The following is a 72,089-nucleotide window of genomic DNA, read 5'->3' on the forward strand; positions in this document are numbered from 1 at the left end:
CTTAGGGAGTTCCCCAAAATACCGCATACAACACATACGCCACTCGAGGCTATAATACGACCCTCCGGTTGATGTGTCTCAGCGGGACCCTCCAGCCCCGTAGCTCGTTGGACCCTCTGGTTCGGTCATAGCTCGTTGGACCCTCCGGTCCGGTCTATAACATCATAAAACATACATATATCACATAGCACACAATCTCATACGTAACACATAAGACCCTCTGGTCAACACATAATACCACTCTAGGTAACGTATAGCGAGAAGACTCACCTCAAGTGTCTCGGTAAGTCTCTGACTCGGTAGAAATGTGATCTAGCCTCCGCCTAATCACATAAAGTAAATACTCTCATAAATATAACTATACTCAAACCTTTCTTAACACCCTCAGAAGGGTAAAAGACCATTTTACCCCTCTCTTGGCTTAAAGGCCTCACTGTTGACCAAACCCTAAAAGTCAACAAAAGTCAACGGTCAAACTTTGACCCGACTCGTCGAGTGCACTTAGGCCACTCGGCGAGTCTACACGTGTCCACTGACTCTCTTAGTCCCTCTCTTGGCACGTCGAGTCCTTCCCCTCACTCGACAAGTCACACCTGGCATGAATCGCGGGGCCACCCCGACTCAACTCGTCGAGTCTCAAGAACAACTCGGCGAGTTCCGCCTTGAACTCCAGTCCCCTAACTCTCCCTGACTCACCGAGTTATTTCACTAACTCAGTAAGTCTACTCACTGAGTGATTTACGGGAAACCCTCATCCTACTCGCCGAGTCTGATCTTCGGACTCGACGAGTTCATGCCATGCACAAACTCTATAGACCTCCTAAGGTCATATCTGTTCCTTCAATTCATAGATCTGGCCTTCCCAAGCATGATAATCATGTAAAGTTCACCCCTTGACACTCATATAACATCTAAATGGTCTAACTTGGTGATTTAGCCCCAAAAATGACATCCTAAGCTCATGGCTCCCAAAATAACTCATAAAGCTCCAAGGGTTAAGGTCTCTGGACCTCTTTGGGTCCAGATCCAAAGCGTAGACTCAAGAAGGGACCAATTGCTCCACTTATCCATCCTCTAAAGGGGTTAGAAAACCCTAACTCTAAGAATCAACACCAAAACTGAAGAAGGTCCGAACAAATACCTCAATATGATCTCTATGAACTCAGAAGTCACCAAAATCGCACCTCCTTCAGCCTCCTCTTGCCTTGGTTACCTCCTTCTTGCTAATACACCAACAAAAGGATCAAGAATGGCCTCTCCTTCCTCAAAAACGCTCTAGATCTCTTAGGGTTTCTCTCTGGGGTTTGGTAGCCGCAAAAGACGGCCCTAAGTGCCTTTAAATAGGTCCCAAACCCAGGTAATTAGGGTTTCATTAAACAACGTGGACTCACCGAGTCCACTCATGAACTCGCCGAGTCCGGCTGTGAACCCGGACACGAATCCGCGACCATACTTGGCGAGTTTAAACACCAACTCGCCGAGTCTCCTCACAACTTCCAAATATAAAGGAATAAAATATTATACCTGGGAATCCGGATGTTACAGTTCCTTTGGGAGACCTATGAAACAGACTATGACAAGACCCTTCATGATCTTATCTATTTGCTTGGTGCTGCTGAATCAACAATGATTTGGAAGGCTAGTAAAGCAAATTTGATTAGAAGATAGACTTCCCAAAACTTTATGGACATTGAAAATGGTGACACCGAAAATCCAGAAAAAGCATTCTCTTCCCAATGGAAAGGGATCGGCCATAGTCAACTCGGTTGACCAAATGGTAAAGAGAAAGGCTAAGTCTGAGATTATCCCATGTACCATTCCCAAAGGATCCATATGGTTCTATTGCCAAAAAGGAAAGGGAATTGGTTGCGAAGCTGCCAAATTTAACTAAAAGATCATAAGTCTGGTAAAGTCAATAAGTTTGACTCTACTTCAGGTAAAGTCCACTATCAAACTCTATTAAGTTTCTATTCTGAGACTCTTATTACATGATGTGACTGGGTCACATGTTTATGTTTTAAGAATCAAAGGAAAAATGAAGTAAACTTAAAGAAAGAGTATGCTGAATCTGACCGCAAAGATGGATTTCTATCGCTTGATTGAAGATCAGATTCTTGAGCTACTTCTTAGGAGTTATGATAGATTGCTAGGAAACATGTAATAACATAGTTTTCATTTCAAGTTACATTGTAAGGAAAAAGTTTTTTCCGCATTTTAGAATAAATAAAAGTTTGTTTTACTTTATTTTTATCTCCTTACAATGACATTCATGAAAACTTGATGTTTGTATGTTTATAGCAATATTGGAAATATGAATTTGATTCTTTCATTTGTGGTAGTGAGTAAATATACCAAATAAGGAAATATTCTCATCACCCAAGTTTCAATTGGACCGAAACTTGGAATCATACAAGGTGTTGAGTGTGATGTGTGAGAATTTTCAACTTTGGAAAATTAAGACTAGTTTCGTGTTCACATGTATATGTGACTCAAAAGAAGGACTAAGGGATCAAATACACTTTCTTGTGCTTTTGTCAAAGTCCACCACAAAAGATGGATAAGACTATTCGTCATGATTTACTAAGGTTTAGTAAATATGATTATACTTACAAACATAAGTATAATTATGAAACATTGGAAAATTTAATTGTATGACAGAACGAATAAGAAGAATGAAATTAGGCAGAAGGATAAAAGTTTCTCAAATCTGAAAAGATAGGAGAGTACTTTAGTATCATGTTTTAAGATCATCTTAATGATTTTGAGACCTTATCACAATTCATCCTCTAAGTGCATTATGATTGTTAAGAAGAGGAGTTATGAATTGTTGAAGTGGTTAAATCAAGAAGACGATTCATAAATCATTCCAAAAAAACAATTCTTAGAGTTATACTCTAAGATTGTAACTTGAGTGACATGTCTTAAAAGAGGTTTAAAACACTTGTCAAATGTAAGAGTAAAAGTTTTCTACTCTTGTACATTTGAAATTGGTAAGTTGTGATATTTTGGATAAAACAAAGACCAACTTAGGCCAATTGTGTGAAGTGTTTGTCTTGATTAGAATCCACACTATCTCTTGAATATTTGGCAAGAAAGTCTTATACGTCAAGCAGACAGTGGGAGTCTAAAAGATCCTAAAAGGGTTTCAAGAAGTAATCAAGAATAAAAACCTGTATTTCATCACTAGCACACAACTAGAGGTTTATAACCTTTCGTGTTGACATTTATGTGCCCATTCTAGTAAGTTGGCTATACATTTGAGTTCTACATGTTCTCAATTGTTTGCATAGCTACTTGGAAGCAATGGCAAACCCATGAGCTGCCAGGTGGCAAGAAGTTAAGATTTCACAAGTTCAATCCATATGAGTTAGGATTTGTCACTAACCTAGTCTTGTGATTATGGTTTGACAAATTTACGTGCATAAGAACACATATACTGTTACAACTGGAATTTTGCTACGAAATTCTATTCCCATGTAAACATCATCCATTGTAAAAGCCTATACTCTAAGTAAATACTAAACTCTCTTCTAGTTCAAATTCATGTCATATGTACAAGTAAGGGTTGGAAACCCTAGAAATCCCGGCTCAAGTTCATTATGGACTAGGATTCTCTTATTGGGCCTATGGGACCAATAAATCATCAATTCATCAATTTATAACATTTTGGGCCATTTGGGCCTAGAATGATTCATTCTACCTCCAATGGGCTATGATGGGTCATAAATGATTTAATTAACCTTAATGATGCCATAAACCCATTTCTTTTACCATTTTGGGCCGTGAACCTTCTTAAGGGCCCAATAGGCCGAAAAATGATTTTTGGGCTTCATAAATTCGATCAAGAACAAAAATGGGCAAAACCACCTCATCCTCATTTACCTTAGCCCAATCTCGGCCCAAGATCATTCCAAAACAAAAAAAAAAGAAACAAATGGAAGGAGGTTGATTTAAACTTTGCCAACACATGATTATCTAGCATATATCTAGATAATCACATACATCTAGACACTTATTACCCTTCATGCAATACTCATTATCTCTTCTCTTTCTCTTATTATTGCTCTTGGCCGAGAAGAGCACACACACACACACACACACTTCACTTGTAAAAATTTCTCTCAAGCTATCAAGAACAACTCCTCCATCATCCCCCAAAAATTTAGAGATTTAGGGTGTTTACAAGAGGATTTTTCACCACAATGTCCATATTTGGTAAGTTATTATCAAACACCAACATCTCCTTTCAATGTAACATTAATAACTCCTTCTTACATAACTTTATTCCATGATCACACCTTAGAAACTTCATAAGCTCGAAAACTACTTCAAGGTGTTGCTAGGACTAAAAATCTCCTCATCTCTTCTTCAAAACCGAAACATCAAAGCAAAGGTGAGTTCATACCCCCTTGTTTTTTGTTTTTACTTTTTTTGGGGGAGAATACACGTAGAATTGTGTAGATCTATGTGTATATGCATGATTATGTGTGTTTTCTTGAAACATTTGGTGATTATGTGTTGATTACTTCACTAATCTAAAAATATGTTAAGAAACTTGAAGTTTATCACTAGGATCTTCATATGAATCTTGAGAAAAGTATGTTTTATCACAAGTATTACATGTAAACATGTAGATCTGGGATTTGTATACTTGATATAGCAAAAATAAGTGTTATGTTCAAAGATCTATAAAGTAAACTCACAAAACAGCCCTTGACAGAAACGTTTTGGTCCAATCTCGGACTGTTTTGACCCACTTAATGGAAGTATTTTTCAAAACTGTTTTACATGGAGAAATTTCAGATCTATACCTTTAAAATGACTACTCTCTCGTTTTCATATGATTTTTCTACAATTTTTGGCGAATTTTACAAAACTGCCTATCATATTTGAAATAATTTCGGACCAACATGTGAAGATGAGTAATTTCACACCAGTTTGAGGCAATCAAAAATTTTGAGAAAAATTGTGAACAAAGTAGACAAAATTTCTAAACTTCCAGAATTTACGGATCCAAATTTCGACTTACGATGAATTTTCTACAAATTTTCTAAAAACTAGGTCGGAAAAGCCAAAAACAGAAAAAATGTGTATTTTCACAAAAACCAAGCCAAAAATGATATTTTTGACAAAAATGGGTTTAAAATGTTATTTTATCACAATGTAGTCATCAACACAAGTTTTTAACAAAATTGGAGATTAAAGTGTTATTATTACAAAAATTGGGCCTTAATTGTAAATTTTTGGCTTATTGGGCCAAGAACGTCATTTTTACAAAAAGTGGGCTTTTTATATCAATTTGTAAATAATCAAGCTAAAATAAACAAAACAATAACAAACGGGTTAAAAACGATATTCATATCCTTATTGGGCCTGAAAATAATATACATGTTTACTGGGCCTTAGTGTCCTTTTACATGTATATTGGGCTTAGTATACACATTCACATTCCTTTTGAGCCTGGAAATAATAAGACACGTATAGTGGGCCTTAGTGGTCCACCTACATGTTTATTGGGCCTGGGAATGGGTTTTATATGCGTTCTTCTTTTTATGCTATTTTAGTGAATAATTGAACTAAAACCAATGATAAACCAACGAATGGATTTAATTTGATCTGGGTTATTGGGCCTTAGTGACCCATTTTTATGTGTGAGAGGTCCTGTATACAATTTATATGTTTATTGGGCCTCATTGACCCATTAACATGTGCGACGGACATTGGATACTATTTGTGTTCTATTTGGGCCTGTAAATACTTTACATGTGAAATGGGTCTTAGTTGTCCTTTCATATATATTTCGGGCCCATGTTATATAATCTCATTCCAATTGGGTCTTGAATGATTTACATGTTTAGCGATGCCTTAGTGGTTCACTTACATGGATCATTGGGCCTGGAAGGAGTTTATACTTTTTTCATCGCGTAAATTCGGTTAAGGATCTAGTGAGTTTTTGTCAGTTGCCACCTATTAAGTGTACGATCGTAGCCTGTAGTTATAACCAGAGTCTCTTGGAGAGAGACCGGGGATTTGTGTATAGATCTATACGGGGATGACACCCCACACCTGATCTGTTCGCTACAGTTAGACTAACTCAATCTAGGGTGACGAAAACCTTATAAGCAAAGTCAAAACCGGCGTCCAACAACGCCAAGACAGGCGAAATTGTCATTATTTAGTATGGTTATGACGGCTCGCTTAGAGGAATTAACGTTATGAAGTTTACGGAAGACCTTTTTTTTACAGGGAACATCGGGTTGTCTGGGAACATTCTCTTTACATGCTCTTACATTCTCTCTACATTCTCTTTACCCTTTTAGTCAAATAAACAATGACATACATGCATTAATACAAGATCTAACACAAACACACTAACAGTTTTTACGAAAATATCATATTTACTGGTGGTTTTCAAAGTTATACAAATCATTTTCACAAACATGCTTATGAACTCACCAACATTTTTTTGTTGACCGTTTTCAAAATAACTTGTATTCTCAGGAAACCATTGAAGCAGGATAAACGAAACAAACTAATGGATATTGTGTGATATTTTGTTTCATCATACTCTTACTATTTTGGCATGTAATATTCAAACACAATACTCGATGTAAACAATGAATGTTGTTATATTACATGTGTGATGATGATGATGTTATGTTTCAATTATATTCACTGTAATGATATTTCAAGATGAAGTCGCGCACAAGCCCCCGGTCGTTTCCGCCGTCTGGTTCGGGGGTGTGACAAATTGGTATCAAAGCATTGTTTATGGTGAACTAGTATATCTAATCATACAGGATATGCAAGTATAAATACAATGGGACTAAACAACTTTGAACATAATAATTAAAATACATACCTTTGTGTGCATTTTAGAATAAAAACACAACAATAACAGTAAAAGTCTTTGGAGGATTTGAACATCGCTATTAAACTCGGGCAGTTATGTAGTCGTATTGGGGGTGAATGTAGCCTGATCAACTACATTCATTCAAAATACGACCAACATGTGTTCAGGAGTAATTGTGTTGGGCAATGAATCAAAAACTTACCATCTAATTATCCAAAGAGCTTATAGAACCAAACCTAAACAAAATTAAATTACTATAGGAGTAATTAGTATGCTATTTGTTTCTAGTATTTATACCCCTTCGTGCAATACACTATAGACGAGTATCATTAGCCAAGAAACCCCTATCTCCCTAGTCAGGGAATAGCAGGGTGGCTCGACTCAGAGGAGGAACCACGGGAGGAACACGAAGTAGAACTTGCAGGTGAACCCACCAAGTCAATAGTGGACCTCGAAGAGGAAGAGCCAGAGGGAAATGATGATGATGACTCGGATATAGAATCCGATGACATCAATCCTCCATGTAAAGCCAGAGTACCGACATATCGTGTGGCCCCGGTGGCCCCATGCCCCCTTAGGCACACGATATTTGGAGATAGAGTCACCAGCAGGGGATACGAACACACTACGGTACGAACTGAGGTCTCTTCGGTCTTAGTCGTAGAGAACCAGCTGACTGGTCCCTCCGAGTCATGGCGCAGCGCACCCGGGGTATTGATAACCAAGCTCAGGACACCCCAAATCAAACGAAAAAATACGGTTTTCTATTGCGAGAGATGAGAGAAAAACACAGGAAGTGAACAGAGACTCCTGATCGAGACAGTTAGTTTGGGAGGTACGACTACGAGATACCGAGAAACAAGTAGCTCGTCTCTGAGGTGCATCCACTTCATCAGCACCACCACCAGACACTTCCCGCCACAATTAGGATCAGCCTTTTCTAGTTCCCCCTACTGTCCGACATGACTCTCTTTCGTGTACTAAGATGGTACTTACCACTGGAACAATTATGTGCTATATTTATTTCATATTACTACATAGACTCAATTATATGCACAAGCGAACCCTCGAAACCGCTAGATACTTAAGGATCTCGAAACCAAAACAACCCATATACTCTAAGGATAGACGTAACAATCGTGCAAAATCTATGATTACCTACTACCGCAAATACATCATAGGGATGTAGATGGAAGCAGTGAGAATTATACAACAAGATGCAAAATTTATAGAGTACAACCAGGAATGACGATCATTACTTACGATCTGGATTATCAACGTGCAGCAGGAAAATGCCATCCCGCAAGAATAACAAGCGCACCCGCGAGACACCGCTCCTGCAGATGGACTCTGCTACATTCCAAGCCGCTGTAACGGCGGCAGTAACCGCTGCGATGGTGCAAATCATTGCAAACAACCCCAATGGGGGCGGGAATAACATTGACAACTCTAGCCAAAGGAACGAACATGGAAACCAACAAGTGACAACATATCAAGGAACTCCAAACCCTAAGCTTAAGAGCAGGAAGCTGAGGTCTAGAAGTAAGAGAAAGGGACAACCCAGTCAAGGGTTCTCAAGGAAGCAACATGTTGTTGTTGTTCATGCGACCATGACCACTATTACCCCCAACAACCAGAAGACCATATGTTGGAAGTCTTCCAAAATGCAACCAGTGCAAATTCCATCATAATGGAGCCTGCCGGGAGATGCATTGTAACAAATGCAACCGAAAGAATCACACCACCAAATTCTATAGAACTTATCCTTGCCAGAATCGTCAGCCAAATGAAAACGACAACAATCGCAACAATCCTAACAACAACACCAATGATGAGACCAGTCACACCTGCTATGGGTGCGGAGGAACCGGTCACTTCAGGCGCAGTTGCCCTAAGGATAACAATCAAGGTGCAGAAGGATCAGAAAGGGTTCTGACCTTGGGTCAAGGCGAAGCAGTCCAAGACCCGACGGTTGTTACTGGTACGTTCCCATTTAACAACTCTTTCGCTTACCTCTTATTCAATAGTGAAGCTGAGCGAAGCTTCGTTAGTAACAAATTCAAACGCTTACTGAAACAACAACCCCAAAAGCTAAACGAAGCCTTCACAGTGGAGATGGCTAATGGGAAAAACCGTATTAACCAAAGATATTCATGTACGGTGCACCTTAACACTAAACAACCATTCATTTCAAATAAATTTAATGCCAATAAATATTAGGAGTTTTGATGTGATAATCGACATGGTTGGGTTAAGCCCCCACCGTGTTGATACTATGTGTCACGAGAGGGCCGTTTGCCTTCTCCTTCCTAATCACGAAACTCTAATAATCCATGGAGATAAACCTGGCGCCAATCCCCGTCCTATCTCGTGCATCAAGGCACAGAAGTGCCTGCACCAGAAGAAATACGTTTTCCTCACTCTTGTTGTGGACAAGACCAAGGAAGAAGTAAGCGTACAAGGTATTTCATTAGCATGCGATTTTCCGGATGTATTTCCTGAATAACATCCGGGAAGACCCCAAGAGACAGGTCAAATTTCAAATCGATCGCATACCGGGAATCACATCAATTCCCAATCACCCTATAGGTTGACTCCCGCCGAAAATTCACGAGTTATCCAGTCAATTGAGAAGAATTGTTGCGCAAAGGATTCATCGGACCAAGCTTCTCACCCTGGAGAGCTCCGGTCTTGTTCTTCAAGAAGACGCATCCTTCAGAATGTGCATCGATTTTAGGGAATTGAATAAGTTCACTATCAAAAACCGATACCCACTTCCTCGGATTGAAGAACTATTTGACCAACTTCAAGGAGCTAGTTGCTTCTCCAAAATAGATCTAAGATCCAGTTACCATCAGTTCCGAGTGCGAGAAGAGGACATTCCAAAAACTACTTTCCGAATTCGTCACGACCATTTCAAATCCGTTGTGATACCCTTCGGTCTAGCGAATGCTCCCACGATATTCACGACCATTTCAAATCCGTTGTGATACCCTTCGGTCTAGCGATGCCTTAGTGGTTCACTTACATGGATCATTGGGCCTGGAAGGAGTTTATACCTTTTTCATCGCGTAAATTCGGTTAAGGATCTAGTGAGTTTTTGTCAGTTGCCACCTATTAAGTGTACGATCGTAGTCTGTAGTTATAACCAGAGTCTCTTGGAGGGAGACCAGGGATTTGTGTATAGATCTATAGGGGGATGACACCCCACACCTGAGCTGTTCGCTACAGTTAGACTAACTCAGTCTAGGGTGACGAAAACCTTATAATCAAAGTCAAAACCGGCGTCCAACGACGCCAAGATAGGCGAAATTATCATTATTTAGTATGGTTATGATGGCTCGCTTAGAGGAATTAATGTTATGAAGTTTACGGAAGACCTTTTTTTTTACAGGCAACTTCGGGTTGTCTGGGAACATTCTCTTTACATGCTCTTACATTCCCTCTACATTTTCTTTACCATTTTAGTCAAATAAACAATGACATACACGCATTAATACAAGATTTAACACAAACACACTAACAGTTTTTCAGAAAATATCGGATTTTCTGGTGGTTTTCAAAGTTATACAAATCATTTTCACAAACATGCTTATGAACTCACCAACATTTTTATGTTGACCGTTTTCAAAATAACTTGTATTCTCAGGAAACCGTTGAAGCAGGATGAGCGAAACAAACTAATGGATATTGTGTGATATTTTGTTTCATCATACTCTTACTATTTTGGCATGTAATATTCAAACACAATACTCGATGTAAACATGAATGTTGTTATATTACATGTGTGATGATGATGATGTTATGTTTCAATTATATTCACTGTAATGATATTTCAAAATGAAGTCACGCACAAGCCCCCAGACGTTTCCGCCGTCTGGTTCGGGGGTGTGACAGATTGGTATCAGAGCATTGTTTATAGTGAACTAGCATATCTAATCATACAGGATATGCAACTATGAATACAATGGGACTAAACAACTCTGAACATAATAATTAAAATACATACCTTTGTGTGCATTTTAGAATAAAAACACAACAATAACAGTAAAAGTCTTTGGAGGATTTGAACATCGCTATTAAACTCGGGCAGTTATGTAGTCGTATTGGGGGTGAATGTAGCATGATCAACTACATTCATTCAAAATACGACCAACATGTGTTCGGGATTAATTATGATGGGCAATGAATCAAAAACTTACCATTTAATTATCCAAAGAGCTTATAGAACCAAACCTAAACAAAATTAAATTACTATAGGAGTAATTGGTATGATATTTGTTTCTAGTATTTATACCCCTTCGTGCAATACACTATAGACGAGTATCATTAGCCAAGAAACCCCTATCTCCCTAGTCAGGGAATAGCAGGGTGGCTCGACTCAGAGGAGGAACCACAGGAGGAACACGAAGTAGAACTTGCAGGTGAACCCGCCGAGTCAATAGTGGACCTCGAAGAGGAAGAGCCAGAGGGAAATGATGATGATGACTCGGATACAGAATCCAATGACATCAATCCTCCATGTAAAGCCAGAGTACCGACATATCGTGTGGGCCCCGGTGGCCCCATGCCCCCTTAGGCACACGATATTTGGAGATAGAGTCACCAGCAGGGGATACGACCACACTACGGTAGGAACTGAGGTCTCTTCAGTCTTAATCGTAGAGAACCAGCTGACCGGGCCCTCCGAGTCATGGCCCAGCGCACCCGGGGTATTGATAACCAAGCTCAGGACACCCCAAATCGAACGAAACAAATACGGTTTGCTATTGAGAGAGATGAGAGACAAACACAGGAAGTGAACAGAGACTCCCGATCGAGACAGTTAGTTTGGGAGGTATGACTACGAGATACCGAGAAACAAGTAGCTCGTCTCCGAGGTGCATCCACTTCATCAGCAACACCACCAGACACTTCCCGCCAAAATTAGGATCAGCCTTTTCTAGTTCCCCCTACTGTCTGACATGACTCTCTTTCGTGTACTAAGATGGTAGTTACCACTGGAACAATTATGTGCTATATTTATTTCATATTACTACATAGACTCAATTATATGCACAAGCGAACCCTCGAAACCGCTAGATACTTAAGGATCTCGAAACCAAAACAACCCATATACTCTAAGGATAGACGTAACAATCGTGCCAAATCTGTGATTACCTACTACCACAAATACATCATAGGGATGTAGATGGAAGCAGTGAGAATTATACAACAAGATGCAAAATTTATAGAGTACAACCAGGAATGATGATCATTACTTACGATCTGGATTATCAACGTGCAGCAGGAAAATCCCATCCCGCAAGAATAACAAGCGCACCCGCGAGACACCGCTTCTGCAGATGGACTCTGCTACATTCCAAGTTGCTGTAACGGCGGCAGTAACCGCTGCGATGGCGCAAATCAATGCAAACAACCCCAATGGAGGCGGGAATAGCATTGACAACTCCAGCCAAAGGAACGAACATGGAAACCAACACGTGACAACCTATCAAGGAACTCCAAACCCTAAGCTTAAGAGCAGGAAGCTGAGGTCTGGAAGTAAGATAAAGGGACAACCCACTCAAGGGTTCTCAAGGAAGCAACATGTTGTTGCTGTTCATGCGACCATGACCCCTATTACCCCCAACAACCAGAAGACCATATGTTGCAGCCTTCCAAAATGCAACCAGTGCAAATTCCATCATAATGGAGCCTTCCGAGAGATGAATTGTAACAAATGCAACCGAAAGAATCACACTGCCAAATTTTGAAGAACTTATCCATGCCAGAATCATCAGCCAAATGAAAACGACAACAATCGCAACAATCCTAACAACAACACCAATGATGAGACCAGTCACACCTGCTGTGGGTGTGATAATCGACATGGTTGGGTTAAGCCCCCACCATGTTGATACTATGTGTCACGAGAGGGTCGTTTGCCTTCGCCTTCCCAATCACGAAACTCTAATAATCCATGGTGATAAACCTGGCGCCAATCCTCGTCCTATCTCGTGCATCAAGGCACAGAAGTGCCTGCACCAGAAGAAATACGTTTTCCTCACTCTTGTTGTGGACAAGACCAAGGAAGAAGTAAGCATACAAGGTATTCCATTAGCATGCGATTTTCCGGATGTATTTCCTGAATAACATCCGGGAAGACCCCAAGAGACAGGTCAAATTTCAAATCGATCGCATACCGGGAATCACATCAATTACCAATCACCCTATAGGTTGACTCCCGCCGAAAATTCACGAGTTATCCAGTCAATTGAGAAGAATTGTTGCGCAAAGGATTCATCGGACCAAGCTTCTCACCCTGGAGAGCTCCGGTCTTGTTCTTCAAGAAGACGCATCCTTCAGAATGTGCATCGATTTTAGGGAATTGAATAAGTTCACTATCAAAAACCGATACCCACTTCCTCGGATTGACGAACTATTTGACCAACTTCAAGGAGCTAATTGCTTCTCCAAAATAGATCTAAGATCCAGTTACCATCAGTTCCGAGTCCGAGAAGAGGACATTCCAAAAACTGCTTTCCGAATTCGTCACGACCATTTCAAATCCGTTGTGATACCCTTCGGTCTAGCGAATGCTCCCACGGTATTCATGAACCTTACGGACCGAGTTTTCCCAACCATTCCTAGTAGGCCTTTTCATTATTTTCATCAATAACATACTCGTCTGCCCACGAAGCAAGAACAAAACACTGTCAACATCTACGACCAGCCTTGAAAGCATCAAAGTCGGAGAATATCGCGAAGAAAACACTACGTGGATGGATAAAACTCTCGAAGTTGAAAGACGAAGCTTATAGGTATGCGAGTTGAATTGGGCGTTATTTGGGTGATCGTTGATAGGTTAACCCAATCTGCCCATTTCCTGCTAACACGAAAATCAAACAAGAAGGAAGTTTAGCATGGATCTATATCCAAGAGATTGTGAAACTCCATGAAATATCAGTATCTATTATCTCGGATCGGGATAACAAAATTACTTCATGATTTTGACAGTCACTTCAGAAGGCTATAGGAGCATTGCTAGAAATGAGCGTTGTTTACCACCCTCAAACCCATAGTCAAAGCGAACGAACCATTCAACCGCTCAAATTCATGCTACAAGTCTGGGTGTTTGAATCCAGCAAGTCATGGGATACCCGGTTGCCCTTGATTGAATTCTCATACAATAACAACTATCGCACGAGCATCAAGATTGCTCCTTTCGAAACTCTTTATAGTCATAAATGCAGATCACTCGCCAGTACTCTCATGAGACCAGAAACCATTTGCGAAACAACAAAGAAGATAATCCAAATCAAAGCATGACTTCAAGCATCGCGAGACCGACAGAAGAGCTATTCTGACAAGCGGCGTAAGCCATTAGGATGTCAAGTTGGGGATCACGTGTTATTAAAGGAATCTCCTTGGAAATGAATGATTCGATTTAGGAAACGAGAAAACTAAACCCACGATACATCGGGCTGTTCGAGATTCTTGCTCGGATTGGGCCAAAGAATTATAGGTTGTAGCTGCCTGTAGAGCTCAGCAATGTACACCCTGTGTTCCGTGTCTCGAATTTGAAAAGATGCATATCAGATGAGACTCTTATCATTCCTTTACAATAAATCGAAATAAACAAGAATCTCCTGATAGTCGAAGAACCAGTCGAGGTATTGGATACGGAAGTAAAGCGTACAAAATAAAGCCACATTTTGATTGTGAAGGTTCAATGGAACGCTAAGCGTGGACCGAAATTCTCATGGGAAATTCCCTCTAACGGGGGGATGATGTCACAACTGGCATTTTAATTGGAAATTCTATTCCCATGTAAACATCATCCATTGTAAAAGCCTATACTCTAAGTAAATACTAAACTCTCTTCTAGTTAAAATTCATGTCATATGTACAAGTAAGGGTTGGAAACCCCAGAAATCCCGGCTCAAGTTCATTATGGACTAGGATTCTCTTATTGGGCCTAAGGGACCAATAAATCATCAATTCATCAATTTATAACATTTTGGGCCATTTGGGCCTAGAATGATTCATTCTACCTCCAATGGGCTATGATGGGTCATAAATTATTTAATTAACCTTAATGATGCCATAAACCCATTTCTTTTACCATTTTGGGCCATGAACCTTCTTAAGGGCCTAATAGGCCGAAAAATGATATTTGGGCTTCATAAATTCGATCAAGACCAAAAATGGGCAAAATCACCTCATCCTCATTTACCTTAGCCCAATCTCGGCCCAAGATCATTCCAAAACAAAAAAAAAAAGAAATAAACAAATGGAAGGAGATTGATTTAAACTTTGCCAACACATGATTATCTAGCATATATCTAGATAATCACGTACATCTAGACACTTATTACCCTTCATGCAATACTCATTATCTCTTCTCTTTCTCTTCTTATTGCTCTTGGCCGAGAAGAGCACACACACACACACTTCACTTGCAAAAATTTCTCTCAAGCTATCAAGAACAACTCCTCCATCATCCCCCAAAAATTTAGAGATTTAGGGTGTTTACAAGAGGATTTTTCACCACAATCTCCATATTTGGTAAGTTATTATCAAACACCAAAATCTCCTTTCAATGTAACATTAATAACTCCTTCTTACATAACTTTATTCCATTATCACACCTTAGAAACTTCATAAGCTCGAAAACTACTTCAAGGTGTTGCTAGGACTAAAAATCTCCTCATCTCTTCTTCAAAACCGAAACATCAAAGCAAAGGTGAGTTCATACCCCCTTGTTTTTTGTTTTTACTTGTTTTTGGGGGAGAATACAAGTTGAATTGTGTAGATCTATGTGTATATGCATGATTATGTGTGTTTTCTTGAAACATTTGGTGATTATGTGTTGATTACTTCACTAATCTAAAAATATGTTAAGAAACTTGAAGTTTATCACTAGGATCTTCATATGACTCTTGAGAAAAGTATGTTTTATCACATGTATTACATGTAAACATATAGATCTGGGATTTTTATACTTGATATAGCAAAAATAAGTGTTGTGTCCAAAGATCTATAAACTAAACTCACAAAACAGCCCTTGACAGAAAAGTTTTGGTCTAATCTCGGACTGTTTTGACCCTCTTAATGGAAGTATTTTTCAAAACTGTTTTAAATGGATAAATTTCAGATCTATACCTTTAAAATGACTACTCTCACGTTTTCATACGATTTTTCTAAAAATTTTGGCGAAATTTACAAAACTGCCTATCATATTTGAAATAATTTCGGACCAACCTGTGAAGATGAGTAATTTCAAACTAGTTTGAGGCCATCAAAAATTATTAGAAAAATTGTGAACAAAGTAGAGAAAATTTCCAAACTTCCAGAATTTACGGATCCAAATTTCGACTTACGACGAATTTTCTACAAATTTTCTAAAAACTAGGTCGGAAAAGCCAAAAACCAGAAAAATGTGTATTTTCAAAAAAACCAAGCCAACAATGATATTTTTGACAAAAATGGGTTTAAAATGTTATTTTATCATAATGTAGTCATCAACACAAGTTTTTAACAAAATTGGAGATTAAAGTATTATTATTACAAAAATTGGGCCTTAATTGTAAATTTTTGGCTTATTGGGCCAAGAACATCATTTTTACAAAAAGTGGGCTTTTTATATCAATTTGTAAATAATCGAGCTAAAATAAAAAATAAAAAATAAAAAAAAAAAAAAACGGGTTAAAAACGATATTCATATCCTTATTGGGCCTGAAAATAATATACATGTTTACTGGGCCTTAGTGTCCTTTTACATGTATATTGGGCTCGGGATAGGTATTCATATCCTTATTGGGCCTGGAAATAATATACATGTTTAGTGGGCCTTAGTGTCCTTTTACATATATATTGGGCTTAGTATAGACATTCACATTCCTTTTGAGCCTGGAAATAATAAGACACGTATAGTGGGCCTTAGTGGTCCACCTACATGTTTATTGGGCCTGGGAATGGGTTTTATATGCGTTCTTCTTTTTATGCTATTTTAGTGAATACTTGAACTAAAACCAATGATAAACCAACAAATGGATTTAATTTGATTATTTTCTGGGTTATTGGGCGTTAGTGACCCATTTTTATGTGTGAGAGGTCTTGTATACAATTTATATGCTTATTGGGCCTCATTGAACCATTTGATGGGTTTTAGGCATAAGAACAATCCTATGTGCTCATACAAACCCTAATGCTTGGATCTAGGTTTCTCTATTGTACATGCTTTGAATCCAAGACTAATAAACTTAGATCTAACATATTATGAACTGAATTAGGGTTTATAGAATTACCTTTGATTGTTATATAGCAATAACAATCAATTCCTTGCTTGAATTGGCCTTAGAAAGCTTAGTGCCTCAAGTGCTGCACCTCTAATGGAGTCACAAACACCATATACAACTTGGATGAAGAGGAGAAGAGAGGGGAGGCACCAAAAACGGCTGGAAACCCTAATGGAAGACTTGTCCACGTTTTTGGGGCATAGGGGCCCTTTATATACATGTAGGCTATTAGGGTTTACAACTAGGAAACCCTAATTTGACTGCTTAGGCCCTAAGCAGCCCATGGACTCCTTAATCATATCCCTTGGACGATTTCTGATGGGCCTCCCATAGAATTCGTCCAACCTATATATTATTAGGTGATCCATAGCCCAATTATAATTATCTTATAATTACAACTTCAGTCCCCTAAGTTTAATTAATCTCTTTTAGCCACAAAATTAATTAACAATTAATTTGTAACAACCCAAAATCTCAAGTATTGTTAAGTTGCAATTTGGGGTGTTTTAAAGGAGAGACTCGGCGAGTTGGAGCCAGACTCGCCGAGTAGGGTCGCAGAGTTGGTCGCGGGTTCGCGACTGGACTCGACGAGTCCAGGTATGGACTCGGCGAGTCGACGCTGTTCAGCAGAAACCCTAGCCGTTTCGTATTGGGTCGTATTTAAGGGTTGTTATGTCGTCATTTCACGTCTTTTGGCCGATTGTGGAGATCCCTAGACGTCTGTGGCATCTAGAACAAGCTTGAAGACCATTATTGACCTTGAAGAAGTTGTTAGGCAAGAAGAAGAAGAGTTTTGGCCAAAGGAATATCAAGAGGATCGAGTTCTGAGGTTTGGAGACACCGAGAGGGTGTTACTCAGGTAATATTTCGAATTATCCTCTGCTATATTGATGTGTTATGGAATTAGGGTTTATGAAACCCATTTGGTGATTTGATGGATTAGTATGTTGTTATACAAGAGTTTATACCCTAGTAATAGGATGATTAGAGGCCCAGAAGTCCCATTGGTGTGTTTTTCGGGAATAAACGTATCTCAGGAAGCAGTTGGATCGACTGCATGGCGTGGACTCGCCGAGTCGGATGATCAGACTCGGCGAGTAGCTTGAAGATTCACTAGGACTCGCCGAGTCGTTCTTCAGACTCGGCGAGTAGCTTGAAGATCTACTGGAACTCGTCGAGTCGTTCTTCAGACTCGGCGAGTGGTGTCAGGATGCTTATACTCGTCGAGTTACCCTTTGCACTCGACGAGTCCGGTCAGGATGGACCGTTGACCTGTATATATCTCAGAGGGGGGGGTCAGTTGCCTTGTTTGATAAGATCATTAACTTAGGCTGTGGTATTATAGGGAACCTGCGGACTAGCGGATTGTGCGCGAGTAGCTCGAAGAGGTTATAGCCTGCGTACTACGAGGTGAGTCTTCTCACTATACCTCACCCGGAAGGGTTTGATTGTGTGACCGGAAGGTCAAGTATGTTATGTGTTATGTTTATATGCTATGAATGGGAAGTTAGCTGTTACGTGTGATATACATGCTTATATATGGGCCGGAAGGCAAGGTATTATGTGACAGAAAGGTCAGGTATGATATGTGATATATGTGCTTTATGTGTTAGAGTATTTGTATTATGTGTTATATATGTGTACGGGCCGGAAGGCGATTGTCTTGTGGACCGAAAGATCCGGGCCGGAAGGCAATGTTATGTGGATCGAAAGATCCGGGCCGGAAGGCGATATTATGTGGATCGAAAGATCCGGGCCGGAAGGCAATGTTATGTGGACCGAACGGTCCGGGCCGGATGGCGTATGTGCGTAAGGTATATTGGGGAACTCACTAAGCTTCGTGCTTACGTTGTTTATGTTACGTTGTTTCAGGTTCTTACAGTAACGCGAGATGGCAACGGTTCGATTGTACACACCGAAGAAAGAGTTGTGTTTTGGAGGATCCTGGTCTTCTATTATAATGAAAATGAAACCATGTTTTGTAATTCGAATGGAAATACGATTTTAACAAGTGTTTTAATATTAAATTGATTATTTAAATAAAAATTTCGTTTTTGGAAATTTTGGTGTTACAAATTGGTATCAGAGCCTTGGTTTGAGGGATTCGGACGCGCCTACGGGTAAATCTGGACTCAAACTGAGGAAGTAAGAAAAAGTTTTCCAGATAAATGGTTTTCTAAAAGTGAATAAGAGTTCAAAGAGAAAGCAAGAAAGAGCAGTGTGTACAATCAGCCAGAGCCAAACGGTGATTTCCCAAAATACTCTTACTTTTGTATTATGAAATATCTATTATGCACTTTATGAGATATTATTGCATGCTAGAGACAGGCTAGGTATTTCACATCTTAGGACTAGAGTGGCCTGATTTGTGATGCCTTAGTCTAGGGTTTGCTGTTATATGTGTGTTATACTTTTATGTGTATGTGATGAGTGAGAGTATCTAGTTAGAACGCACAAGGGGTAAGGCTACGGAGTACAGAGGTACTTCCGAGGAGGAATCGAGAAGGTGGAGCTACCACAGATGGGGAGTCCTATGTATGCTTCGATGCTCGAATGCTGCTTGCTTTGTGCTTTGTGGAGTTATCGATGATGGGAGTCAGCTACCAAGTGAGTATGACGATACTCAGGAGGTAGAGGGCTGGCATCATTGGGAACTCTTCAGCAGCTGATAGCAAAGAAGTGGGAGGACAGCGGAAGGGACTAGGGAGTAAACCTAGCCAGATGAGTGCGCTGGTAGAGTAGAGGATTTCGCTGGAAAGCGAGCACGCGCGATGCGATTGGTGAAAGAGCAGGTTTATCGGCTACTTAGGAACTCTGGAATGGTCCGTGTGGAAAGTATGGGTAGATGTGGCAGGTAGTATGGGCCCGTACTACTGAAAGCAGAGGACCCATACTTGATACAGGGGGCATTCTGAAGGTCCTAAGGAACAGATTGAGGGGTGATGTTATGGTTCGGATACCATACATCGGAGCGGATACAGAGTGATGTTATGGTCAGGGCACCATACATCGGAACAGATTAAGATAGAGGTTGTGGTTCGAGTGCTATACATTGGAGCAGGTTGAGGAATGGTGCTATGGTTCAGGTACCATACACCGAAGCATGTTGAGGAAGGATGTCATGGGATGAGTACCATGGTTCATAGTGGCTGATGCTTGTGGCTATCTTGTTATCCGGTTATCGATCGGACGAGCACGAGCGAGCGGGATGCGAGGATTCGCGAGATCCGGCGTGATGAAGTTGCTGCATTGTTGCGGGTTGAGTCGCCAGAATTGTTTGGGTCGATCAGGACCACTATGATTGAAGTAGTTTGATGAGCGATATGCGGCTTTCGCAGAGACGGCTGCCGCGGCGGTTACAGCGGCTGTAGCAACGGCAAAGAAAGGGACTAGTCGGGGTTTTCGGTATCGGGACTTCTATTATGCGAAGCCTCCCACATTCGATGGAGTTCAGGACTCGATTGTTGTTATGAGATGGTTATCAGACATGGAGGGGTGTTTCTCCACGAGTTTATGCCCTGCTGATCAGAGGGTGGGGTGTGCTTTGAACCTGTTGAGGCTCGGGGCGAAGGATTAGTGGAGATTGACCACGAGGTCATTTTCTGATGCGCAGAGGGTTGCGGTTTCATGGGATCAATTCTGAGGGATGTTCAGTACTCGCTATGTTCCGCGGGATGAAAAGGAGAAAGTGGCTCGGAAGTTCTTTAAGCTGAGGCAGGATTTGGAGTCGGTGACCGAGAGCACCGGGGTGTTTATTGAGAGGGCGATGTTTTGCCCTGAGTTCGCTTCGGAGCAGGCTCAGATGTTCCGAAATCCGAGTATGCTCAAGAGGGGGAGTATCAGACAGTTCGTGTCTGCGCAGAGACGCGAGACCGTGTTGGTATCGCAGGAGGCCGCCATGTGGCGTGAGTTAGAGGTTGAGTTGCAGTAGCGTGAGATGAGGCAGGCCCCGATGCAGTCGCAGTCGGCGCCGAAACGGTCCATGACCGTAGACGTTGAATAGCAGATTGGGTTATAGTGGTAGCAGTGAAGAGTTCAGACGAGTTTTGCAGTGCGGAGAGTTATCGTCTGTATTGAGAGTAAGTCCCTGTTCTTGAGACAAATCCGGCGTTGGATACGGGTTGATGAGTTAAGATGAGAGGAACGATGATGCTGCGGTGCAGTCTACGAGCCAGATATGTTCTCGAGCAGTGCAGGTGCTTAGTATTAGATCAGTATGGGATTTGGAACGATTAGAGGCAGCTGTGATGAGAAGTTCTTGGAGAGTTAGCTAGAGGATCAGAGTATAGGGGATTGATTGACTTCAGAAGGGGAGGGACTATCGGGTGTTGCACAGCACTTTTCTGGAGCAGGTACGACTTCGCTGGTGAAAGATAGTCGTGGGTTGATTGTATACCAATTGGTGTTGGTTCGAACCCTAGTGGGGGAGAACCGGGTGCAGTATGTAAGAAAGCAAGAATTGTCAGGAGTAGTAATAAGTGGAGTATAGAGATGCAGTAGGAGAGCATGAGATCATAGGTGTCGATGATCGAGTTAAAAGGGGTTACATCGGAGCTTGCGGGTCCGGTGGTACATGCCGCAAGTGCAGAAAGGAGGGGCACTGTGCGCGGGACTGTTGGCAGTCAGTGCCAATTCGGGATTTGAGGAGGACAGAATGAAGCGGAGCCCCAGAGGGCTCAGGGTCGTGTTTATCTGCGTGCGACAGAGGGAGACGGAGCAGTGCCGGAGGCAGCGGCAGGTGTGATGCTTTCGGGATGTCTTAATTGTCTTGCATGGATGTGGCGTATTGTTTGTGCTGGTATCTTGTATGGATTTCGATGCGGTATTCGTTGTTTCGCGGGTCGGGCATGGTTATGGATTGGTGCTTCAGGTTTTCGCTTTGGCATTCGTTATTCCCTGATGGTTGACTATGGTTGTAATTGGTATTTTAGTGTCTGTAGTCTTGTGCGGTTTTCGATGTGATGTTCATCCTTTGGGCAGATTGTGAGTTTGGTTATGGGTTGATGTTGAGGATTCCCTTGGTTATCGTTCGTGAGGGTTGTTAGGGGAGATGCGGCACTGGGTTGATTGTCGGGTAGTATTTGCAGTTGTGGAGTAGATAATTGAAGGATCAGATTCTTTTGAGCGGATTGATCAGGGAGGAGATGTGTTTTGCTGAGGGTTGTCTACGCTAGTGGGAAGCAGTCAGTGGGTAAATGTTCTCTTTGTGCAGGATGGTTCTGAAAGGTCGTTAAGGACGATCGGTGGCAGTTAGTCAGTGCTTTAGTGGGGGAGAATTGTAAAATTCTCCGGGAGATCGACGAGTATGTAAGGGTGCTTAGCTGTTGGGATTCAGCAGTGTTTGTCAGCGCAAAGTATAGGCCGACGAGAGCGAGTGTTGGATATGCAGGGCGAGATACAGACCTAGGGCATTTGATTGTGGAGGCCTGAGAGGGGGTTCGGAATCGAGCTTGAGTAAGTAAACGGAATTTTGCGATCAGAGTATTGGTACGTTTGAGGTACGTGTTGGTTGTACTGCATTAATCCCACGGGATTATGTTGTGCATGTTTCTAGAGCTGGAACCGGAAGGTTCCCAGAGTCAGAACCTGAGGGTTCGCAGAGTTGGGTGTACGGACCCACAGAGATATAGCCTCGAGTGGCTAGTATGTGTTATGAGGGTCGGTCCAGTCATACTGGAGACTCTGTTGGTATTGCTGGATTAGTTTGAGATTTGCGGATCACGTATGTTGCAGTGTGACTGCATTGGAAGGTCTGGCCCTGGGTTGTTGATCTTGTTTAGCGGAGGCAGTGATTTTGATGAGTGGAGAGAGTGCATGAGATTGAGAGCCCTGCAATGAGAACTAGAGTATGTGAATAGCAGTTGTGCAAAAAGGGTGGTGTCGCTTGGGGCGAGCACCGTGGCACCGGTTGGAGTGGCATTAGGTTCAAGAGAGTTCCGTGGAAAAGGAAAAGAGGAGCGTATATGACTCCGAAGGGGGTGCAAGTTCACGAAAGTGAAAGCTGCAGAGCAAGTTATGGATAGAGTATTCGAGTATGGTTTTGAGCATCGTGTTCGCGGCGGTGGAGTAGGAACCCATCTGGTTGGGATGTCTGTTGAGGCTTAGAAGGGATGCATGGAGAGAGAAAATTCTAAATTTTCAGTGTGGATCTGATCAGAGTGTAGGGTGAATGTAGTGGTTCATCTTGGGAGATGTTCGAGGATATCATCAGTGTATCGGGTCTTCCAACCTACGAGTGTTGGGGCTAGTTCAGCATGTGTACATGATGGCAAGAGGAGAATTTGTGAGAGTTACTCTGGGAGTGAGAATGGATCTCTCAGTTGGTCTGGGATGGACAAAGCGGGCTTGGATCGGGGATCCGGTGGATCAGGGTTTCCTAACCCTTATGGGTCGAGTGATCGTTGAGATTTGGAGCAGGGTGCATCGTGGGTAATTTCCGATTACAGAGAGTGATTGTTGGGGTTTAAGGGCAGAGTTGCATCTTGGGTGGTTCTCGGTTACAGGGAGAGATGGACAGTACAGAGTTTGGGCTTTAGTTGGTAAAGCAGACTCAGCAGGTTAAAGAGAGTTAGTGATCGTCTAGAGTTAACAGGGAAGTTATGCAGGCAGACGCCGGTTCGAGTTTGAGTTTCAGGTCGATGACTTAGTACTCCTGAAGGCCTCTCTTTGGAGAGGAGTGATTCGATTCAAGAAGTGGGGCAAGTTGGGGTCCCGGTACATTGGGCCTTTCATGTGATTGCGGGGGTAGGCCGGGTGGCCTAACGGTTGTAGTTGCCCACGGATTTGAGACAAATCTATGGTATTTCATGAGTCGCAACTGAGGAAGTGTATAGCCGATGAGTCGGCAGTGGTTCCATTAGAGGGTATTCAGGTGGATGCAAGCTTGAATTATGTCGAGAAGCCAGTGGTCGTCAGAGAACGGAAGATCGAGGTTCTGAGGAACAAGGAGGTACCTCTGGTATTGATTCAGTAGCGACCTTGGGAGATATCGGAAGTGTTTAGGGAAGCCGAAACGTGTGATGCGGGAGCAGCATCCAGAACTATTTTCAGGATGAGACTTCGAGGGCGAAGTCTAATTCTAGTGGGGGAGAGTTGTAACAGCCCAAAATCTCAAGTATTGTTAAGTTGCAATTTGGGGTGTTTTAAAGGAGAGACTCGGCGAGTTGGAGCCAGACTCGCCGAGTAGGGTCGCAGAGTTGGTCGCGGGTTCGCGACTGGACTCGACGAGTCCAGGTATGGACTCGGCGAGTCGACGCTGTTCAGCAGAAACCCTAGCCGTTTCGTATTGGGTCGTATTTAAGGGTTGTTATGTCGTCATTTCACGTCTTTTGGCCGATTGTGGAGATCCCTAGACGTCTGTGGCATCTAGAACAAGCTTGAAGACCATTATTGACCTTGAAGAAGTTGTTAGGCAAGAAGAAGAAGAGTTTTGGCCAAAGGAATATCAAGAGGATCGAGTTCTGAGGTTTGGAGACACCGAGAGGGTGTTACTCAGGTAATATTTCGAATTATCCTCTGCTATATTGATGTGTTATGGAATTAGGGTTTATGAAACCCATTTGGTGATTTGATGGATTAGTATGTTGTTATACAAGAGTTTATACCCTAGTAATAGGATGATTAGAGGCCCAGAAGTCCCATTGGTGTGTTTTTCGGGAATAAACGTATCTCAGGAAGCAGTTGGATCGACTGCATGGCGTGGACTCGCCGAGTCGGATGATCAGACTCGGCGAGTAGCTTGAAGATTCACTAGGACTCGCCGAGTCGTTCTTCAGACTCGGCGAGTAGCTTGAAGATCTACTGGAACTCGTCGAGTCGTTCTTCAGACTCGGCGAGTGGTGTCAGGATGCTTATACTCGTCGAGTTACCCTTTGCACTCGACGAGTCCGGTCAGGATGGACCGTTGACCTGTATATATCTCAGAGGGGGGGGGTCAGTTGCCTTGTTTGATAAGATCATTAACTTAGGCTGTGGTATTATAGGGAACCTGCGGACTAGCGGATTGTGCGCGAGTAGCTCGAAGAGGTTATAGCCTGCGTACTACGAGGTGAGTCTTCTCACTATACCTCACCCGGAAGGGTTTGATTGTGTGACCGGAAGGTCAAGTATGTTATGTGTTATGTTTATATGCTATGAATGGGAAGTTAGCTGTTACGTGTGATATACATGCTTATATATGGGCCGGAAGGCAAGGTATTATGTGACAGAAAGGTCAGGTATGATATGTGATATATGTGCTTTATGTGTTAGAGTATTTGTATTATGTGTTATATATGTGTACGGGCCGGAAGGCGATTGTCTTGTGGACCGAAAGATCCGGGCCGGAAGGCAATGTTATGTGGATCGAAAGATCCGGGCCGGAAGGCGATATTATGTGGATCGAAAGATCCGGGCCGGAAGGCGATATTATGTGGATCGAAAGATCCGGGCCGGAAGGCAATGTTATGTGGACCGAACGGTCCGGGCCGGATGGCGTATGTGCGTAAGGTATATTGGGGAACTCACTAAGCTTCGTGCTTACGTTGTTTATGTTACGTTGTTTCAGGTTCTTACAGTAACGCGAGATGGCAACGGTTCGATTGTACACACCGAAGAAAGAGTTGTGTTTTGGAGGATCCTGGTCTTCTATTATAATGAAAATGAAACCATGTTTTGTAATTCGAATGGAAATACGATTTTAACAAGTGTTTTAATATTAAATTGATTATTTAAATAAAAATTTCGTTTTTGGAAATTTTGGTGTTACATAATTCTTGACTAATATTAATTAAACAATATGATTTCTCCTTTAATATATTATTCTCATAATATATTAATAAATCATATTTTAAACCTTTCTCTCCTTAAATCATCCTACATGTTGCTATGGTGAAGGCAACCCAAAAGGACCATGCTCATAATCGGGTCAAGTACATACCAAAATAGTTATGGACTCAGACACTAATCCAACAGTCTCCCACTTGGATAAGTCTAATAACTATTTTCCGTATGACTTCAGAACCTGATCAGCAATCGTAGCTTTCAAAAGCCGCTGTCAACTATGCTCTTATCAGATAGCGTGTCCTCTAGATAAGGGATTATATATTCCTCCATTCTTAAGATATCGTATAGACAAAAGACATGAATTTCAATCATTCTCTCTATACTGTTTCCCGACTTCCGATTTATGACGACTGATAACAGACTACAATTGAACACATCAACTTAGTCCCGGCTTGGCCAAGCGCTTAGGTGTCATCACTAAATCATCGAGAGGCCCAATGATATCGCTTTTATCCTACTTTGGGTAAAAGGAATGGATAAACTTCGACTCATATGCTCGCTTGCATTTACTGATCGAATCACACACAACAATAAGTTTTATAACACCAAGTTACTGGTGCGTTTACTTATTACCAATGTGCAACCGACCAACAAATAACAACTCACATGTCTCGGTTTCAAGAATATACAATATTATCGTCTCACTAATCACTCGTGATAAATCCATGAAGTGATCCAAGTGAGCGTGGGTTTAATCCAATACTCTAATCTTATCAAAGCACTCATGAACTCTGCAGCAAACTTGTGCTATGTCTAAACACTTCAGACAATCTACAGACAGATTCATGACAGTCTTCCTTCATACTTACTTCTAACGTATGACCGACTGTGGATGTTTGAATAACCTAGTTATTCTGGAAGTCAAAACATGCAAATTTAAACATAACAATAAAACTTAATCCTATATGGCCCCAAACTTGTGAGAGTAAATAAAACACTTCTATTTATCCACCATATTGATTACTCATTATTTATTATTTAATGTTTCGGATAATCAACTCATTACTTGAATTACAACAACAATTATCCCACGCTCTAAGCATGCACACTTTGTTTCCTATGGTCCATGCTTTGTGAAATAGAACAATTGTAAACTTTTCCAATGATTCTTATTTCACAATTCCTCAATCCCCATGGTTAGTGTAAGAACACAAGGTTCTTTGCTACTATTAGAATATGCTAGATTCTAACATTTTACGCAACGATCCTTTCGTAAAGTCATAGCACAAAAGTCACCAAGACTTGGCTAATGAAATTACAAGGTACTCTATCGGAAATTGTTACAAGTTTCTAATCTAGACATAGATTCTTAATATCCAACTCCCAATATGGAAACATTTCCACATTTGCCATATGACAACTCATTCTTGATAGAATCTTATCTATTCATAGTAATGTCGATATGGTCCATCCAATACCATACTTCCAACTACTCACAAGCGACCAATCCTCAGCGAACTTTGGATCGTCCTTTGATAGTTGTTTAATAATTTTAGTCAAAATCCATTCTAGTCCTTTTTCCCTCTTAATGCGCTAGACATTTGAAAAATTTTAGTATGGTAAATTATTATAGCATTTGCAATCGATCCTATACCCGAAGTGTATGGGACACGATGCATAATGTCTTACATAAAGATATGATACTTTACCAACCTTTTGCCATAATATTTTACGTGTCATGTTCTCACAATTCGAACTATGAAGAGGGATGCCGTAATCATAATCGAAATTTTGAGAACACACAATGTATCTTTTGACTGAAAATATTAAAATTTCTTAATCTAAGCTTTAGATTTTGAAACGAAGTATAATATTCTCTCCCTTAATTATAGCAAAACAACTTTTCAACCCATGCAACTTTGCAAATGGAATCTTTGCTTTTCTATAATTAATATTGCTAACTTGCAATACTTGCTATAATAATCATACAATCATAACACTTATGCTCCCACTATCATGATGATTATCATATAAACACAACACTTATGCTCCCACTAGCCTTGACATGTATTCAGAAAACAAATGAACTTCCAGAAAACAATGCCTATTGAATTTCTGAAATTCATATTTCTAATACCAGATCCTTCGATAAGCCTTTATCTAAGCTTCTTCAACTTATACATCTTTGCCTTAGATAGCTCATATGTGTGTTTAAACAATCTAGAACTTATGTTACTAAGTTCCAAATGTTCAAACTAATTGCCAAATCTCACAATTCGAACTATGGAAAGGGATGCCGTAACCATAATCGAATGTGAGAATACAATTTTCACAATTGCTATCTTCTTAAAACCTCTCTTAGTGAAAGTATTTCCTCACAGTCATTTTCATGAAGGAGGGAATCTTATGACACTTAGATTTTATGGTGTATGAGTTCCTATCCATGTGAATTTGCCAAACCAAGGTTTGCGACAAATCCAAACTCATATGGACTGAACTTTCTTAATCTTGATTTCTTGCCTTATGGTAACACGAGTGCCCACCATGTCTTCCAAGTAGTTTAGTAACTTGTCCTTACATATCAATGTACTTTCCATCGACTAAGGCTCTAGTATGCATTCAAATGAGAACTCATAGAACTCACATACGCAATTAACTTAATTGGAATGGCATAGAAAACAAGATAATGTCAGTGCGACAAGTTGTAAACCTCAAGTCGTGTGCTAGTGATGATCGATAAGGTTTATTCTTGATTTGTTCTTGAAAAAAAAAATTTAAGACCATTAAGACTCCCACTGACTCCTTGTCATATAAGATTCTCTTGTCAAGAAACATTTCTTGACAAAGCAAATATTCAAGAGTTAGTGTAGTTCTTATCAAGACAAAACACTTCACACAATTGGTCCTAGTTGGTCTTTGTCTTATCCAAGACATCACAACTTACTAATTTTAAATGTGCAAGAATGAGAAAACCTTTTTCTAAATTCCACATTTGATGAGTGTTATAAACCTACTTAAGACTTTTCACTCAATGTCACAATCTTGACTTTAAGACTTGATATTGGAACGAAGTATGATTGACTTATTGATTTAACCATTTCTACAATTCTTGATTCCTCTTCTTAGACATGCAATTGCACTAAGACTCACTTAGAGGATCAATTGAGACATTAAGACTTATCATAAAACACAATAAAAGGTACTCTCTCTTCTTCTTAGAATGGAGAAACTTTTATCTTTCTGCCTTCTTGATTCTTCTTATTCATTCTGCTATTGATTGAAACTATTTCAGTTAACTCAGAATTATACTCAATCTTATAAGTATAACCATATTTACTAAACTTTAGTAAATCATGATGAATATCTTTGTCACTCTTGTGGTAGACTTGATCAACGTACGACCTAGTGTACTCGATCTCCTAGTCCTTCAATTGACACTTTGCCAAAGAATTAGTCTAAATTTCCCAAATGTGAAAGTTTTTCATTCATCATGCAATACACATTGCATGATTCCAAGTTTCTGTCCAATTGAAACTTGGGCGATGAGAAACTCTCCCTATTTGGTAAACTTTTGACATTTCCACAAATAACACAATTAAGAATCAAATCCATTATTGCTAATAATAGAAACATTCAAACATCAATTTTTCATACATGCCATCACAAGGATAAATAAATAAGATAAAATCAAAATTCATTTTATTGCGGAAAAAATTTGTCCTTACAATGCAATTCAATTGAAAAACAATGTTATTACATATTTCTTAACAATCTATTCTAACTCCAAGTAGTAGCTCAAGAATCCATTCTTCAAGTAATGCGATCGAAATCCATTTCTTCATGATTAGATTTAGCTCACTTCTTCCCTCAAGCTTCCTCTCTTTTCTTCGATCCTACAAAACATCAAAATGTAATCTTATCACATCATGTATTAAGAATCTAGAATAGGAACTCAAAAGAGTTAGATAATGGATTTTACCTGAAGCAGAGCCATACGTCTTGACTCTCCCATCTCTTAGATCTCTCAGGTAGTTAGGGCAACTTCGTCTCCAATGCCCTTTCTTTTGGCAATAAAAGCAAATGGACTCCTTTGGTACAACACATCGGACAATCACAGACTTAGTTCTTTCTGGACTTCCAATGTTGCCAGTGTCCATTGAAGTTTGGGAGTGTGATTCACTAGACAAATTTGCTTGACCAACCCGCCAAATCATTGCTGATTCAGCAGCTATAAGCAAATAGGTGAGATCAATTAGGGTCACGTCGTGGTCCATCATATAGTACTCTCTAACAAACTCACTATATGATTCAGAAAGTGACTGAAGAACCCAGTCAACAGCCAACTCACTTGAAATCTCGACACCCAGCATGCTTAACCTATCAATGTGTGACTTCATCTCTAAGACGTGTGCACACACAGGTTTCCCATCTTCGTGTTTACTCGCCAAAAGGGCTTGAGTGAGCTTGAACTTTTCAAGCCTTTGAACTTGTGGGTCAGGGAGAACAATTGGAGGAGGTGGAGGAAGTGAAGCATGACTCTCATTTCCTTGATCATATCTCGGAACGTCATCTTCATTTGGAAAGCTTGTTCCAAAGGATTTGGGAAGACCATTGTAAGATTCAGACATCTACAGAACGGGAGAAAATTCAAGTTAAGTTGATTAGAATTCTTGATGTAACACCCAAATGAAACATCAAGCTAGGATCCAACATAATATTCTACAACCTAGAAAAGGGATGTCGTAATCTAGTTGTAAAATATTTGAAGGTAGGTAAATGACGATTTACCAATTTCCACCATGAAAAACAAAAAGGAAGATTAAGTTTTAAATGAATTGAAACTCCTAGATCTTTTAAGATTCATTGAACTTTTCAATGGCATGTTTTATCTCGATTATGCCCTACTATTTGTGACTGGGATGCCAAGGATCACAAATAAGGTGTGAATAACCATACGAATCACGTGGTGCACCCAATGCTACAATCACCTAATCAATGTGCCGGTTAGCCACACACGCTCCATTGATCTATGATAAGCATCCGCCACCAATGTCATCCCCAAATTAGTGTGCCGGTTAACCACACACGCTCCACTAACGTTTGACAAGGGTACGAAGTGTAATTCCATGGGTTAGCATGCAATTTCACATTTTGCCTAAAGTAACTATGATTTGGGAATTTGAAAAAGCATTTAGTTACTTTGTACTTCATTATACTTATAATGGAAGGTTTCTGTCCTATCCTACCTGTTCGGCTAACGACCCTCCACTAGTCAAGAGTGCGGTGGGTAAGAGTGGATACCCATTCAATCGCCATTTTATAGGCAATTTCCTTAAACACCCCTTATAGACCAGCTTCGTGAATGAGGCCTACTAACGGTAAGACTGACTGTTTACTCATACATATATATAATATTAGACTTTTAATGTTATATATAGTATAGGGTGTATTTTACACTTTTAAAATACTAGGTGGTTTAATTTAGTAAATTGTACTTTTAATTTAATTAAATGTAAACCAAAAACTTTATGGTTTTATTAAATCACTTTTAACTATACACTTTAATTAATTAATAAAAACCATAAGGGAGTGATTTGAACTTTTCAAATTACTAGGGTTTTAGAATTTAGCATTTCAAAATTAAACTTTTAATCAAATTTAAAATTCCAAAACTTGAGGGCAAGTTTTTGAAACATTTCAAAACATTAGGGTTTAACTTATTTAAATTTCATAAACGAAACTTTTAAGTTCAAATTTAAACTATAAAACCTAAAGGGTGCAATTGAAACTTTTTCACATCACAAGGATCAAATAACAAATAATATAAGTTAAACAATTAATTTATTCATTATCTATATTTGACCTAATCTTATTTTAGTCATTAGATAAATAATTTGAAATAATCCATATTTATCATATAAACAACCAATATTTAAAAGATTTGAAATTATCTATTGTTTTGGCAAGGATAAACATATAATTAAGATAAAATTCGGATTTTAACTTCATAAAACAATTTAAGCATCAAATCCAAGTCAAAACAGCAGCTAAATCCCGAAATACCCTCTGCCTGACGCACTGACTCGTCGAGTCAGACCTGGACTCGCCGAGTTGAGTCGGGCAGAGGCAAAAAAAACTCGTTTTTCAGTAAATAATTCAACATAGCATCACATACAACAGAAACCAATCAAGGCTCTGATACCACTGATGGGTTTTAGGCATAAGAACAATCCTATGTGCTCATACAAACCCTAATGCTTGGATCTAGGTTTCTCTATTGTACATGCTTTGAATCCAAGACTAATAAACTTAGATCTAACATATTATGAACTGAATTAGGGTTTATAGATTACCTTTGATTGTTATATAGCAATAACAATCAATTCCTTGCTTGAATTAGCCTTAGAAAGCTTAGTGCCTCAAGTGCTGCACCTCTAATGGAGTCACAAACACCATATACAACTTGGATGAAGAGGAGAAGAGAGGGGAGGCACCAAAAACGGCTGGAAACCCTAATGGAAGACTCGTCCACGTTTTTGGGGCATAGGGGCCCTTTATATACATGTAGGCTATTAGGGTTTACAACTAGGAAACCCTAATTTGACTGCTTAGGCCCTAAGCAGCCCATGGACTCCTTAATCATATCCCTTGGACGATTTCTAATGGGCCTCCCATAGAATTCGTCCAACCTATATATTATTAGGTGATCCATAGCCCAATTATAATTATCTTATAATTACAACTTCAGTCCCCTAAGTTTAATTAATCTCTTTTAGCCACAAAATTAATTAACAATTAATTCTTGACTAATATTAATTAAACAATATGATTTCTCCTTTAATATATTATTCTCATAATATATTAATAAATCATATTTTAAACCTTTCTCTCCTTAAATCATCCTACATATTGCTATGGTGAAGGCAACCCAAAAGGACCATGCTCATAATCGGGTCAAGTACATACCAAAATAGTTATGGACTCAGACACTAATCCAACAGTCTCCCACTTGGATAAGTCTAATAACTATTTTCCGTATGACTTCAGAACCTGATCAGCAATCGTAGCTTTCAAAAGCCGCTGTCAACTATGATCTTATCAGATAGCGTGTCCTCTAGATAAGGGATTATATATTCCTCCATTCTCAAGATATCGTATAGACAAAAGACATGAATTTCAATCATTCTCTCTATACTGTTTCCCGACTTCCGATTTATGACGACTGATAACAGACTACAATTGAACACATCAACTTAGTCCCGGCTTGGCCAAGCGCTTAGGTGTCATCACTAAATCATCGAGAGGCCCAATGATATCGCTTTTATCCTACTTTGGGTAAAAGGAATGGATAAACTTAGACTCATATGCTCGCTTGCATTTACTGATCGAATCACACACAACAATAAGTTTTATAACACCAAGTTACTGGTGCGTTTACTTATTACCAATGTGCAACCGACCAAAAAATAACAACTCACATGTCTTGGTTTCAAGAATATACAATATTATCGTCTCACTAATCACTCGTGATAAATCCATGAAGTGATCCAAGTGAGCGTGGGTTTAATCCAATACTCTAATCTTATCAAAGCACTCATGAACTCTGCAGCAAACTTGTGCTATGTCTAAACACTTCAGACAATCTACAGACAGATTCATGACAGTCTTCCTTCATACTTACTTCTAACGTATGACCGACTGTGGATGTTTGAATAACCTAGTTATTCTGGAAGTCAAAACATGCAAATTTAAACATAACAATAAAACTTAATCCTATATGGCCCCAAACTTGTGAGAGTAAATAAAACACTTCTATTTATCCACCATATTGATTACTCATTATTTATTATTTAATGTTTCGGATAATCAACTCATTACTTGAATTACAACAACAATTATCCCATGCTCTAAGCATGCACACTTTGTTTCCTATGGTCCATGCTTTGTGAAATAGAACAATTGTAAACTTTTCCAATGATTCTTATTTCACAATTCCTCAATCCCCATGGTTAGTGTAAGAACACAAGGTTCTTTGCTACTATTAGAATATGCTAGATTCTAACATTTTACGCAACGATCCTTTCGTAAAGTCATAGCACAAAAGTCACCAAGACTTGGCTAATGAAATTACAAGGTACTCTATCGGAAATTGTTACAAGTTTCTAATCTAGACATAGATTCTTAATATCCAACTCCCAATATGGAAACATTTCCACATTTGCCATATGACAACTCATTCTTGATAGAATCTTATCTATTCATAGTAATGTCGATATGGTCCATCCAATACCATACTTCCAACTACTCACAAGCGACCAATCCTCAGCGAACTTTGGATCGTCCTTTGATAGTTGTTTAATAATTTTAGTCAAAATCCATTCTAGTCCTTTTTCCCTCTTAATGCGCTAGACATTTGAAAAATTTTAGTATGGTAAATTATTATAGCATTTGCAATCGATCCTATACCCGAAGTGTATGGGACACGATGCATAATGTCTTACATAAAGATATGATACTTTACCAACCTTTTGCCATAATATTTTACGTGTCATGTTCTCACAATTCGAACTATGAAGAGGGATGCCGTAATCATAATCGAAATTTTGAGAACACACAATGTATCTTTTGACTGAAAATATTAAAATTTCTTAATCTAAGCTTTAGATTTTGAAACGAAGTATAATATTCTCTCCCTTAATTATAGCAAAACAACTTTTCAACCCATGCAACTTTGCAAATGGAATCTTTGCTTTTCTATAATTAATATTGCTAACTTGCAATACTTGCTATAATAATCATACAATCATAACACTTATGCTCCCACTATCATGATGATTATCATATAAACACAACACTTATGCTCCCACTAGCCTTGACATGTATTCAGAAAACAAATGAACTTCCAGAAAACAATGCCTATTGAATTTCTGAAATTCATATTTCTAATACCAGATGCTTCGATAAGCCTTTATCTAAGCTTCTTCAACTTATACACCTTTGCCTTAGATAGCTCATATGTGTGTTTAAACAATCTAGAACTTATGTTACTAAGTTCCAAATGTTCAAACTAATTGCCAAATCTCACAATTCGAACTATGGAAAGGGATGCCGTAACCATAATCGAATGTGAGAATACAATTTTCACAATTGCTATCTTCTTAAAACCTCTCTTAGTGAAAGTATTTCCTCACAGTCATTTTCATGAAGGAGGGAATCTTATGACACTTAGATTTTATGGTGTATGAGTTCCTATCCATGTGAATTTGCCAAACCAAGGTTTGCGACAAATCCAAACTCATATGGACTGAACTTTCTTAATCTTGATTTCTTGCCTTATGGTAACACGAGTGCCCACCATGTCTTCCAAGTAGTTTAGTAACTTGTCCTTACATATCAATGTACTTTCCATCGACTAAGGCTCTAGTATGCATTCAAATGAGAACTCATAGAACTCACATACGCAATTAACTTAATTGGAATGGCACAGAAAACAAGATAATGTCAGTGCGACAAGTTGTAAACCTCAAGTCGTGTGCTAGTGATGATCGATAAGGTTTATTCTTGATTTGTTCTTAAAAAAAAAAATTTAAGACCATTAAGACTCCCACTGACTCCTTGTCATATAAGATTCTCTTGTCAAGAAACATTTCTTGACAAAGCAAATATTCAAGAGTTAGTGTAGTTCTTATCAAGACAAAACACTTCACATAATTGGTCCTAGTTGGTCTTTGTCTTATCCAAGACATCACAACTTACTAATTTTAAATGTGCAAGAATGAGAAAACCTTTTTCTAAATTCCACATTTGATGAGTGTTATAAACCTACTTAAGACTTTTCACTCAATGTCACAATCTTGACTTTAAGACTTGATATTGGAACGAAGTATGATTGACTTATTGATTTAACCATTTCTACAATTCTTGATTCCTCTTCTTAGACATGCAATTGCACTAAGACTCACTTAGAGGATCAATTGAGACATTAAGACTTATCATAAAACACAATAAAAGGTACTCTCTCTTGTTCTTAGAATGGAGAAACTTTTATCTTTCTGCCTTCTTGATTCTTCTTATTCATTCTGCTATTGATTGAAACTATTTCAGTTAACTCAGAATTATACTCAATCTTATAAGTATAACCATATTTACTAAACTTTAGTAAATCATGATGAATATCTTTGTCACTCTTGTGGTAGACTTGATCAACGTACGACCTAGTGTACTCGATCTCCTAGTCCTTCAATTGACACTTTGCCAAAGAATTAGTCTAAGTTTCCCAAATGTGAAAGTTTTTCATTCATCATGCAATACACATTGCATGATTCCAAGTTTCTGTCCAATTGAAACTTGGGCGATGAGAAACTCTCCCTATTTGGTAAACTTTTGACATTTCCACAAATAACACAATTAAGAATCAAATCCATTATTGCTAATAATAGAAACATTCAAACATCAATTTTTCATACATGCCATCACAAGGATAAATAAATAAGATAAAATCAAAATTCATTTTATTGCGGAAAAAATTTGTAATTACAATGCAATTCAATTGAAAACAATGTTATTACATATTTCTTAACAATCTATTCTAACTCCAAGTAGTAGCTCAAGAATCCATTCTTCAAGTAATGCGATCGAAATCCATTTCTTCATGATTAGATTCAGCTCACTTCTTCCCTCAAGCATCCTCTCTTTTCTTCGATCCTACAAAACATCAAAATGTAATCTTATCACATCATGTATTAAGAATCTAGAATAGGAACTCAAAAGAGTTAGATAATGGATTTTACCTGAAGCAGAGCCATACGTCTTGACTCTCCCATCTCTTAGATCTCTCAGGTAGTTAGGGCAACTTCGTCTCCAATGCCCTTTCTTTTGGCAATAAAAGCAAATGGACTCCTTTGGCACAGCACATCGGACAATCACAGACTTAGTTCTTTCTGGACTTCCAATGTTGCCAGTGTCCATTGAAGTTTGGGAGTTTGATTCACTAGACAAATTTGCTTGACCAACCCGCCAAATCATTGCTGATTCAGCAGCTATAAGCAAATAGGTGAGATCAATTAGGGTCACGTCGTGGTCCATCATATAGTACTCTCTAACAAACTCACTATATGATTCAGAAAGTGACTGAAGAACCCAGTCAACAGCCAACTCACTTGAAATCTCGACACCCAACATGCTTAACCTATCAATGTGTGACTTCATCTCTAAGATGTGTGCACACACAGGTTTCCCATCTTCGTGTTTACTCGCCAAAAGGGCTTGAGTGAGCTTGAACTTTTCAAGCCTTTGAACTTGTGGGTCAGGGAGAACAATTGGAGGAGGTGGAGGAAGTGAAGCATGACTCTCATTTCCTTGATCATGTATCGGAACGTCATCTTCATTTGGAAAGCTTGTTCCAAAGGATTTGGGAAGACCATTGTAAGATTCAGACATCTACAGAACGGGAGAAAATTCAAGTTAAGTTGATTAGAATTCTTGATGTAACACCCAAATGAAACATCAAGCTAGGATCCAACATAATATTCTACAACCTAGAAAAGGGATGCCGTAATCTAGTTGTAAAATATTTGAAGGTAGGTAAATGACGATTTACCAATTTCCACCATGAAAAACGAAAAGGAAGATTAAGTTTTAAATGAATTGAAACTCCTAGATCTTTTGAGATTCATTGAACTTTTCAATGGCATGTTTTATCTCGATTATGCCCTACTATTTGTGACTGGGATGCCGAGGATCACAAATAAGGTGTGAATAACCATACGAATCACGTGGTGCACCCAATGCTACAATCACCTAATCAATGTGCCGGTTAGCCACACACGCTCCATTGATCTATGATAAGCATCGAGCCACCCTCCGCCACCAATGTCATCCCCAAATTAGTGTGCCGGTTAACCACACACGCTCCACTAACGTTTGACAAGGGTACGAAGTGTAATTCCATGGGTTAGCATGCAATTTCACATTTTGCCTAAAGTAACTATGATTTGGGAATTTGAAAAAGCATTTAGTTACTTTGTACTTCATTATACTTATAATGGAAGGTTTCTGTCCTATCCTACCCGTTCGGCTAACGACCCTCCACTAGTCAAGAGTGCGGTGGGTAAGAGTGGATACCCATTCAATCGCCATTTTATAGGCAATTTCCTTAAACACCCCTTATAGACCAGCTTCGTGAATGAGGCCTACTAACGGTAAGACTGACTGTTTACTCATACATATATATAATATTAGACTTTTAATGTTATATATAGTATAGGGTGTATTTTACACTTTTAAAATACTAGGTGGTTTAATTTAGTAAATTATACTTTTAATTTAATTAAATGTAAACCAAAAACTTTATGGTTTTATTAAATCACTTTTAACTATACACTTTAATTAATTAATAAAAACCATAAGGGAGTGATTTGAACTTTTCAAATTACTAGGGTTTTAGAATTTAGCATTTCAAAATTAAACTTTTAATCAAATTTAAAATTCCAAAACTTGAGGGCAAGTTTTTGAAACATTTCAAAACATTAGGGTTTAACTTATTTAAATTTCATAAACGAAACTTTTAAGTTCAAATTTAAACTATAAAACCTAAAGGGTGCAATTGAAACTTTTTCACATCACAAGGATCAAATAACAAATAATATAAGTTAAACAATTAATTTATTCATTATCTATATTTGACCTAATCTTATTTTAGTCATTAGATAAATAATTTGAAATATTCCATATTTATCATATAAACAACCAATATTTAAAAGATTTGAAATTATCTATTGTTTTGGCAAGGATAAACATATAATTAAGATAAAATTCGGATTTTAACTTCATAAAACAATTTAAGCATCAAATCCAAGTCAAAACAGCAGCTAAATCCCGAAATACCCTCTGCCTGACGCACTGACTCGTCGAGTCAGACCTGGACTCGCCGAGTTGAGTCGGGCAGAGGCAAAAAAAACTCGTTTTTCAGTAAATAATTCAACATAGCATCACATACAACAGAAACCAATCAAGGCTCTGATACCACTGATGGGTTTTAGGCATAAGAACAATCCTATGTGCTCATACAAACCCTAATGCTTGGATCTAGGTTTCTCTATTGTACATGCTTTGAATCCAAGACTAATAAACTTAGATCTAACATATTATGAACTGAATTAGGGTTTATAGATTACCTTTGATTGTTATATAGCAATAACAATCAATTCCTTGCTTGAATTAGCCTTAGAAAGCTTAGTGCCTCAAGTGCTGCACCTCTAATGGAGTCACAAACACCATATACAACTTGGATGAAGAGGAGAAGAGAGGGGAGGCACCAAAAACGGCTGGAAACCCTAATGGAAGACTCGTCCACGTTTTTGGGGCATAGGGGCCCTTTATATACATGTAGGCTATTAGGGTTTACAACTAGGAAACCCTAATTTGACTGCTTAGGCCCTAAGCAGCCCATGGACTCCTTAATCATATCCCTTGGACGATTTCTAATGGGCCTCCCATAGAATTCGTCCAACCTATATATTATTAGGTGATCCATAGCCCAATTATAATTATCTTATAATTACAACTTCAGTCCCCTAAGTTTAATTAATCTCTTTTAGCCACAAAATTAATTAACAATTAATTCTTGACTAATATTAATTAAACAATATGATTTCTCCTTTAATATATTATTCTCATAATATATTAATAAATCATATTTTAAACCTTTCTCTCCTTAAATCATCCTACATATTGCTATGGTGAAGGCAACCCAAAAGGACCATGCTCATAATCGGGTCAAGTACATACCAAAATAGTTATGGACTCAGACACTAATCCAACAGTCTCCCACTTGGATAAGTCTAATAACTATTTTCCGTATGACTTCAGAACCTGATCAGCAATCGTAGCTTTCAAAAGCCGCTGTCAACTATGATCTTATCAGATAGCGTGTCCTCTAGATAAGGGATTATATATTCCTCCATTCTCAAGATATCGTATAGACAAAAGACATGAATTTCAATCATTCTCTCTATACTGTTTCCCGACTTCCGATTTATGACGACCGATAACAGACTACAATTGAACACATCAACTTAGTCCCGGCTTGGCCAAGCGCTTAGGTGTCATCACTAAATCATCGAGAGGCCCAATGATATCGCTTTTATCCTACTTTGGGTAAAAGGAATGGATAAACTTAGACTCATATGCTCGCTTGCATTTACTGATCGAATCACACACAACAATAAGTTTTATAACACCAAGTTACTGGTGCGTTTACTTATTACCAATGTGCAACCGACCAACAAATAACAACTCACATGTCTTGGTTTCAAGAATATACAATATTATCGTCTCACTAATCACTCGTGATAAATCCATGAAGTGATCCAAGTGAGCGTGGGTTTAATCCAATACTCTAATCTTATCAAAGCACTCATGAACTCTGCAGCAAACTTGTGCTATGTCTAAACACTTCAGACAATCTACAGACAGATTCATGACAGTCTTCCTTCATACTTACTTCTAACGTATGACCGACTGTGGATGTTTGAATAACCTAGTTATTCTGGAAGTCAAAACATGCAAATTTAAACATAACAATAAAACTTAATCCTATATGGCCCCAAACTTGTGAGAGTAAATAAAACACTTCTATTTATCCACCATATTGATTACTCATTATTTATTATTTAATGTTTCGGATAATCAACTCATTACTTGAATTACAACAACAATTATCCCATGCTCTAAGCATGCACACTTTGTTTCCTATGGTCCATGCTTTGTGAAATAGAACAATTGTAAACTTTTCCAATGATTCTTATTTCACAATTCCTCAATCCCCATGGTTAGTGTAAGAACACAAGGTTCTTTGCTACTATTAGAATATGCTAGATTCTAACATTTTACGCAACGATCCTTTCGTAAAGTCATAGCACAAAAGTCACCAAGACTTGGCTAATGAAATTACAAGGTACTCTATCGGAAATTGTTACAAGTTTCTAATCTAGACATAGATTCTTAATATCCAACTCCCAATATGGAAACATTTCCACATTTGCCATATGACAACTCATTCTTGATAGAATCTTATCTATTCATAGTAATGTCGATATGGTCCATCCAATACCATACTTCCAACTACTCACAAGCGACCAATCCTCAGCGAACTTTGGATCGTCCTTTGATAGTTGTTTAATAATTTTAGTCAAAATCCATTCTAGTCCTTTTTCCCTCTTAATGCGCTAGACATTTGAAAAATTTTAGTATGGTAAATTATTATAGCATTTGCAATCGATCCTATACCCGAAGTGTATGGGACACGATGCATAATGTCTTACATAAAGATATGATACTTTACCAACCTTTTGCCATAATATTTTACGTGTCATGTTCTCACAATTCGAACTATGAAGAGGGATGCCGTAATCATAATCGAAATTTTGAGAACACACAATGTATCTTTTGACTGAAAATATTAAAATTTCTTAATCTAAGCTTTAGATTTTGAAACGAAGTATAATATTCTCTCCCTTAATTATAGCAAAACAACTTTTCAACCCATGCAACTTTGCAAATGGAATCTTTGCTTTTCTATAATTAATATTGCTAACTTGCAATACTTGCTATAATAATCATACAATCATAACACTTATGCTCCCACTATCATGATGATTATCATATAAACACAACACTTATGCTCCCACTAGCCTTGACATGTATTCAGAAAACAAATGAACTTCCAGAAAACAATGCCTATTGAATTTCTGAAATTCATATTTCTAATACCAGATGCTTCGATAAGCCTTTATCTAAGCTTCTTCAACTTATACACCTTTGCCTTAGATAGCTCATATGTGTGTTTAAACAATCTAGAACTTATGTTACTAAGTTCCAAATGTTCAAACTAATTGCCAAATCTCACAATTCGAACTATGGAAAGGGATGCCGTAACCATAATCGAATGTGAGAATACAATTTTCACAATTGCTATCTTCTTAAAACCTCTCTTAGTGAAAGTATTTCCTCACAGTCATTTTCATGAAGGAGGGAATCTTATGACACTTAGATTTTATGGTGAATGAGTTCCTATCCATGTGAATTTGCCAAACCAAGGTTTGCGACAAATCCAAACTCATATGGACTGAACTTTCTTAATCTTGATTTCTTGCCTTATGGTAACACGAGTGCCCACCATGTCTTCCAAGTAGTTTAGTAACTTGTCCTTACATATCAATGTACTTTCCATCGACTAAGGCTCTAGTATGCATTCAAATGAGAACTCATAGAACTCACATACGCAATTAACTTAATTGGAATGGCACAGAAAACAAGATAATGTCAGTGCGACAAGTTGTAAACCTCAAGTCGTGTGCTAGTGATGATCGATAAGGTTTATTCTTGATTTGTTCTTAAAAAAAAAAATTTAAGACCATTAAGACTCCCACTGACTCCTTGTCATATAAGATTCTCTTGTCAAGAAACATTTCTTGACAAAGCAAATATTCAAGAGTTAGTGTAGTTCTTATCAAGACAAAACACTTCACATAATTGGTCCTAGTTGGTCTTTGTCTTATCCAAGACATCACAACTTACTAATTTTAAATGTGCAAGAATGAGAAAACCTTTTTCTAAATTCCACATTTGATGAGTGTTATAAACCTACTTAAGACTTTTCACTCAATGTCACAATCTTGACTTTAAGACTTGATATTGGAACGAAGTATGATTGACTTATTGATTTAACCATTTCTACAATTCTTGATTCCTCTTCTTAGACATGCAATTGCACTAAGACTCACTTAGAGGATCAATTGAGACATTAAGACTTATCATAAAACACAATAAAAGGTACTCTCTCTTGTTCTTAGAATGGAGAAACTTTTATCTTTCTGCCTTCTTGATTCTTCTTATTCATTCTGCTATTGATTGAAACTATTTCAGTTAACTCAGAATTATACTCAATCTTATAAGTATAACCATATTTACTAAACTTTAGTAAATCATGATGAATATCTTTGTCACTCTTGTGGTAGACTTGATCAACGTACGACCTAGTGTACTCGATCTCCTAGTCCTTCAATTGACACTTTGCCAAAGAATTAGTCTAAGTTTCCCAAATGTGAAAGTTTTTCATTCATCATGCAATACACATTGCATGATTCCAAGTTTCTGTCCAATTGAAACTTGGGCGATGAGAAACTCTCCCTATTTGGTAAACTTTTGACATTTCCACAAATAACACAATTAAGAATCAAATCCATTATTGCTAATAATAGAAACATTCAAACATCAATTTTTCATACATGCCATCACAAGGATAAATAAATAAGATAAAATCAAAATTCATTTTATTGCGGAAAAAATTTGTAATTACAATGCAATTCAATTGAAAACAATGTTATTACATATTTCTTAACAATCTATTCTAACTCCAAGTAGTAGCTCAAGAATCCATTCTTCAAGTAATGCGATCGAAATCCATTTCTTCATGATTAGATTCAGCTCACTTCTTCCCTCAAGCATCCTCTCTTTTCTTCGATCCTACAAAACATCAAAATGTAATCTTATCACATCATGTATTAAGAATCTAGAATAGGAACTCAAAAGAGTTAGATAATGGATTTTACCTGAAGCAGAGCCATACGTCTTGACTCTCCCATCTCTTAGATCTCTCAGGTAGTTAGGGCAACTTCGTCTCCAATGCCCTTTCTTTTGGCAATAAAAGCAAATGGACTCCTTTGGCACAGCACATCGGACAATCACAGACTTAGTTCTTTCTGGACTTCCAATGTTGCCAGTGTCCATTGAAGTTTGGGAGTTTGATTCACTAGACAAATTTGCTTGACCAACCCGCCAAATCATTGCTGATTCAGCAGCTATAAGCAAATAGGTGAGATCAATTAGGGTCACGTCGTGGTCCATCATATAGTACTCTCTAACAAACTCACTATATGATTCAGAAAGTGACTGAAGAACCCAGTCAACAGCCAACTCACTTGAAATCTCGACACCCAACATGCTTAACCTATCAATGTGTGACTTCATCTCTAAGATGTGTGCACACACAGGTTTCCCATCTTCGTGTTTACTCGCCAAAAGGGCTTGAGTGAGCTTGAACTTTTCAAGCCTTTGAACTTGTGGGTCAGGGAGAACAATTGGAGGAGGTGGAGGAAGTGAAGCATGACTCTCATTTCCTTGATCATGTATCGGAACGTCATCTTCATTTGGAAAGCTTGTTCCAAAGGATTTGGGAAGACCATTGTAAGATTCAGACATCTACAGAACGGGAGAAAATTCAAGTTAAGTTGATTAGAATTCTTGATGTAACACCCAAATGAAACATCAAGCTAGGATCCAACATAATATTCTACAACCTAGAAAAGGGATGCCGTAATCTAGTTGTAAAATATTTGAAGGTAGGTAAATGACGATTTACCAATTTCCACCATGAAAAACGAAAAGGAAGATTAAGTTTTAAATGAATTGAAACTCCTAGATCTTTTGAGATTCATTGAACTTTTCAATGGCATGTTTTATCTCGATTATGCCCTACTATTTGTGACTGGGATGCCGAGGATCACAAATAAGGTGTGAATAACCATACGAATCACGTGGTGCACCCAATGCTACAATCACCTAATCAATGTGCCGGTTAGCCACACACGCTCCATTGATCTATGATAAGCATCGAGCCACCCTCCGCCACCAATGTCATCCCCAAATTAGTGTGCCGGTTAACCACACACGCTCCACTAACGTTTGACAAGGGTACGAAGTGTAATTCCATGGGTTAGCATGCAATTTCACATTTTGCCTAAAGTAACTATGATTTGGGAATTTGAAAAAGCATTTAGTTACTTTGTACTTCATTATACTTATAATGGAAGGTTTCTGTCCTATCCTACCCGTTCGGCTAACGACCCTCCACTAGTCAAGAGTGCGGTGGGTAAGAGTGGATACCCATTCAATCGCCATTTTATAGGCAATTTCCTTAAACACCCCTTATAGACCAGCTTCGTGAATGAGGCCTACTAACGGTAAGACTGACTGTTTACTCATACATATATATAATATTAGACTTTTAATGTTATATATAGTATAGGGTGTATTTTACACTTTTAAAATACTAGGTGGTTTAATTTAGTAAATTATACTTTTAATTTAATTAAATGTAAACCAAAAACTTTATGGTTTTATTAAATCACTTTTAACTATACACTTTAATTAATTAATAAAAACCATAAGGGAGTGATTTGAACTTTTCAAATTACTAGGGTTTTAGAATTTAGCATTTCAAAATTAAACTTTTAATCAAATTTAAAATTCCAAAACTTGAGGGCAAGTTTTTGAAACATTTCAAAACATTAGGGTTTAACTTATTTAAATTTCATAAACGAAACTTTTAAGTTCAAATTTAAACTATAAAACCTAAAGGGTGCAATTGAAACTTTTTCACATCACAAGGATCAAATAACAAATAATATAAGTTAAACAATTAATTTATTCATTATCTATATTTGACCTAATCTTATTTTAGTCATTAGATAAATAATTTGAAATATTCCATATTTATCATATAAACAACCAATATTTAAAAGATTTGAAATTATCTATTGTTTTGGCAAGGATAAACATATAATTAAGATAAAATTCGGATTTTAACTTCATAAAACAATTTAAGCATCAAATCCAAGTCAAAACAGCAGCTAAATCCCGAAATACCCTCTGCCTGACGCACTGACTCGTCGAGTCAGACCTGGACTCGCCGAGTTGAGTCGGGCAGAGGCAAAAAAAACTCGTTTTTCAGTAAATAATTCAACATAGCATCACATACAACAGAAACCAATCAAGGCTCTGATACCACTGATGGGTTTTAGGCATAAGAACAATCCTATGTGCTCATACAAACCCTAATGCTTGGATCTAGGTTTCTCTATTGTACATGCTTTGAATCCAAGACTAATAAACTTAGATCTAACATATTATGAACTGAATTAGGGTTTATAGAATTACCTTTGATTGTTATATAGCAATAACAATCAATTGCTTGCTTGAATTGGCCTTAGAAAGCTTAGTGCCTCAAGTGCTGCACCTCTAATGGAGTCACAAGCACCATATACAACTTGGATGAAGAGGAGAAGAGAGGGGAGGCACCAAAAACGGCTGGAAACCCTAATGGAAGACTTTTCCACGTTTTTGGGGCATAGGGGCCCTTTATATACATGTAGGCTATTAGGGTTTACAACTAGGAAACCCTAATTTGACTGCTTAGGCCCTAAGCAGCCCATGGACTCCTTAATCATATCCCTTGGACGATTTCTAATGGGCCTCCCATAGAATTCGTCCAACCTATATATTATTAGGTGATCCATAGCCCAATTATAATTATCTTATAATTACAACTTCAGTCCCCTAAGTTTAATTAATCTCTTTTAGCCACAAAATTAATTAACAATTAATTCTTGACTAATATTAATTAAACAATATGATTTCTCCTTTAATATATTATTCTCATAATATATTAATAAATCATATTTTAAACCTTTCTCTCCTTAAATCATCCTACATATTGCTATGGTGAAGGCAACCCAAAAGGACCATGCTCATAATCGGGTCAAGTACATACCAAAATAGTTATGGACTTAGACACTAATCCAACACCATTAACATGTGCGACGGACCTTGGATACTATTTGTGTTCTATTTGGGCCTATAAATACTTTACATGTGAAATGGGTCTTAGTTGTCCTTTCATATATATTTCGGGCCCATGTTATATAATCTCATTCCATTTGGGTCTTGAATGATTTACATGTTTAGCGATGCCTTAGTGGTTCACTTACATGGATCATTGGGCCTGGAAGGAGTTTATACCTTTTTCATCACGGAAATTCGGTTAAGGATCTAGTGAGTTTTTGTCGGTTGGCACCTATTAAGTGTACGATCGTAGCCTGTAGTTCTAACCAGAGTCTCTTGGAGGGAGAACGGGGATTTGTGTATAGATCTATACGGGGATGACACCCCACACCTGAGCTGTTCGCTACAGTTAGACTAACTCAGTCTAGGGTGACGAAAACCTTATAATCAAAGTCAAAACTGGCGTCCAACGGCGCCAAGACCGGCGAAATTGTCATTATTTAGTATGGTTATGACGGCTCGCGTAGAGGAATTAACGTTATGAAGTTTACGGAAGACCTTTTGTTTTACAGGCAACATCGGGTTTTCTGGGAACATTCTCTTTACATGCTCTTACATTCTCTCTACATTTTCTTTACCCTTTTAGTCAAATAAACAATGACATACATGCATTAATACATGATCTAACACAAACACACTAACAGTTTTTCAGAAAATATCGGATTTTCGGGTGGTTTTCAAAGTTATAAAAATCATTTTCACAAACATGCTTATGAACTCACCAACATTTTTATGTTAACCGTTTTCAAAATAACTTGTATTCTCAGGAAAACGTTGAAGCAGGATGAACGAAACAAACTAATAGATATTGTGTGATATTTTGTTTCATCATACTCTTACTGTTTTGGCATGTAATATTCAAACACAATACTTGATGTAAACAATGAATGTTGTTATATTACATGTGTGATGATGATGATGTTATGTTTCAGTTATATTCACTGTAATGATATTTCAAGATGAAGTCACACACAAGCCCCTGGACGTTTCCGCCGTCTGGTTCGGGGGTGTGATATATACCATAAAATCTAAGTGTCATAAGGTTTCTCTTCGATTCATGAAAATGATGGTAAAGAAACTCTTTCACTATGTATATTTTAAGAAGATAGCAATTGTGATATTTGCAGTTCTCAAAGTCGTTAGTGGAGCGTGTGTGGTTAACCGGCACACTAACATTGACTTATGAGTAATGGCAAAAGGTCTAAACAATTTAGACTATGAATACAGCATCCCTTTTCATAGTTCTGAAATTGTTTAGACACACCTGTGAACTATCTAAGATAAGGTGTATAATTTTGATAAAGCCTTATCAAAGCAATCTAGTATCAGAAATCTGAACTTTGGTAAGAATGTCAATAAAGTATTAACTTCTAAAGGTCCAGCTGTTTTTTGGATACATGTCAAAGCTAGTGGGAGCATAAGTGTTATGCTAATAATGATCATGTTAGTGGGAGCATGATAATTATGATAAGAATTGCAAGTTAGCAATGTTAATTATAGAAAACAAAAGTTTCAATTCGTGAGGTTGCAGGGGTTGAAAAAGTTGTTTTGCTATAACTAAGGGAGAGGAAATTATACTTCATTTCAATTCTAAATAGCTTAGATTGAGTTTATAATCATTCTAAAGAGCTTATATTGAGATTTTAATCACCTTTAGTCAAGAATATATATATATATATGAATTTCATGTTGGATTGGTTCAACTTAAGAAAATTCTATATATTGCATTCTCAAAATTCGATTATGATTACGGCATCCCTTTTCATAGTCAAAATTTGAGAATATGGCAAACAAAAATTATTATGGAAAAAGACTGGTCTAGAACCATGTCTTTATATGAAACATCATGAATCATGTCCCATTTACTTTGGGTACAAGATCGATTACATGTGCTATAATATTTATCATTTCTAAATTTTCCAAATGCCTTGGGGCATTAAGGGGAACGATGTCTAGAATTGGATATGACTAAAGTGATTAAGCAATTGTCGAGGACAATCTAAGGTTTACCAAAGATTGGTTGCTCAAGGACAGTTGGAAGTATACTGTTAATATTGGAAGGACCATATTGACATAGTATGAAAAGAGGCAACTCTTGTTCAGAAGTGGTAGTCAAAATGGGAATATAGAGTTGTCTTCATAGGTGGAAGTAATCTGTGTAAGGTTAAAGAAACTTAATGCAAGAAGCATGTTCAAAACAATGCGCTTTGAATCTGAGACATCGTTTCCATGGAATTGCTCTCCATTGGAATACTCTGTAATGATTGTTGCCAAGCCTTTGTGGCTTTCTGCATAATCATTACAAGAGGAACAATTCATATAAGTTTAAAATCTAAGCAGATTTCGATAAATGATAGGAATTTGGAATTCTTACATTCAAGACAAGGAATTGGGAGTGTGAAAAGAGAATCATTGAAATTATGTTCAATTGATCTAATTCACAAAGAAAAGGATCATAGACAAACATAGAGTTCATACTTGGTGTATGGCAAAGCTATTCTTTAGAAAAACATATTGTACATGCTTGGAGCATGGGACACCTAGTGTTAAAATTCAAGTATAAAGTTGATAAAAGTGAAACAATGAATAATGAGTAATCAGTATGGTGATAAATAGAAAGTGTTTTATTTATATTCATAGGTTTTGATACAATATTAGATTCATTTATTCTTATGTTTCACTTTGCATGTTTTGACTTCCATAATAACTAGGTTACTCTTCCGGAATAACTAAGTTATTCAAACCATCCACAGTCCGTCATATGTTGGAAGTAGGTATGAATCAAGACTGTCATGGGTTGGCTTGTAGAGGTCCAATTTGGTGGACAAAGTTGTGCTACAACACTTATGAGTGTTCATAAGTTCTGAGTATTGGATTCAACCCGTGCTCATTTGAATCACTTCATGGATTTTATCACGAGTGATCATGAGACGATAATATCATATATTCTTCAAACCTAGAGATATGAGTTGTTACTATGAGTTGATAGTACATTGATTACATGAAAACGCATTGGTAACTCGATGTTATAAAACGTGCTTTTGTGTATAATTCAACAAGTAGCAAAACAAGCCATATGAGTCGAAGTTTATCCATTCCTTTTACCTTCACGATAAAAGTGATATCTGTGGGCCCCTCGATGATTTAGTGATGACACATATGAGTGCTTGGCCAAACCAGGACTGATTTGATTTTTTCAGTCAGTCAGTCGTCCTGAATCGGAAATCAGGAAACAACAAATGGACAGAGAGAATGATTATAATCCATCTCTCAGTCCATATGATATCTAGAATGGAGGAATATATGATCCCTTATCTAATAGACAAGTCATTTACAAGGTCAGAGTTCGACAACAGCTTTAAGAGTTATGATTGCCAGTTAGGTTTTGAAGTCATACTCAATAATAGTTTTAGACTTATCCAAGTGGGAGACTGTTGGATTAATGTCTAAGTCCATAACTATATTTGGTATGTACTTGACCCGACCCGGGGTCCATTTGGGTTGCACTTCACCGGCACAATTTATATGGATAATCTTTTGAGAATAGTATATTAATATACTATAAGTTCTAATATATTAATATGGAATCATATTATTTAATTAGTATTGATCAAAAATTAATTTAGAATTAATTAAATGATCAAAATGAACTAACTAAATATGGACTCTTAGATATATGTGTGTGATGGGCCAAGTTCATTTAGGTTGGGCTAAGCTTTCATGGATAGTCCATGGAGTGTTTATCTCATGGATAATATGAAATGAAAGGTCATGGGTTTAACCCTAGCCTCCACACTATATAAAGATGTCCATGGTTGGTGAAATTGGGACTAGTGTGGGTACACTAAGAGGGCTAGCCGATTTCACTAGAGAGAACCAAAGTATTCTTATTCTCAAAGTCTTCCAAGGTGTTTTGGTGATTTGTGATTCCACTTGAGGCTTCCACACTATTGGGGCTAAGCTCTTAAAGCTTGAAGACATCAAGCTACACCAAAAGGTATGTCATCTAACTAGTTTTTGTAGTATAGTTGCCTCATAGTATGCTAGTTAGGATTAAAACCTTGGAAAGTTCTTATTTGCATGTATAATAGAGAAAACATAGATCCAAGGTTTATAGGGTTGCATGTACACCATAGGAGTGTTAAAATGCTCAAAACCCAACAAGGTCTGTATCTCAGTTACTGGGATGTTGCTATGATTAGTGATCTATTCGATCGGTTTAACTGTTATATGATATGAGCCAGCATATGTTATTTATGTGCACATGTTTGTTTGATTGGGGGTTGGGTTGAGGCGGTCCTGCTTTGTGTTGTAGGCCAACATACCCGGTGAGCGGTCTGGATAGGCTGTAGGCCCTGTGAGGCGGTCTAGTCATGCCGAAGGCTGGGGAGCGGTCCAGATAGGCTGTAGGCCCTACGAGGTGGTCCAGTCAGGCTGAAGGCTTAATATACATGTTGTTATGTAATTGTTATATGATGTGGTTATAATTGTATGATGTTGGTATTTTGGGGGAAACTCACTAAGCTTTCGGGCTTACAGTTTCAGTTTATTGTTTCAGGTACATTATGGGATCGTGGCAAGGCGAAGGCATGATCGTACAGCTCCTCATGATTTGTTTATGTTTCTAGGAAAACTCTGATATTAGATATTTTGAAAACAAACTTTGTATTGATGAATGGTTTTAAATGGTTTAAAAAAGTTTTAATTTGGCACGAAATTTTTGGGTGTTTCATTTTACTTGTATTCCCCCCCCCCCCCCCCCCCCCCCCCAAAAAAAAAAAAAAAAAAAAAACATAGTAAAATAGTGAAAACGTAGGGGTATGAACTCACCTCGAATGCGCGTTCTCGTTTAGATACGAAGTAGTAGTGACGAACATCAGGTTAGAACTCATGCGAATAGTCGTATCCTAAAAATCATTATACCCGATGTCGTATTTAAATTAATAAGATATTAATTTAAATAATGGATACTAATTTAAAGTGTTAGACAACACTTAATTATGTAAGAAATACATACAAAAAGCTTTAGGAATTATTTGAAATAATTGTAGACGTTTTCAGTGTGTTGGGTGTTTTCGGTTGGAGTTTTCAGTGTAAGCTTGAATATTTGAAGATTTTTCTTGGTGTTCTTGGTGAAAATAAGAAAATTTGGGCAAGAATCTTATGTATATATGTTGTTTATGGATGAGTTTTGAGAGCAAAAATGGGAAGGATTTCGGTGTGAAAAGTGAGAAATGAGGAGTGTTTCCGGTATATATATATATATATGAAAGTGTTTACGGTTCATAAAAGGCCATGACTTTGGGTTTTCGGTCCCTTAATGGGCTTTTGGTTGTTTTTTCGGTCACACAAGACCGAAAACCCTTTCCTCTTTAAATCAATGACCGAAAACTCTAACTTTGTAATATTCCCAAACCATAAACCTATTGCTTCTAGAACTCTTGGACCGAAAACTAAAAGATCCTTGGATCTTGGACCGAAAACTCATATGTGGGGGTTATTTCATGTTTTAAACTTTAAACTTTTATCTTATGTTAACGTATATTAGCTTAAATTAAGTTAGGTTTACAACCATACTTAGTTACTAGATTATAAATATTCCTTTAAGGCTATAAAGGATACAATGCAACTAAGGATTGCAATGTGGTTTTACTTATACATGGTTAGGGTTTACACCTTGGTGGATCTTAAATTTTCGGATTGTGACAAAAACAATACTCAAATATGAATTCTCACACCCAAAATACTAAAAATCCAAAGGATTACAAATTTAAACAAAAACTGTTAGTATTCGAGAGACTAACCTCTCCCAAAGGCATCATATCACAAAAAGATACCAACGCCTTATTCTCATTTCTCACCACTATGTATAGACCAAATCCCTTTAAAATGGAAAATCCCCAAAATGCCCTTCCACTAAAAGATGTTTCTACTTGTTTGTAGAATAAGTGAAGGTAGCCCCAGAGAGCCAGTTTGTCCTCGAGTTGGAAGGAGGATGATGCAAGTGTGGCAGCAACTAAGAAAAAAAAGGTTGGACACCAATGTCTCTTCTCTTTTGAGCTGAGAGACATGGAACAATGGGTATGAAAGTGGGCAAACACGGTGTAAGATACACTGAAAGAAATTAATGTCTTTCCATGGTCTTCATTTTCTGTTAATTGAATTTCAGGTCATCCAAGATAGCGGAGGAAGTTGATCTTCTAATAGGGTGGAAAGTGGAAACCATATTTCTAATCAAACACAAGACTTTGAAAGGAGTCCATTTACAAATACTCAACCATTGAGACCAAGTATTTTTCTTTCCTTGAATGAAACAATGGACTGTCTTATTCATTTATTTATTGAGGATTGAGGACACTCATAAAAACCTTGTCTTGGGAAGAAAGAAACCTATGATATGAAGTCACAATTTTGCAATAAGCAAGTGTTTATACACCACTACAAAAATGGTAAATAGTCAACTCGTGTTGGGTAAAGTCAGGGGCTGAAGTGATCTTCCCGGATGTGTGGTAGACTGTTTTTTTTTGCTTGCACATATTGACCGGATGGATCATGGTACACATGCAAAAACTTTGGCATCCGCAGGTCCAATCCAATCGTGACAATTAACAAGTCATTAACTCGTACACACCTTAAAATTTCCTTGAAAGAGCATCAACCACAACCACAACCACTCTATTAGCTTCCATTCCCTTCCCCGATTTTGTATTTGGATCTCAGTTTGCACATCCACTATATAAATTACTTCCGACCCAAAGGATTACAAATTTACAATGCAAAGAGAGGTTGGTCTCTCCCAAAGACACTAGATCCTAACGCCTTATTCTCACCACTATTCATATTAAATGGAAAACTCCCAAAATGTCATTCCACTAAAACATGTTTCTAATTCCTTTCTCGTCTCTTCTAGAATAAGTGAAGGCCGGTGGAGCTATATCATAAAAAGAATAGATATAACTTATACGAGAGGTGGTCAGGCGTAAATAATTAAGGTCAAGGCTTGGGTTAATTTTGTTTGTGTGACTAGCCTTCACTGACCCACCAATTTGGTTGATCTCTTTTCTTATTTATGTGATAAAGGATGTGATTAGGGGTATTATTGTCATTTCCTAGTTAGGTCGGTGCTAATCCTAGTATAAATAAGAGGTCATTACAAGTTCGTTAGCTAGCTATTCTTTTGTTCAGTTAGAACTCAATTCTTAGGAGAGACTTGTCTCGCAAAAGGCAGCAGAACATTCACTTGAAACATTTGATTCTAGTTCAATCATTCAATCCTATCTCAAATACCTAGACTACAACACATACTATATATGATAGTACCCAAACTCAAGTAAACTTTTTTGGAGGAGTCTACATACATACAAGAGGTGCTCAAATACCAAGTAGTATTCTATAATTATACGTCATCCAAGTGGCAAGATAATCAAACTTGTACACTAAAATGCGGTGCAACAAAAGGGACATGAAACTTCTCCAGATAAGCAAGTAAAAGTTTTAGAGTGGAGCATACTTCTGCAATTTCCCCTTCGGATGCATGCTTGTTCACGAAACCAGCAAACACTTTGCATTGATTCGTCCTGAAGCACCCTATCACATCACACAACACAGAGGCATAGGCATAGGCATAGAGAGATGACGAGATAGGTTGACACCTTGGTCAATTAAGATCTTTGCAAATATTTCGAGAAAAAAAGAAAAGATTTGGAAAAGGGATGCAACTACGCAATAAGATGGAGTTACCTAGATGTTCGTATTTCTTTGAGCTTGAGGCATATTTAACTTCAATGGGACGCATTCCCTGTAATAACAAGATTCATATCTACAATCAGACAGAAGGTTTAACCATCATCTTCAGTGTAGTTAAACACTTAAACTTACCGCAGGAAAACTATGTTGATTATGTAATGCTCGTATAGCTTGGGCAGCATCCTCTATCTTTGCATATTTCATAAAACAATATTCTAGAGATACAGCTTGCTAATGTTAATTTAGAAAGTCATTACATGATTTTCAGTTTTTATACACCGAATCAAGAAAATATCTAATTAACGCCTTTTACTTTGTCCTAGCACAACCAGTAACTTTTTGTGTGAACCAGAGATTATTTATCAAAATATATTGCTCATGGTGACTATTCTACTTTACCTTGCTCTTGTGTGCTTTTTAGTTGCTTGAAAAGAACGACCTCAATGATGTTTCCATGTTTACCAAATAAGGAACGGATCTGATAAGATAAAGGAAAATTACGATGATGAAAGCAATATTGTTCTTGTTACATGGAAGAGACTGATGATATGATTTTGATCAATGATGATTGCATACAAAAAAAATGATTTTCATGATCATAGATGCAAAAGAAGTGACACTTAAAGGCATAACAAACATAAATCATGCACCAAAGACCATCAAACTCATTTGATAATGTGTGCACCTTAAGCACTCCATCCATCTGCTTACACTACTTAAACCTCTATAATATTCTCTATCATATGAATTATAAAGCATGCCAGTCCAGTCTTCCCTTGTGAACTATGTCTGATCATTTCCAGTTTAGAACAAAAAAGGTTGTCATTTTTAAGAGAAGCATATTGCTCTGTTCTAAAAAGATGGTGAACTTCATTAAGCAAACGCAAAATACATGAAAATGGGTGTAGTTGAGATGCAATTATTGGCTCCTAAAATGAATGGATGCTCCATTGTCACTTGTAAGTCGCTAAGATATCATCAAAAAGGTCTTACTACATGACAGCATGGAAAGGAAAGTACAGGTAATCAGGGGAATGACATAAAATTGGTTTAACTTCAAAAGTAGTATGTAAAGTAGAAATTTGAAGATTTATACAAAGGGGGCTTAACCTTTGGTGATGTTTGTAACTACTAATTAGAATAATATATCATGTATGCAACCATCATTAAATTTGGGGATGGGAATCTGATGTTAGATGTAAACAACTTACATCTTGTTCAGTGACTTCTCTTGGGACCCCTTTAACATAAAACTTCGCATAATTTCCATCATTGTTGTATCATGAGACAATAAAACTATTTCAGCAAGTCTTTGATCTCCAGTAGTTGTTATAATGTTTGGTGTGGCTTGGAAAATAAATAAATAAATAAAAATCCATATCATATCTGAAGGTAAGAAGCTATCAATTCCAGGGGGATATAGTTTATAGCTGTTGTTTCGGAAATGTTTATAAAATCTATGGATGCATTTGCAGTGGCGAATCTGGAATAGAATAGTCGGTGGTTTCTAATTAAATAAAATCGAAAAATCTAAAAAGTAAAAAATCCATGTGATGAATCGGGTCGGGTCGAATCAATAAAAACCAGTCTATCCGGCCCCTAAAACTAGATTTTTGTAAAAAAAAAAAACATTTATTTTGCACGACTAAATCTCTTTTTTATTAAAGAGTTCATTTGCAATAATTATTTTTCGAACCAACAATACGGAATGATTTGTGTTGCTTTTCAACTTTTATTATAACCATCCACCATCTATTTTATAATATCAAATAATTATATCTCTTTCTTTTTATCTCCTATATGGGATAAGTTTTAATAAATATTAACTATTTGTTTTGTAAATTTAAATATAAATCCACCACCATTTCTTTCATTTATTTGTCTTTTTATCTTGTCAAAAATAATGTAAGGTAGGTCATATTTTTTCTCAAGATGGTTCCTAAACTTTATTCAATGTAATTAATATATAAAACTAAAAAAATAGGTAGGTCCTAGGACCCACCTTTGCTATATGTAGATACGCTAGCCCTTGTGCATTTGTTGCTTTGAATTACATAAGTAAGGTAACAAACCAGGAGGTCCGTGAGCAGAGTGAGAGAGTTGTCGCTTTCGTCCAGCAAATGCAATTCCATTGGCGTATCCAAATGAGTCGTTTGGTTCGTTACCGACATCTTGATGGTGGTTTTAGTATCTACGGTGGTGATCGAAGTGGTCGTCGTTAGAGAATCCGCTACCATGGTTAAAGTTACCGTCGTCGTGGTAGGAAGGTGAAGAGTTGTCGTAGGACCAAGAAGAACGGTATTCTCTGTGTTGATCCATGCATCTGGAAGTGGGGATAAAACCTTAACGACTAATCACTGGTAAGTCATGGACTCGTGTTTCTTTCTTTCCTTGTTTCTGGTTTTGTTTTCCTTTCTCTTTCTCAATTTCTCTTGCAACAATCACGACGACGAATTAATAAACTAGAACGTCGTAGGACTCAAGATGATGGGTCAAAACTCAAGAATTTGATCCATTGCAATCTACCAACTAAGTAACTATTACTCTCTAATTTTAATCCACTTAGCGATAACTTTTTCTTTTAGCACAATCCAAATGATCCAATAGGTGAATTGCCCAAAAGTTTTATTCTATATATTTCCTAATTGTTTGGTGTATTTTTTACGTGACCGAATGGATGTGTATGCTTGATTTTTATATGAGGAGTAAAGTACATATAATAACACTCTAGCCCAAAAGGTACATGTTTGTTTGTTCACTGCGGTGTAACGTCCCAAAATACGACCCAAAAATTTTTTGTTTAATCATTACTAAATTCATTAGATCAATACCATAAAATAAAACTCATACGTCAATGTATCCAAAACCATAACAAGTATCACAAGAAAACTGTATCAAAACCGTATCAAATCATGTCAATGAAAAGCTAATCTGTGACATCCCCAAAATCACGGCCAGAAAAGACCGGTTTGTTTATGCTTTGTTTAAAAATCAGAGTAACATTTTAAATGAAAGTATTGCGGAATTTGTCCCAAAACAAAATATGATAAAGATTTATCAAAAGCATTTCCATAGAAATGTATTTCATTAAAAGACTTGGGATGTCATGTTTGTACAGATCAAAAGCATAAACAGTACAATATAAGCTTTACTACATTATTTCATATCTACAGGCCTATATTCGTAATCCCTCTTCCAACATCATATCTATGCTCAAGCGCCACTACCTGTAATACATAAAACTGAGTGGGTCAAGCTTGGGAGCCTGGTGAGCACATAGGGTTTTCAACCCACAATAAATAAGTTTATTAATTTCATCAATCAACAATAACCCGATTACCCGTTCCCGGTATCCTCACTTTACATCCCTAAACACTTATCATAAAGGACCTAGCCTAAGGATCATCATCGGGACGGACACTACTGCTAAGGGGATTCCTCAGCAATAAATGTCCTAAAGGCAACCATGTGGGGGATGGACTACACCGGTGAACACATCGTTCACAAACACCTACAGGTTGCAAGCCTGCTAGTGATCCACTGGACTGTCTAAAAGAGTCTGTGGTCGTCATCCATACTCCGCTAGATGACAAAATCAACAACATCAACATCAAGGCATCTCATCATTTTATCACACATCACCTATTACATCTACCCATGGTTTACCCCAACATTTTCGTAGATATAAAATACATATACAGTTTAAATCATTGAAAACATGTATAAAAACGTTCATCCAGCATAGATAGCAAGTATTCAGATAATATGCACACATAGCATGTAATTTATATAAAATACTTCATATCTATGTGTAAGCTGAAAGTAATTATGCACTCACCTGAAAGGTGGTGACTCAGCACTCGGATAGCGCTTCGGTACTCTCAAAACGATTTTCCTTCGATAAAACCTAGTATCAATACCACTATGGTTTAGTCTAACGATAACCGTGACTAATTAATAGTCTAGCTATTATCATTATTATATAAGCATTAAACGATACTTATATAACCCATAATAATAGCCCAAGTACTTATTATAAGGTCCTAATAACATTACTATATTAAAACGTTAGCTAAACTAAAGATAGGTTAGGCGTAGCTCACTTACAGCGGGTTTTCTCGAAAACTGGGCTTCGCTGGAGCAGCGTTCCCAAACCGAAAGACCCCTTTTCTCGGGACTCCGGGAGCCTTGGTGCTTCCTTCGGGTGCTAAAGGGTTTACCTAGGCTTTTAGGGGGGTTTGGGGGGTTAGAGAGAGAGTTTAGAGAAAGAAAGAAGTGGGAAAAGGTGTGAGAAATGAGGGTGACCCGACTCCCTTTTTATAGGCTGGAAAAGCCAAAAACTCATCGAGTTGGCCTCAAACTCTTCGAGTTCCAGGTGTCACCATCTGGTGGCTAGCCTTGGGGAGGAAGCAACGGTCAGGATTGCGCCACGTCACCCGATTTCGCACAACAGCCTCCCGACTTAGAAAAATCATAACTCTCGCATACGAGCTCCGTTTTTGACGTTCTTTTTTTTCACGCGTAGGTAAAAACAATATCTACAACTTTCATTTAGACTCCGTCGGCTAATTCTTGACCGATCTTAAATTTATCAATAGGAGGAGATTAGACTGCTAAATGACCGCGAAGAATTCGTAACTCCTTCATACGGACTCCGTTTTCATCTGTCTTTTTACCGTTGAGTTCCTATTAATGATATCTTCAACTCTCATTTAGGTCGCGTAAGCCAAAAACTGCTCGAACTAAAATTCGAGTTTCGGGCTGTACACTGCTAAGCCGAAACTTCGAAAAATCATAACTTCCTCATACGAAGTCAGATTTGGGCGTTCTTTTTATCGACGCTCTTAGTTTAACGTATCCTACAACTTTCATTTAGATTGCTAAGGCTAAATCTCGCTCTATCGTAAATTCACTATTTACGCTTCCCGGTGTCGTGCCGGTTTTACCGTAAAACTTCGACGGGCCATAACTTCTTCGTTATAACTCGGATTTCGGCGTTCTTTATATGTACAGAAACCTTGAGACATATTCTACAACTTTATGTAGAAATATTGGGCTTATCTCACACTTTAATTTTGACTTTTATTTTTATTCTTTATTAATTATACATTTATATTTAAATTATAAGCACATAAATACACATAATACTCAAATATTTCATCTTTATTACTTCAAAAAAAGTTACAATAGTTGACATAGACTATTACATTGACAAATATGCTTAGCCCTGAAACCCGGGCGTTACAATTCTCTCCCCTTAGGATGATTCCATCCCGGAATCATGCATCAGCAAACAGATGTGGATAGCGACTCATCATGTCATCCTCTGTTTCCCAAGTGAGATTCGGCCCATTCGAATGTTTCCATCGGACTAGCACTAAGTCGACCATCTTGCGTTGTAACTTCTTAGTCTTACGGTCAACAATTGCCTCGGGCTCTTCGATCAGCCTCTTATTCTCATCCATCCTTAACTCTGAGATTGGAACTATATCGGGAACATCTCCCGTGAATTTCCTCAAATAACACACATGGAAGGTGTTATGAATACCATTGAGTTCTTTGGGCAATTCCAACTTGTAAGCTTGGTTCCCTATCTTCTGAAGAACTTTGAACGGTCCAATAAACCTTGGACTCAAATTCCCTCGTTTTTCGAATCTTATAAATCCCTTCCACGGTGAGACTTTAAGCAAAACAGAATCCCCAACTTCAAAAGTCATTGGTTGTCTTTTCTTGTCAGCATAGCTCTTCTGTCGATCCTGGGCTGCTAACATTCTTTCCCTAATCACCTTCAACTTCTCAGTAGTCTCATGGACTATCTCGGGGCCCATAAACTGCTTCTCTCCGGCTTCAAGCCAACAAGACGGCGTACGACACTTCTATCCATACAAGGCTTGATAAGTTGCCATCTTGATGCTCGAGTGAAAACTGTTGTTGTAGGAGAATTCTACCAAAGGTAAGTGCTCGTCCCAGTTCCCTTGGAACTCAAGGGTACATGCTCTCAGCATATCTTCTAGTGTTTGAATTGTTCTTTCGCTCTGACCATCGGTTTGCGGATGGTAAGCAGTACTCAAACACAACTTTGTACCCAACTCCTCTTGTAGACTCCTCTAAAACCTCGACGTGAAACGACTATCACGATCAGATACAATTATAAGAGGGACACCGTGAAGTCTTACAATTTCCTTCACGTAAGCATTTGCTAGTTTATCCATAGACCACCTCTCGTTGGCTGCTATGAAGTGTGCACTCTTGGTGAAACGATCCATGACTACCCAAATCATGTCGTGTCCGTTCTTCGTTCTGGGTAGTTTAGTCACAAAATCCATGGTGATGTCTTCCCATTTACCCATGGGTACAGGTAAAGGTTCTAAACTCCCATACGGTTTTTGATGTTGTGCCTTAACTCTCGCACATGTTACGCACTCGGCCACATACTTCGCAACATCGAGCTTCATCGTCGGCCACCAGTAGTAGGGTTTTAGGTCCCTATACATTTTAGTGCTACCGGGATGAATTGAGTACATGGTCTTATGTGCTTCTTCCATCAGAAGATCTCTTATTCCTCCCGTCTTAGGTACCCAAATTCGATCTCGGAATACCTTCAGTCCTCGACTGTTTGTACCGAACACTAACGTTCTTCCCAAACGTTCTTCCTTTCGGTCATTCTTCTCTAAAGCTTCTTCTTGAGCTTTCCTTATACTTTCCACAATCGTCGAGACGACTTTAATTCTTAACGCTCTTGGCCTTTTCCTTTCAAGATTGACTTTCCGAATGAGAGCATCAGCAACAATATTTGCTTTACCTGGGTGGTAAAGTATCTCACAATCGTAGTCCTTGAGTAGTTCTAGCCAGCGGCGTTGCCTCATGTTTAACTCCTTCTGATTAAAGAGATACTGGAGACTCTTATGATCAGTGAAGAGCTTGCACTTCGTGCCGTAGAGGTAGTGCCTCCATATCTTTAGGGCAAATACTACCGCTGCCAACTCCAGATCATGAGTGGGGTAGTTCTTTTCGTGCTCTTTAAATTGTCGAGATGTGTATGCTATCACCTTTTCTCTTTGGGTCAGAACACAACCCAACCCGACTCCAGATGCATCACTATAAACCGCAAAGTCTTCAACTCCATCGGGTAGAGAAAGTATCGGTGCTTCACATAACTTCTTCTTTAGCTTCTCGAATGCCTCATCGTGTTTCTCACACCGCGTATACGTAGCTCCTTTATGAGTCAAAGCTGTTAATGGAGCAGCTATCGAAGAAAAGCCTTGGATAAATCGTCGATAATATCCGGCTAATCCTAGAAAGCTTCGAATCTCCGTGGGACTCTTTGGACGTTCCCACTTCATCACAGCCTCGATTTTTGCAGGGTCAACCATTATTCCCTCCTGGTTAACAACATGACCCAAGAATTGGACTTCCCGTATCAAAAAGTCGCATTTGGAGAAATTTGCAAAAAGCTTCTCCTTCTTCAACACTTCTAATACTTCCCGTAGATGCTTGCCATGCTCCTCTTGGCTTTTCGAGTAGATGAGAATGTCGTCGATGAACACTATCACGGATTTATCGAGGAATGGTTTACAAACCCTATTCATCAAATCCATTAATGCTGCAGGAGCATTGGTTAGTCCAAATGACATAACCAAGAATTCATAGTGTCCATATCTTGTTCTGAATGCAGTCTTCTCAATATCTTGTTCTCTCACCTTCAACTGATGATATCCTGACCTAAGATCGATCTTTGAGAAGTAGCTCGAACCTTGCAGCTGATCGAATAGGTCGTCAATCCTCGGCAATGGATACTTGTTCTTCACCGTTGCCTTATTCAGCTCTCGGTAGTCTATGCACATTCTCATACTTCCGTCCTTCTTCTTCACGAATAACACCGGAGCTCCCCAGGGTGATGAACTAGGTCGAATGAAACCGTTGTCCAACAGCTCCTGAAGGTGCGTCATAAGCTCCTTCATCTCCGTCGGTGCTAATCGGTAAGGTGCCTTTGCTATCAGTGTTGTTCCTGGTAACAAGTCTATACAAAATTCTACTTGTCTATCAGGTGGTAATCCGGGAAGATCTTCGGGAAAGACTTCCGGATAATCACACATAATCGGTATATTCTGCACCTCTTTCTTCTCCTTCTTAGCATCGATTACGAATGCCAAGTATGATGCACATCCTTTGGACAAACATTTCCTGGCTTTCATCAGGGAGATGATTCCATAATTCACTCTGTGTTTGTCCCCGTACACCATAAATGATTCCTTTCCAGGTGGGTTCACCCTTACTATCTTCTTTCGGCATTGAATCTCAGCATCGTTGGCGCTAAGCCAATCCATACCCAAAACGATGTCGAAACCGTTTAACTCTATGGGTAATAGATCTTCGTGGAATTCGTTTCCGTTTAGGTCGATGACGATGTTCCTAATACGATTACTAACAGGTACGAATTTGCCACTGGCAACTTCTACAATCAGGGCATTATCTAGTTTTTCTACAGGTAATGCTAATTTCCCACCGAATTTATGCGACACAAAGGAGTAGTTGGCTCCGGAATCAAATAGTATATTTGTTGGATTAATGTCTAAGTCCATAACTATAATTGGTAAGACTTAACCCGACTCGGCATGGTCCATTTGGGTTACATGGCATCATGCATTTGGATAGACTATAATGAGAGAAATAAGACACTTATGGTTATTAATATATTATAAGTTCTAGTATATTAATAATAATAATAAGATTATTTAATTAGTATTGATCAAGAATTAATCTAGGATTAATTAAGTGATCAAAAGAAGACTAATTAAATATATGGGTTGATTGTGTAAATCATCCATACTTGTATAGTGGGCTAATGCTCCATGGATAATCAAGTTGGGCTAAAACCCATAGGATGGTCCATGGATGCTCCATGGTGTATTTGAACCCATGGATCCAAGGAAATGGAAAGTCATGACAATTAGGGTTTACCCTAATTGTAACACTATATAAAGATCTTATTCTTGACAAAATCGGCGACTAGTATCATTCTAGAAAGGGCTAGCCGATTTTCATGAGTGTAGAATTCTCTCAAGTTATTCCAAGTGTATTTGGTGTTGTGTGAACCATTTGAGGTGTCACACTTGGGGCACTAGGCACTCAAGCTTCATGAAGACTTTCTACATCAAAGAGGTATGTATTCTATCTTGTTACATTCATTGTTTTGTATGCTAGATTAGGATAATACCTTGGAAGTTCTTATTTGCATGTATAATAGAGAAAACATAGATCCAAGGTATTTAGGGTTGCATGTACACTTAGGAGTGTTAGAATGCTCATAACCCAACAGTGGTATCAGAGCCTAGGCTTGTTTTCTTGTTATACTTGCAAAACTGCTTAAAAAATCGAAATTGTTTTTTTCTGATCATCAGACTCGGCGAGTCCATCAGGAGACTCGGCGAGTCTATGCCTAAAAAGTGATCAAATCGATCCAACTCGTCGAGTTGGTTCATGCACTTGACGAGCTGGACCCCCAGACAGCATAAATTCGACTTTTTTGGCTGGAATTGGACTAGGAACATTACCCTAAGATGTTTTTGAACTTATAAACTTGTTTTTGATGTGGTAATGTTCATGCTAATCCAATTTCAAAGATAATTTTCAATAGATTCATGTTTTGTATTAGTTTAAGGTTTAGACTAATTACATGAAAAAGTTTGATTTGAGTTATCTTGTTCTTATGAGTTGCTTAGATTAATAGAAAAGTTGAGTGAAATAGTTGTTTTCAATCCAAATTAATCTAAGAGTTGATTCTAAAATGTGTTTTTGTAACTTGTCCTCAAGTTATATGAAAAGTCACATTTAAGTTTCATAAAACTCATAAAAAGTTGGCAAAGGTTACAAAAATGAAGAGTCTAGTTCTAATTAAATGGTGTTATGACTCCATAATTTGTCCTCAAGTTATGGAGGACCAAGAGTCTCTTCATTAAATAATAAATTAAAAAAAAGTGTAACCTTAATTCATTCCATAAGTTATAAAATAAAGAAAAGTTAATTCTTTTATTAGTTTAAAGTCTTCCATAACTTGTCCTCAAGTTATGGAACTTGAAGAGTTTTTGGATTAAAACTACTTTAAACACATAAGTTATGGAATTAATTAGTTTTGAATAGTTTCAAAACTTGCCCTCAAGTTTTGGAATTTTTAAGTTTTCTCCTATGAATACTTTAATTCCAAGTTAGCCCTTAGAATTTTAAAAGTTAAAATTCAACCCTTATACTTTATAATATTATAAGTTAATAATATATATATGTATAAGAGTAAAGTCAGTCTTACCGCTAGTACGCCTCATTCACGAAGCCGGTCTATAAGGTGGGTATAAGGTTGTTGCCTATAAAATGGCAACTTAATGGGTGTCCACTCTCACCCACCGCTTGCTTGACTGGTGGAGGGTCGTTAGCCGAACGGGTTTGACAGGACTATAATTCTCCCTTCATTAAAAGTATTAATGATAAATACTAAGTAACTAAACTCTTAATAATACCCAATCTTAGTTACTTAGGAAAATGTGAATAAGGTGCTAATCCATGAAATTACACTTTGCACTTTGTTTTAAGTCGGTTAGTGGAGCGTGTGTGGTTAACCGGCACACTAACTCGTATTTAACAAGGTAGGTAAAGGGTAACTTAATGTTTATCATAGTATCGATGGAGCGTGTGTGGTTAACCGGCACATCGATTGAGGGGTAAACACTTAAGGGTACCAAGTAATTTGCATGGTTACTTCACACCTTGTTTTGTGATCCTCGGCATCCCAGTCACAAAACCTGAAGGGCACACTCGAGATTGAAACATGCCATTGAACAGTTCAATGAATCTCAAAGATCTAGGAGTTTCAAAAACCAATTAAAACCTAATAATACATTTTGTTTATCTTGGTGGAAATTGGTGAATCGTCATTCACCTACCTTCAAATATTTTATAGCTTGGATTACGGCATACCTCTTCTAAGTTATAAAATAGTTTCTTGGGTCCTAGCCTTAATATTTCATATTGGGTGTCATATTAAGGACTTAAGATCAACTATCTTGAATATCTCCCAAAAGATGTCTGGTTTAGACATTTATGATCTTCCCAAATCTCTTGAAACAAGCTTTCCTAAATGAAGATGATGTCCCATGGAGATCATACTTCTTTCACCTCCTCAAATTATTCTCCCCAACCCACAAGTTCTTGAAAAGTTTAAGGTCACTCAGGCCCTATTGGCAAGGCAAGTTCTAGGTGTGGTCACATCTTGGAGATGTAGTCACATATTGACAAGCCGGGAGAGTTGGGAGTCAAAGTCTTGAGAAAGTTGGTGGTTCAATCACTTTCTAAGTCACATAGTGAGTTCCTTTGGGACACCTATGAAACAGACTATGACAAGACCCTTAATGATCTTATCTATTTGTTAAGATCAACTTCCTTAAAACTTGATGGACATTGACAATAGTGACACAGGAAATCCAGAAAAACATTCTCTTCCCAATGGAAAGGGATCAGCCATAGTCAACTCGGTTGACCAAATGGTAAAGAGAAAAGCTAAGTCTGTGATAGTACCGTGTACCATTATCAAAGGGTCCATATGTTTATATTGCCAAAGAAAGGGGCATTTATTGCGAAGCTGCCAAATTTACCTAAGGATGTTAAAGTCAATAAGTTTGACTCTACTTCAGGTAAAGTCCACTATCTAACTCTGCTAAGTTTCTAATATGAGATTCTTGATACATGATGTGACTAGGTCACATGGTGATGTTTTAAGAATCAAAGAAAAGTGAAGAAACTTAAAGAAAGAATATGTTGAATCTGATGGCGTAGATGGATTTCTATCGCATAGTTTGAAGATCGGATTCTTGAGCTACTTCTTAGGAGTTATGAGATATTGCTTAGGAATAGATAACAACAAGTTTTCATATGGATTGTAAGGATAAGTTTTTCCGCATAGTTTTAAAATAAAGGAAAATTTTGATTTTATTTGTTTTAAAATATCCTTACAATGGCATTTGAGGAAGAATTGTTGCTTATATAATTCCATTAATAGCAAGAGTGGAAATATGAAATTGATTCTTTCATTTGTGGTAATGTCTAAATTTACCAAATAAGGAAAGATTCTCATCACCCAAGTTTCAATTGGACCGAAACTTGGAATCATGCAAGTTGTATAGCATGATGAATGAGAATTTTCAAGTATTGGAAAATTAAGAATAATTACTTGTTCACATGGATGTGTGAGTCAAGTAATGGACTAAGGGATCGAGTACACATTCTTGTGCACTGGTCAAGTCCACCACAAAAGATCGATAAGATTATTCGTCATAATTTACTAAAGCTTAGTAAATATGGTTATACTTACAAGCTTAAGTGTAACTCTGAGACATTGGAAAAGGTTCCAATGTATGGCAGAGCGAATAAGAAGAATCAAATTAGGCAGAAGGATAAAAGTTTCTCAAATCTAAAAAGATGGGAGAGTACTTTAGTATCAGTTTTGTGATCATCTTAATGATTAAGAAACCATATCAAAATTAGTTCTCTAAAGAAAATCTTAGTGCATTCTTATGACTAAGAAGAGGAACTTGAATTGTTGAAGTGGTTAAATCAAGAAGATGAGTCATACTTCGTTCCAAAACAATTCTTAGAGTTATACTCTAAGATTGTAACTTGAGTGACATGTCTTAAAGAAGGTTTAAAACACTTTTCAAATGTAAGAGTAAAAGTTTTCTACTCTTGTACATTTGAAATTGGTAAGTTGTGATGTTTTGGATAAAACAAAGACCAACTTAGGCCACTTGTGTGAAGTGTTTGTCTTGATTAGAATCCACACTATCTCTTGAATATCTAACAAGAAAGGCTTATATGTCAAGAGGCTAGTGGGAGTCTTAAAGGTCTTGAAAGTCTCAAGAACTAATCAAGAATAAAACCTGAAGCTCTTCACTAGCACACGACTTGAGGTTTATAACCTATCGTGTTGACATATTCTGTGCCCATTCCAGTTAAAGTTGGCTTGCATATGAGTTCTTAGAGTTCTCAATGTGTTGCACAACAACTTGGAAGCAATGGCAGACCCTTGAGCTGCCAGGTGGCAAGAAGTTAAGATTGGGTTCAATCCATATGAGTTTGGATTTGTCATTATCCTTGTCTTGTGACTATGGTTTTTGACAATTCACATGGATAAGAACACATACACCATTAAATCTAAGTGTCATAAGGTTTCTCTCCGATTCATGAAAATGATGGTGAGGAAAACACTTTCACTAAGTAGATTTTAGCTAGATAGCAATTGTGATATTTGCATTCTCAAAGTCGTTAGTGGAGCGTGTGTGGTTTACCGGCAAACTAACCTGGACTTGTGAGAAGTGGCAAAAAGGTCTAACCATTATGATTACGGCATCCCTCTTCATAATTGTTTAGACACACAAGTGTGCTATCTAAGGGAAGGTGTATGATTTTGATAAAGTCTTATCAAAACAATCTAGTATCAGAAATCTGAACTTTGGTAAGAAAGTCAATGAAGTATTGATTTCTAGAAGTCCAGCTGAATTCTGAGTACATGTCAAAGCTAGTGGGAGCATAAGTGTTATGCTAATAATCATCATGTTAGTGGGAGCATGATAATTATGATAAGTATTACAAGCTAGCAATGTTAATTATAGAAAACAAAAGGTTTCAATTGGGAAAAAGTTGTTTTGCTATAATTAAGGGAGAGGAAATTATACTTCATCTCAAATCTATAAGCTTAGATCGTGAGGTTTTAATCATTTAGTCAAGGATATATAAATGAATTTCATGTTGGAATGGCTCAACATAAGGAAATTCTGTATATGGGTCCATTATTTGCGTTCTAAAATTCTATTATGATTACGACATCCCTTTTCATAATCTGAATTATGAGAACTTGGCAAATTGAAATGGAAATGTTTTTAGCAAAAGACTGGCTTAGTCTTTATGTGAGACATCATGAATCGTGTCCCATATGCTTCGGATATAGGATTGATTACATGTGCTATATTCATCCTTTCTAAAATTTTCCAAATGCCTGGGGCATTAAGAAGTGAAAAGGTTTAGAACTGGATATGACTAAAAGGATTAAACAATTGTCGAGGACAATGTAAGGTTTACCAAAGATTGGTTGCTCAAGGACAGTTGGAAGTATAGTGATAATTCTGGAAGGACCATATTGACATAGTCTGTAAGGAGGCAACTCTTGTTCAGAAGTGATAGTCAAAATGGAATCTGGAAATGTTTCAAAGTTAGAATTTTCAATCTGTTTAAGATTAGGAGACTTAATGCAAGAAGGATGTTTCCAAGGAGCTAATCTCCTTTGGAATACTCTATAATGATTGTTGTCAAGTCTTTCTGACTTTGTGCATAATCATTACAAGAGGTTCAATGCATATAAGTTTAGAATCCAACAGATTTCAGTAAATGACATGAATTTGGAATTCTTGTATTTGCAGTAAGGATTTGGGAGTGTGAAAAGAGAATCATTGAAGTTATGTTCAATGGATCTAGTTCACAGAGTGAAGATCATAGACAAACATAGTATGCATACTTAGTGTATGGCATGACTAGTGTTTAGAAAACATAGTGTACATGCTTGGAGCATGGGACTACTATTGTTTTAAATTCAAGAATAAAGTTGATAGCTGAAACAGTACACAATGAATAATGTGTAATCATATGGTGATAAATAAAAGGTGTTTTATTTATGTTCATAGGTTTTGATACCATATTGGATTCAATTATTATTGTGTTTCACTTTGCATGTTTTGACTTCCCGAATAAACTAGGTTATTCTTCCGGAATGACTAAGTTATTCAAACCATCCACAGTCGGTCATATGTTGGAAGTAGATATGAATTAAGACTGTCATGGGTTGGCTTGTAGAGGTCTAAGGTGTTGGACAAAGGGCTACAACACTCATGAGTGCTCATAAGTTCTGAGTATTGGATTCAACCCGCGCTCATTGGAATCACTTCATGGATTTTATCACGAGTGATCATGAGACGATAATATCTTATATTCTTCAAACCTAGAGATATGAGTTGTTACTATGAGTTGGTTGTACATTGATTGCACGAAAAACGCATTTGGTAACTCGGTGCTATAAAACGTGCCTTTACGTATGATTCAACAAGTAGTAGAACAAGCCATATGAGTCGAAGTTTATCCATTCCTTTTAACTTCGGGATAAAAGCGATATATGTGGGCCCCTCGATGATTTGATGATGACAAATGGAAGTGCTCGGCCGAGCCAGGACTGATTTGATTTGTTCAATTAGTCAGTCGTCATAAATCGGAAATCGGGAAACAACAAATGGACAAAGAGAATGATTATAATCCATGTCTCAGTCCATATGATATCTAGAATGGAGGAATATATGATCCCTTATCTAATGGACAAGTCATTGACAAAGGTCAGAGTTCATCGACAAGGTCAGAGTTCGACAGAAGCTTTTGAGAGCTACGATTGCCAGTTGGTTCCTGAAGTCATACGCAATAATAGTTTTAGAATTATCCAAGTGGGAGACTGTTGGATTAATGTCTAAGTCCATAACTATAATTGGTAAGACTTGACCCAACTCGGCATGGTCCATTTGGGTTGCATGGCATCATGCATTTGGATAGACTATAATGAGAGAAATAAGACACTTATGGTTATTAATATATTATAAATTCTAGTATATTAATAATAATAATAAGATTATTTAATTAGTATTGATCAAGAATTAATCTAGGATTAATTAAGTGATCAAAAGAAGACTAATTAAATATATGGGTTGATTGTGTAAATCATCCATACTTGTATAGTGGGCTAATGCTCCATGGATAATCAAGTTGGGCTAAAACCCATAGGATGGTCCATGGATGCTCCATGGTGTATTTGAACCCATGGATCCAAGGAAATGGAAAGTCATGACAATTAGGGTTTACCCTAATTGTAACACTATATAGAGATCTTATTCTTGACAAAATCGGCGACTAGTATCATTCTAGAAAGGGCTAGTCGGTTTTCATGAGTGTAGAATTATCTCAAGTTATTCCAAGTGTATTTGGTGTTGTGTGAACCATTTGATGTGTCACACTTGGGGCACTAGGCACCCAAGCTTCATGAAGACTTTCTACATCAAAGAGGTATGTATTCTATCTTGTTACATTCATTGTTTTGTATGCTAGATTAGGATAATACCTTGGAAGTTCTTATTTGCATGTATAATAGAGAAAACATAGATCCAAGGTATTTAGGGTTGCATGTACACTTAGGAGTGTTAGAATGCTCATAACCCAACAATATTTGCAGGCAAACCATTTACAAGAAAGGTACCTGAAGCGAAGTCTGCTGCCTCCTTTGCAGCCTCGAGCGTCATCTGGAAGGCTCTCGCCTTCGGCTTCGGTGGTATGTTGGGTCTTCCTGCCTCCTTCTTCTTCGGGCAGTCCTTCAAAATGTGCCCTTCTTCATTACACCCATAACAGGCCTTCTGGATGAGGGTGCATTCATTGGCATAGTGCCCAGGCTTTCTGCATTTGAAACAAGTGACCCCTCTGTCACACTTGCCAGAGTGCTTCTTCTTGCACTTGTCACACCACTTCGCTTCTGATCCTCCTCCTCTCGAACCAGACTTTGAGAATCTACTCTTCTTGTTGGACTTCGAGGATCCATCGAACTTCCGTTTCTCACCAACCTCAGCCCTTTCCAGACCTCTTTCCTTTTGTTGGGTCTCCACATTCTTAGCTGCTCGAACGGCTGATTTCAGAGTGGTTGCCATCTTGACTGTTGGGTTGGTACTAGGTATGGAAAGTTCGGTTGACACTAGGTATGGAAACAACTTCATCTTTTCCGTGAATGCCACAACATAGTCATTGATGCTCATTCTCCCCTTCTTCAAATTTTGGAACTCATTGTTCAGATTAATCAGATCAATCTCTGAACAGTATTGCGTCTTCAGTTGTTCCAAGAACTCATCCCATGACATTTTCAGAGCTTCTCCTCGTGGCATTGTATCTAATAGCTTCCACCAGCTCAAGACTCCAGTTTTCAATTGTCTCACAGCGAAGACAGTCTTCTGCTTCTCGCTGCAGTCGCAGCTCTCAAACACCATTTCCATCTCGGAGATCCAATCCATAATCTCAACAGGCTTTGGGCATCCTGAGAGACTTGGTGGTTTCGCACCCAAGAAATTTTTGTACATCTGCCCATTCTTGTTGTTTCTCCCTTCTGGGCCATCCATTCGCTCACCTTGAGTCCCTACTTGACTCACTTGGCGGCTGTAGTTCCCTTCCTCAGATTGCTCGGGAACTGGCTCCGTTGGTTCAATATGTATGGTAGGTTCGTCCCTATTTTCGTGGAGCATCCGTCTCATTTCTTCCCTTTGTTCAGCTAGCATAGCCTGAATCATGGCTTGAACTCCAACAATGGTGACTGGCTCAGGTAACTTCTTCAACAACAAGTATTTGCTGAACCACTGGGGGTTGGTTCCTATCTCCATTTGCGTTCACGTTTCCGCCACGGGTCCTTGCCATCTTGATCTATACACCGAATAAGGTGAATTTAGATCTTTATTTAGGTTAGACGTTTAAATCGTCCTTATCACTCCGAAACGTTTACATGCTGGTTCTAATATCGTAGTCGTACATTTAGAATCCTAAACACATAAGGTTTCCAGATCCGGTCGGCAACAGACCATAGATCCGAACAAATAACAACATATCATGCACAAAGCATTTAGCACATAAAAGCATTTTAGGCACAATTCCTAAAA

The sequence above is a fragment of the Lactuca sativa genome, chromosome 8 (assembly GCF_002870075.4).
Source record: "Lactuca sativa cultivar Salinas chromosome 8, Lsat_Salinas_v11, whole genome shotgun sequence".
NCBI classification, from domain to species: Eukaryota; Viridiplantae; Streptophyta; class Magnoliopsida; order Asterales; family Asteraceae; genus Lactuca; species Lactuca sativa.